The following is a 60,948-nucleotide window of genomic DNA, read 5'->3' as shown; positions in this document are numbered from 1 at the left end:
TCCAGCTGGTACTTCCACCTCTCTGTCCATCACAATAGCAAACAATAATGAGCTGAGAGCTGATCTTCAGAGCCTTCCATCACTCCTACAGCACACCTCACCACTGTCTCACTGTCCTCCACAACCCTCACACACCTCACTGATGCTTCTGACTTCCACACACAGTACCACACTACGGCGTTCTCACGATCCACAAAGCCACAGTGCAGCTCCTTCTGACCTTCCTTGTACTTCTGTAACACCATCCTCAGAACTAACATCAGATCAGTGGTGCTCTTTCTTGGAATAAACCCATCTGTCGTGTATCGCAGTAGAACCAAAATGCTGAACTGCAAGTGTAGCTCAATTTCCCCATTCAGGATCAGCTGACCAAAACACCTCACTACAGGCAATTGGATTGGAAGTCATTAAATTAGATTAGATGTCCTTTATTTGTCCCACAGTGGGGTAATTCAACACGGCGTGTCGGGTACTATAGTAATAGAGAGTAATGAGAGTGATGTAATAGAGTAATGTGAACACACACTCAGAATTACACTGTAATTACTCTGCTTCACTCTAGAATGCCTATTTGATCCACGATGTGTACAACCAACAAAACATACTCATCACTTCAACAGTCTCGAAAGATAACAGAAGCAAACCAAGGTATCACTTTGAAAGTTTTATTAGTTGCGCTGCAGTTTGACTCCAGCATAAGTACAAGCATAAAATCTTTGACTACAACAGCACTTTGAGCAACATTTTTTGTCTTTCTTCTTTTTTTTTGTAAAAGTATTGCAATGACAGACCTTAGGCCTAAAATCTATAACATTACAAATGCTTAAATTAAGAGGCAACAAAAGCAAGAGAAAACAAATGATTCTGTGCTGATGCACACACGGACCGTGCCGCCACGTGGTGCAGCCCGATGTGTACCCACTCTAACAAAGCGGGAGAGGGTTTTGGAAATAAAGCAAACTGATGTTATAGATCCAGACATAGTAGCAGGTCTATAGTGACAGAATATCAATAACCGATTATCTTCATTCTGATGAAAACTTGGAACGTTTAAAAAAAAAAAAAAAAAATTCAGCTACTTGTCAGTACTGGAGTCTGATCGGTGGGAGGAGGAATCGTGCTGCAAAGGACAACCCAAAATCAGTCTGTGCCCAAGTTAGTTCTTCAAGCTAGTGCAGAAACTTAAAACAATAATAATGATAATATAATAAGACGCAGAGCTGAGCTCTGTAGAGAAAGAGGGAGGGGGGGGAGAGGGAGAGACAAAAACTGCACATCTGATGCTTCTTGGAGAAACTAGCACATTGCTATGTACATTGTCTATAGAGAATAACATGCTCTGCAGTTATTGAACACTGGAGTTATGGTCTGCACAGTATGCAAATATTAGGCGGCAGGTTAGTCAGGAACTGACATTTTGTGCCTTTTTCCCCATCATCCAGAACTCTCCTGACAATGTTCAGAACAGTAATTATGAAGACAGAAATGATGAAGTAAGAACCACAGTCGCGGACAACACTTCAGGACAACACTCTGCTGTGGGTTGTAGCTTCTGGGGAGACTGGCAATTGCCTAAGAAAAAACGTTTTGGATTGAAGAGCTGCAATAATGCAGTGAAGGTTTCCTTTTAAGCTCTGGTGCAGAGGAAACAGCCAAAAGTAGCTCCACGGCTGCTCTACGTCAAAAGTGGATCAGCAATCCTGTAAGAATAAGGATGTGCCAAATTAGGTTTGGCCCTCAGGTGCTAGCAACGCTGAGATCCTGCTCTGTGCTGGAGGCTACAAGAGGCATGCATTTCTGAGCTACAAGATATGCTAAGAGGATTGTTTGTGTTTTGTTTAGTTTTCTCCTGTTCTTTATTAGTGAACACACTCAGCTGGGCTTGGTGCGGGTGGGTTTGTACGTGGGAAGATCCACTTATAGATTTGTAAGGTGTTTGAAGAGAGTTAACTTAGGAAAGACAATGTTTGTTTTTTTATAGATTAAATATGTATTGCCACAGGCCAGTGAATTCCTCGCGGGGCTGTCTGGGTAAAGCAAGTCAGTCAGCTCCGAATTAAAGAAGCCACCTTAGCGTACTGACTGAGAGCAGAATAACACCTGAGGGCAGCAAGCTTCGCTCAGTTTCCTCATGAGAGATGACATTGACAGACGAACAAAAAGTTGATTTTCAGCAGTGGTCCTGAACTTGTCGACTGTAGTTCTTTTAGCTGAATGCATCTTTAAAACAACTGAACACGAGTGCAGACACGTTCCGTTTGTAAGTGCTAATCGCTGTGGTGAGCAGCAGACACACAAGGTGCCTGCAGACGCCCGACCACATCATGAGGGGATGATGATAATAAAATAGAAAGTTCTGCTCACACAATATCAAGTTTGTTTGGTTATTGTTGCAACCATGACCCTACTTTGCAAGTTCTCGGAATACAAAAGGAAAAAAAAAAAAAGCATTTTGTAGGCATTCACAAATTTGATTCTGCCTTCTTAAAATTCTTATATTGTCTGTACATTATATTACAGTATACACAAGGTTTTTTTGTGGTTTCCACCCATTGGGCAGGATATGTGCATAATATATTCAAGTTATGTACAGCACCTTACAAACAAACATAAAGAAAGACAGACTACTGAAAAAAGCACCGTTGGAAGTGAGGCACAACAAAGGTGGGAGCTTTTTGAGTGCAAGTGGGTTCCTATGTCTGCTCCACACTCAGGTCCAAGTCCTGCTTGAAATAGGGGTAGGTGCTTCACCAGAAGGGGGCGATCCACTCCCGCACAAACGCTTGTTGTTTCTCATTTCGCAGGGCGGTTGCACTATGCAGCGCTTCGTGATGACGCAGACTGGAATGAACCCCGACACATCAGTGGTGTTGAGATCGTGGAATATCAAGTACGTAGGCTTCAAAAACAATTTGACGAGTGACTCGCTAGGTTGAGGTTTGAAATGGAGAGAAGGGTGGAAAGACTACCTCCGTGTTACAAAGTCACTTCTGCACATTTCAAGACTTAAGCGCCAGTTCAAACCTTATCTTATCTTCTAAACCTCACAAGCCTGGAACTTAAATGTGCTCTGCGAAATGAGAAAAAAAAAACTGTTTCAGAGAGTCTTTAAGGCTGCTTCTGTCAGGTCCAACAGTGGTTTTGGTTCCTGGCTGAACGTGAACATTTCACAACATGTTGGACTGAATAATGTGTCCCAGCACCTGCATGGACTCCAAGCAGCAGTCGGACTGCGATGTGGTCTGGTCAAACATGAACATTAGGCACCTTTTTTTTTTTTCAATCTTACATAGTAGTAACATGCAAACCTCCTTGTAGAAAACATAAAGTTCATCTTGAGATACTCCGTGACTGCGCAGACAGAATGAGTCGAGAAAACAGCAGGAGTGAAGGACAAAGGAGGGGAAAAAAGAGCAGTTTGCCTGAATGTTTCTATTGCAGGTCAGAATCAATCTGAAGTGAAAGAATGTTTCAACAGCGGGACTTCGACTGACAAGGGTCGTATCCAGTGACTGGATGAGTCGATATGAGACAGTATGGGCAAGAGAAGCAGCAGCAACATGGAGTAGCAGCAACAGCAATAGCAGCAGCAATGAAGATGCACACACAAGTTGGAGGGTAAACAAGTTCAGCTAGCACACCGACTTCCTCAGCAGACATGTGAAGGACAGGATCACAGTCAGGAGGGGAACTTCAGGTTTGTAGTTTTGGGTAGCTCACCAAAATACTGTGGGGAAACAGTGTGCACTATGGAATGCTCTTCATATGAGAAATGTCCAATCATACTGTGGAAAAAAAAAATGGACAGAATTTCCTCAACATCACATTATAACTAATGAATCATATCGGTAATCTGAATATTACAAACAATAACTTCATTAGTTTTAGTTAGTTTTTGTCATAACTTAGCACAATATTTGGGTGACAATTGAAATATTGCACATTTGTCTTTGATGCTGTGAGAAACCCACATCCATGACCTTTTTTTTTTCCCAGGTGCTAACTGAATAACTAACAATAAATAGCGCCTGGAGCTCCTTCTAGAACAACGGATACAAGTACAGTGTCAGATGAAAGTTCTAGATTAAAAACTTCAGTGGTTTGTTTTAGTTGGTTGAGATTTTTGCTTCTTCCTTAACAAGCATGAGCACCGGGTCTATGCAATCAAACCGGAGCACACGTGAATGCACGTGCCCCGGGGCATCCACAGTACTTGGATATCAGATACACATGGCGGTCAAGTCTTGAGCAGACGGCATCTACTGGGCGGTTCTTTAAAGGGCTTAGCCGACTCTGCACTGGTTCCTATCTGCAGTGGGATGGAAGGAAGGATGATGAAGGACTTTGTGTGAGGGGAGGGAGAAGTCACCGCCATTGAGGTTCATGAAAGACAGAAAGAAAAAGCACAGGAGCGGAGGAGAAGGCAACAATGAACAGCGAGAAAGGCTAGATTTTAAAAAAGTTTTTTTTCCTTTTACAAAAAAAGAGACCTCCCTTAGCCCTTTGACTTCCACCACACAGTTCTCAGGAAATCCAGATCTGCTCTGGCGGACACGGTTGTTGTTTCAACTATTTGTGTGGCTAAAGAAACTCCCTTTTCTCTCCCCGTGTCTGTTTTCCCCACAAACATGGCAACGTTTGGCAGAATGCACAGGTGCATGTGGCAGACAGAAGCAGGTACCAGGAAGTATTAGGTGCAGGAGAGGTCCGGACAGAGCTGAGGGGGAAACCTGCACCGAGTGGATGGACAGCCTCGCTCTCCTGTCGGCTATGATGCAGTAATTGTAGCATTGATAATAATGGTGGCTTCACTGGGCCACTGCCAGGAAGCAGAATAAACTACTGGTCCATCCAGCCCAGGGCAGACCTCCTCCCCAGAAGTGTCGCGGTACAAGGTGATTTCTTACTAAGTCTCACTGTGCCTGTGGTGAGCGCAGACAGATGTGGTAGGCTGAGTTAAGCTTATAATACTTGTGTTTATGCTCCGACAAATGTGGAGCTTGAGTTCAGTCATTCGGCACAGACATGACACAAAACCCACACGTCATCAACACAGAGGATCACTTCCTGCTTCTAAAACAAAAGATAGTGCAACTTTTAGATAACTTCACTTTTTTGTGATTGGAAATTTTGTCACATTTTCTCTCCAACGGTTTTGCCTCCGTGTGAACCTTGGCACTAGGATATGACTCTCTCGTCTTCTTGACTTTTGCGTGCACAGATCCCGGTCCAAAAGTAAAAATTAAAATAAATATTCTCTGCAGTTCTCAAGGCTGAAGCCATCTGAGACAGAGGGGAAAACAGAAAGACTTTTAATCTGTGCAAGCAGAATGCTATTTTTCTCATTTGAAATGAAAAAAGAAAAAGGAAAAAAAACACGCAGTTCAAGGCTCCTTCCAGCAGAGGCCACTGGAGAAACAGAAATGACCACATTCTGGCAGCAACTATTTCCTCTTGTGGCTGAAGTTGGCAGACCGTTGTGCAGAGCTCGCCATGGAATAGAGAAACCCTCGTTCAGGAGGTGGAGAGGACAGACAGCTCCCTCTCCTCACACCAGGTCATCTGGCCGACGGTCCTTGACAGGTACGGTTGTGCTTTCTGATTGGCCCTGCGGCTGGATCAGCCTGCTTCCTGATCCTCCAGACTTCCCAACCCTCTGATTATTGCTGTGCTGGTGTAGAAAGAAAGTCGAGCCGGGGTAGTGGCTCATCACCTCGCTGTACGCTGGCGGCGGACCCTCCATGCGCCCGTGGCTACTAGAGTTGGCAGCACTGATTCCAGAATTGCTGCTTGGTGGCCTTGGACCACAACCTCCAACGTTCACTGCGCCCCCGAGACTACCGCCTCCTCCCATGTCGATCAAGTCACTGTCATAAATGGTCCGGTTGGGCGGGGCCCTCACCGATTCCCGGTTTAGCTCCATTTGTTGCTCAGGATCCCGAAGCTGCAGCGTGCAGGGACCCTGATAGGGTGGAGGCTCCTCACCGTCTGACAGCGAGATGGTGGGTGGCAGGTCGATCTGGTGCTGCAGGTACGGGTATGTGGGCTGAAAGCGGCTGAAACGATCACGCTGCATGAAGGTGGGGGCAGTGAAGCGGTCCCGGGCCTGGGGGGCGTACAACACCTAAGAGACAGTGAGGGGAAGGGGGTGGAGAAAGGAAGATGGAGGTCAGTCCTGTTAATGTTTCTTAAGGTATATCTTTTAATTTGATACATTACATTGCGCTATTGTGTCAAAAAAATATCTAAAGGCACTTTATCAGTTTTTAAACGCAGGTACTGTTTAAAACTACACCAGATGACTATACCACTGATGCTACCACACTGACACAGCAGATTAATACCAGATGACAACATATCTCACTAGCACTTTACAAGAGAGGGGGAGGTTTCTACTGAGGCTGTCGATATTAAAAGGAATATTGTTTACTCATTACACAAAGCTTATGTGTGTTCAATAATAAGATGCAAGAACATCGTCTGCCCATTGCATTTTGTGGTTTCACTGTCCTAGTGTTTGAGAACCTGCATCATCACAGACCACTGCTCAGACGCAAAAGAAAAAAGCGCCATTGGACGTGGATTAAATCACCAATAGCTGAATTATTTCACTGGAGTTCTAATCCTCAATATGACCCTCAATCACATTGTGATGTTATCATCCAGTGAGTTTACCCATGCAGAGGAGAGCAGTGGCTAGCCCAATATGATAACTGTGTGAGCATATACATCAGGATACATTTGGCTCAAGTTCTTGTTTGACACGAGTTATAAAATATAACACTTAGAGCTGGGCGATATGGCAAAATATATACATATAGCATGATATTTGTTTTCATTTCATTCAACATTGATTATTCAGGATATATTTAATGAGGTTTTTCAAAACGCTTTATAACATCTTGGAAGCATCTATGATGGCGATGAAGTATAGAAACTATAATTATTTATACATTGTATTGGCATTAAACAAAGCAAGAAGACAAACACAATCTCCAGACCAAACCTGCGCCCCCTGGAGCCTTCTAACACACTGAAAACCAAGGAACTGATGTCATGTCGCAGCTGAATGAGAAGCTCAGTGGGTAATGCTACAAACAGGCAGCACAGTCCTCCAAAATGTTGCCACAATGAAGAAACAACTTGTCCAAACAGGATTTCTGCTTTACAGAATGTAGTCCAAGAAGTTCAGAAGCGGTCCGACAATGAAACAAGGAAGAAAGGAAAGACATTTTGACATTTATTGAATTGATTGATGTACCACGCTACCCAGTAGTGTCAAGTTGGTGGAGAAACGTCCCCCTCTGTTTGTCAGCAAATAAACAAAACTGCATTAAGAGCCAACACAGCACGTTTCTCCTTATTCTGACATTTGGTGATTCTATCACAGAAATTTGTGTACACAGTTTAGCTGTACACCGTGTGCTGAGTTGCTTTGATAGTATGGTACACACTGTGGACCATTGGACCACATCTCTGAACCTGTTACATTGGGATGTGTCAAGCAGGTGAGTGTTATTAATTCATGAACAAAACACGTCTCAGTGATTATGACAAGGACACCATTTCCATTAAAATCTGTAATAACGCTGTCCGGAGGGGGAAGAGGAGAATCACTGGAGAAACTTGGCGGTGCAGGACGTGAGAAGAGCAGACAGGAAGTGAAACTAGCTGTCGCGATAAGGAAATAATGAAGATCTGAGAAGGTGGCATGCAAATAAAGAGAGGGGAGAGAGAAAAGAGCTGGAGTGCAAAAAGTGAAAGAACTGTAGCGGGAGAATGACGGGCGGATCAATAGACGAGAGAAGGATCGGGAGGGAGCGGTGTAGCTGATGGAGGGAGCAGAGTGCAGTAAAGCTGGGCGGCTCTCAGACGGCTGTCTAGACAGTGTCAGGGGAGGTGTTGCTGATTAATGACGCAACAAACCATCCCCCCCACGCAGTCCCTTCATCTATCAGCCACCCACTCTGAGTCGCTGCTTCTCCCACTGCGTCCATGTCTCTGTGGCTTTTTCCCCCTTTTCCCTGGTCTCTCAGGATGCTTTAACGACACTAATTCTATCTGCTGTCATCCTTCAGTGCCCACTTTTCTTCAGCTCTTTTCACCTGATCTCTTTTGTGTTTACACACAGGTGCCCATACCATCCAAGCACCTGTGACTTTGTGGTGAATTCGATCCAAATGCACCACAGAGCCAGGAGAAAACCATCAGTACGTCCTCTGCTAAAAGGGCCCCATCATGTATGTCCAACTTTTTGGACTCATGTTAATGCTTACTCTATGAGATGTTTTTTTCCCTCAATTTTTTTCAACAAATTGGTCGTGTGGAGATTTTTTTTTTTTTTTTTGCAAAAGATAGTACTTGTTTAAGAAAAAAGAAGAACAAGAACATTAGTCGTTTTCACACTGTAGAGTCGCCCAGACATACACAACAAATTTATAATAGTGAGCAAGGAGGCAGCAGTGGTTCTCCGATTAGTAAAGAATGATTTTGCATGATTTTGGTTAAATAAATGAAGAGCTCACTCAGTTATGTCTGTGTGACATTAGCGACAGATCACTTAATTTCTAATCTGCATCTATTTTGAGTTACAACAGAGTCACAATTAATGTGTAAGTGTGTATTCTATTTACTGTGGTAAACTCCACAATGGTTAGTATTAAATTTTCCTTTTTTACTGGTTTAGCGGTAAACCATGTTTGGTGACCTCAATAACTCACAGTGATACTTCTTATTGCCTTAAAAAGCAGGAATTATGTGTCTGCAGAGCAGCAGCAGTCCCGCACAAGCAGACAGGCAGGGGGTGCCACTTACTGTTTAGCCCTATTTTTTACTGTGTTAAGCTGTGACCTGGTGATATGAGCTCTTTATTCGAGCTGATCTGTCTTCTAAATGCTTGTATCAATAAGGCAAGAGTCAAAGAGCTTTGCGTACAGGTGGTCTTACCTCTGAGGCACCTTGTCGAGAGCTGCTGTCTGAAGGCCATAGACAACCATCCTACACAGGAACAGAAAACAGACTTGGTGTGATCATTGTTCGACACTAAAGAGGTGAGCTCATTTAATAAAAAAATAAAAGTCAACTCAAAGGACAACATTGATTTATATTCCAGACAACCCATATTTATAGCGGAATCATTTTCATGCCAAGGAAGTAAATAAATGAATCATTGTACCACCATCAACTTGAGGGCAAAGTCCAAAATGTAACAAGCTAATGAGTATATAAAAGATGAAAGACAATCTGGTACAATGCTTGCTCTGCTGTTTGGGAAAACAAACCAGCACTGAAAAATAAGCACAAAGGAAGAATCACTGGATGCTCTGTCGTCTGCCCACATTTCATTTCTCTGAGACTTCACGAGAACAAAACACGGACGTCGATAATTATCGTGTACCTGCTACAGAAAGAACACCAGTACTATGCTTCCTCACAAAACATTTAACCACTCTCGGTTTTACCAGTCGCTTTGATGAAGTGCTGCGCAGCAGCCGCAGTGCAGAGATGAAAACCATGGATGGTAAAAAGCGGGGAAGTCACCAAGCTCAGACGCTGAGTAGATAAACCTACTTATCAGCACTGCATTAGTTTAGAGCAACAATCAAAAGAAGAACCTCCAACTGTGCTGAATATTAACATGTCTGCAGGGATGAAAACAAATTCACATCATTCGAAACTAATTCTTCATCTTCTGTAACTTTTAGCAAAATGAAAATTGGTTTGCAGTTTGTTTATGTAACTGTCCCCTAACCTTTCACATGGTTGAAGTAAAACAGGTTATATGACAGAGTAAGTAGTGCTTTATGAGCATTTGTTGCATACTTCCTTTTCATGCACTGTTGTTATGTTTCATATATTAGATTGTATTAGTCTTTTGTTGGCTGTACCAGAGTTAACGGTGTCAAATTTATATAACGGTTACCAGCATTTTTGAGCCTCTAAAAACATTCTTAATAGGTGCACACTACAATTTTTTCTGCGGACATTTTTCTTTTTTCTGCCGTCACAAATTAGTTAGTGGTCACAAAACCGAAAAACATCCAGACATCTGGAATACTAATGCAGTTCACTGGATATTGCAGAACATTTGTGGTCAATATTCAACAGCTGAGCCGCGTACATCAACGATGGAGAAAAGGATTCATGTCACACTAAACAAAATGCACATTTTTGAAAAGCAGAGGCAGACATTGGGGATGATTAAGCATCTGAATGTGCACAGGGTTCTGCTTCACTTGCCACAGATGCACTGGTGAGCATGTCTGCTTCTTTCCCAGTGTGTCTGTGTTTCTAGGACCGTCTAGACAGTGCCGCTGCACTGAATTAAACATCAAGGCCCAACAGAGTTTGACGCTGAAGAAAACCAATTTAGCAAGTTCCCCTAACAGACTGTACGAAGCTCTTACCTCTGCGGAAATAAACTGGGACAAGAACTCCAACTGGGATTTAAAAAAAGAGAGAGCTCAAACCAGATTTACTGGGAAGAAGCTGGGGAGACAAGTGTGCTCTGTTCAGGAGCTACAGAGCAGTTTGGTGACAACAGGGCACAAAGAGACTAATATAATACCCACAGGAAGCTTGAACGGGTTCATCATCCAGGATCATCAGGATCACAATTGAAAAAAGAGTAGAATATTAAAATCAAAATAGAGAATTGGTCAAAGCAACATAACATAATTTCAAATAAAAACAAATGAGGCAATGTAGGTGAAAGGCGTTTACAATAGTAAATGTTCTCAGATTCAGCCTTCACTTCACTTTGGACATGATCACAGTTGAATTTTCCAAATAGATGTTTGTATTTAGAGATTCTCAAATGCTTTAGAATGACTGACATTGGTGCTTGATGCTTTGACAAACTCATTTGATACTTTTCCTCAAGAAACTCTTTCTAAAAATTTGATCAAATCTTCATCACGCCTTGTTCTCTTTGTCTGCAATAATGAATATTTTTGGTAAAAGATGTGTCCACATGAGTGACCATCACCAACACTGACCTGCTGCAGGGCGTGGTCATCACGGCGGCCCTGGCTCTGCCTTGTGATGAAGGACCAGGTGGAAAGTTTGTAGTGGTTGAGCAGGCAAATGATCACCACCACCATCACTGTCATCACCACAATGATGATGACGATCTGAACAAACTCCAGTTCAGCTGCATGAAACAGAAACAGAGGACAACAATAAGTGACACAGCAGTGGTCGGTTCTGTTTTATTAAAGCAAAGTACAATCCAGTCACTGGATAAATTAAAAAAGCAATACACCAAAACTTAAAATAAAAAAATGATAATATGCTTCACCACTTTCAATCATAAGCTTCTTATATTTATTAATACCACGCTGCTTCAACTTTAGCTGCAAAACTGTCTGTGAACAGACAGCGAAACAAAAAACATAAATCAAATTCATGCGGACTTGACGCTAAACAAGCAAACTGGGTCTGTAAGTCGCAGCAACATTTTGCCAGTAGAGGGCGGCATTGATCAGTCTCACTTGTTTGGTTCTTCAAATACAGTAAGGACATATTTCTGTTGCATCCCTGGCTGAACACAGAGGATTCTCTGTCAGCACTCCGCATAAATGTGGTCCTTGTGTCACTCACAATAGCCACTGAGACACACACACTAGCACATGCACACATGGGCACCACTGTAAGTCACAATGCCTGCAGCTTCAGTCATGTCTGCCTCTTGTTCATTGTACGATTTCGCCCACCACCCACCTATCCCTCTGAACCCAGTGCTCTTCTCACCACAACTGTCTACCCAGATTCCAGACTGGCGAGCGATCTCTCTCTCTCTCTTGCTTGCTTGCGTGTTGTCTTGTGTTAGGTGCTGTCAGACTGTTCTGAGCAGAAGACCTGAACTTCTTTGGTCTTGGCATCGAGCTTGACCACTGACACAATCCAACGCACTGCTGGATGCCTTTTTCTCTGCTTGTGTGCGAGTGCTTGTCAAAAGTTCATTAAATGTGGAGTATGAGGGTGTGTGGACAATGACTGTAGGTTTTGTGCAGGTATTTGCTGCATTGGTTTTCCATGCTCCAATAGTGTCAGTGAAAATGAGTAATTTTGTCACTAATTTTGTTCTAAAAATAAGACCTCCTTGGAGAAACGCCCCGGAACTACAGTCAGTGGCCTCAACAGCTCTGCGTTCATGTAACTCATGCAAAGGATCATGGGAGACATGGACTGACGAGCCGCCCAGGATAAACAATCTCTATGCTAATGAACACATGGAAAGACGAAGAAGCGTGTTTTTGGTTGTGAGGGAAAATCATGTTTTTATCGTTCCTAAACACCACTACAGAGGCTCAGTGGACTTGATTGGTTTTCAAGATGTGCAGCCAAAGTCCAAACTATTCTAGAGCTATGACGCGTACAGGTTGACGAACACACAGACCTGTGTGATTATAGTGGTGCAAACAGTGTGTAACAGACGTTAATAAATGGCTGCATCACATGATTTATTATTAGGATGAATACCGGCAATACGGTCGCCATGATCAAGTCAACCATGTTTGTAGTCTCTGAAGTTGCTCTGACCATTATATGGAACCTTCCCAGTGAGTGAGCCACATTAAGCCCTTTTTAGACTGCAGCTATTTACCGTAAGACACAGGTCAACCAGCTCCTTTCCTGTTGCTATGTGGACACAGGCCTATCAGCACTAGCTTGGCTCCTCCACGATGTGAAAGCTGCATGGTGTCCAGGTAAATAAGTCTTCTTTGTGTCTTAAATAACTGTTTTTGAGAGCTCAAGTCGCGAGTCACATGGACACTGCTATTAATTAGGGTTGCCCGGATCCCAATCCTGGTACCCCATCCAGCTTCTTAGAGTGGGATGATGGGTGAAAAACTGCCAATGCAGAGCCGATCCTGGCATTTAAACGTGGTTTGTTGACATCACATACGACGCCCGTCATAATGACATCATGGCAGCAGCTAACAGCAGATACAGCACTGCTGCAGTAGTTTTAGCAACGGCAGTTGGACGGTTGGATTTCTAGATACTTGATGCATTTAAAGAGACCAGTAATGGATAATATAGTTATATGTATTTGGGCTCACCATGCAATCGTGGTTCACCGTCTATAGAGGACTCGAATGAAGGAAGTCCACAGCAGCTGCGCGTGTGTGTATTGAGGGAAGTACTTCATTGAGCAAATGAATAAGAACAAATACCCAACACATGCTTAGTTATGATCAAGAACTATAGTCATCCACACTCAAATGGTTAGGCGCCATGCTTTGGTCTCGGTTTCATATAGCGTGGAGATGCAGCCTATGCTGGGATTTTGCTTTTGCCCTCGCAGTAAAATGTGAATAATGTCAACACATCAAGTTTTATTACGAAATTTTCCCAGATTCACGTCACTTTTCACAGGTTGACTTCCTGTCTGTACGTTCCTCTGCACTCCAACTTGAAGCCTGCGCATAGCTCCGCTATAAATAGATCCTCACCGATTTGAAGTGGTGCAGTAGCGCAGACAACATTTGGTAAACACTTCGTTTAAATAAACATCAAGTTTGTAATTCCATATGAAGTCATTTTTGTCCTTTACTCACAGCATGAGCAGTGTCATCCCACAGCATGGAAAGAAGATGAATACTCGAACACTGGAATTGCTATCGGGATCGGATCGGTGCATCCCTGCTATGATTGTGCCTTCCTCTTGACAAGGATGTAAAGTATTTAAAATATTTATATTTTATATTTTGGTGATGACTCACCAGTGCATTGTGACAATTTTAAATATGCTCTGCAGCAAAGCAGTGCAACTCACAGCTTTCAATTCAGTGTCCACTTGCGTGCGCATGTCACAAACAGAGAGTATAAGAACTGTTCTTATATTGTTCAATAGTTCAATATTCAATTAAAATTAAAATGATTCAAATAAATGCAGACACAATGGATGACTGGGGTCCCATTATAAACAATCTGAAGTTGACAAGCAATATGTTGGATAGACAATGTTGTGGGCCCTATTAAAGCCGGAGAGACCCGTTTTGCTTGTACACAACCTTGGAATGGACACACATGAGCGCATTTGCAGCATATTTCATTGTCATTTGACTCATATTTTTAATAATGTCAAACCATTACACAACAGTATCAGATATTTACAGAGTTTATGTTTACATGTTCACCAATGACCAGCTCAGTTGCGCAGTTATTAACAGTTCAGGCATGAAATGAGTTAGATTTTTTTGTACTGCACAACCGTTTACTCTGAAGGTAGCTTTTAAATGCTTGGTGAAAATGGGTTGAGCGTAGGGATGGGAATTGATAAGATTTTAATGATTCGATCCCGTTATGGATACTGCTTAAAGATTCGGTTCCTTAGTGATTCACTCATCAATTCTCAATGGGAAAAAAGGAAGAGAAAAAGGTCAATTAGTATCAATTGACGACAAGGGAACTTGAGTAACTGTCATTTAGAGTTCAAAAAGCTCGGTTGATCTAGCATCAGAGAAACAGGAATGAGTCTTTATTGGTCCATGTGAACAATTTCAAACATCGACGTACATCTATGTACCTTATTTAACACATCTGCTCATGGTGCTTAAACTGTCTTATTCGAATAACAATATAAACATGACATCTAAAATGATACGTTCAGTGTAGCTCCTGAATTCAGTTCTGGTTGTTATCATCGGTGCAAGACAACCGCACATGCTTTCCAAGAAGACAGACAGGGGACACTTTGCTACACTTGTACTAGCAAGTAGTAGCGCAAATCTGACGTTTGTGGCATTAATGAAAAAAAATTAAAAAATAAAAAAATTTCCTCTGATGACAACAGAACGTCAGTGTAGCCGTTACCTCTGGGTTGTCCACTATCACTGTCACTGATCAAACACTCTTTCATCATTGTACCATGAATAGGGTTCAGACATCCTAAATAGACTTTGCAAACGAAACGAAGCCTCATGAACGCCTTATCATCCGTTGCCACACAGCTGGCAGTGGTGACACGGCTCCGTGAACGTGCAGTGATGTCACAAAAATGAGAGAGAGCCACGACAACCACCGTCGCCTTCCTTAGAAGACGTCCATGTAGCGATAAGTGCAATGGACGTGGAAGCACCTTAAAGCTAAAAGCATTAAGGTCCAACTCCTGTATGTGGAACTGGGAGGAAGCTTTTCCTGCATCTGCTTCACAATAAAAGCTTGCCAGTTTTCCCCTGCTGAGTGCTTTAATGTGAAGCAGCTGCAGCAAAAATGTGAGCCTGAGCTGTTATTCATTCCAGTCTGTGGAGGATAGAAAATGGGAGGAAAATGTGTTCAGGAAATTGCGTTGTAAAGCAGTCAACTTTAAGTTGCTTCAGCCAAAGGCGTAGCATAATCTGAGCGGTAAAGGTATAATATACAGTATTAAAGAAAAATGGCCGTCATGTTTTAGTTTTCAAAGTATACAGTAAAGAAATGAAGTGAGCATGAACAGGTAATATCTTTGACCTGAACTCTCTCTCTATCTTTTGTGTGTCAGAGTTCGCAACTTAAATATGCACTATAGCTGGACCATGATATGAGAATGTGACATATTTACGTTACAATGACGGCATTGTTGATAATTGTCCAAAAACAAGGGCATTTATTTTCAAAAAAGACGTCCCTTACAAGACAAAGGTCACTTAGGTAATTCCTATCATATAATGCAAAAAGCAAAACTCAAGAAAAGCTTTCAAGAAGTTCAGGACAACCTGGAAGCTACAGTAATTTGCCACGCCTATCAGTGGCCAGTTAGATATCACCATTTACTTCGGTGCTGGAAGATCCTGGCCATGGGAAAATGCAAACGCCGGAAGGAAGGAAGTGCGAAGGCGAAGTCGAGGAGTGAGCAAGAAAGAGAGATTCAAGACGAAAAATGTGCTGGCCCAACCCCAGTATACACCCAGCAGAGGGGCTCCAGAACACAGTGTACAGCGTCGACAGAACATTGTGTGCTGGCAGTCTGCGTTACTCCTCTGGTCTGGTGTTATTACAAGAATAATCCATTTATCTAAACATTTTGAGCCCTGCAGCTGCAGCACAGACTTCCTTCACCAGGATCAGTGGTGTGTATCCACAAGCCTGCCATTATTGGAGAAGGAGACTTCCGCTCATATGTAGTCAGTATGCTACATGAATGCAAGACATGACAGTAACTGAAGGCACTCTGAACTACTTTGCTGGGCAGCCAACGAGGTAATGTTTCTTACAGTCCGCCTTATATCAGCGTTCACTCGTTCAGCAATAATTACTGCGGATCGTCTATTGGGGTTGCACCGCGTGGAAAAGCTTTTACTGGCCTACATGCATCACTGAACCTTTGCCTCGGACTAATCTTTTCAACCTTTTTCAATATGCCCTCACCTCTTCAAATTTGTAGACATGAAAAATCTTGCAAGTCTCTTCTGGTCATAGCATTATGACTATTACAATGGAAAAGATCTGTGCGACTTTGAACATCAGCACAATCTGTTGTCTATGCGGGGAGCACAAACTCCAAAGAGTGCAGTCAAAAATGTTTTCCTAGAAATAACCTAGACATTTAAGAAAAGAAAATGCCACCCAATATTACAAAGGACAACTCCCATGCCCATATGCCATAAAATATGATCATAATATGCATTAAACATGACTGCATTTATGGACATACACATGGTACTTATTAACTTCCTCATGAGGGTCGCCAAGCATTAGCCATGAAATACTGCTGAAGCTCAAAAACGATACAGGATATATCACCCTACCCTAATGATTATCTTTCCAAACTTCCACAGGTCACTATGTAAGCAGCTAACATCCAATGACTTAATGCAAACTCTGAGGTAAAAGAACTGATAACATGACAGCGGCATCCTTATGAATCTGGACTTCTTCCTCGTGTAGAAATTGGGTTTCACAAATTAACTTGCCTTGGTGCTCACACGGATATCCCAGACAAAATTTAGAGGAACTTCATGGCAGGATTAAACAATCAGAAAGCATAGTGCTTGTGGTTTTTAAAGCAGAACTGTTAACTTGTTTCTCATCTGACATCAGTGGGTTCATCACAAGATTTTAGAGAATACATTGTTTTAAAAAAGGCCACTTGGAGGTAACAGCATAAACGTGTCAAGTTGCACTCAGTTTATTGTATGCCATTCATTCATTTGACAAAATCGGAATGCCTACCTGAACAGAGGCAACTCACTCACTGACTGCAGTGCTATAAGAAATGCTAGGCAGAAGGCAGATCTTTATTCCACACACGATCAACAAAACCCTCAGCTGGCCAGTTTCCTTTGCAGTCATTTCCCATTTCCTGTGACTCAGCACAGAGTTGACGTTTCATTGCAGAATACAGAGATGCCTCCAAAACCAGTTTCACTGCTCAACTATTATCAGCCCCCATTTTTATTATACAGAGAAAGCCGCAGCCAAACAGCAAATTACAAAAATAAAAGTTGCTGCCTTCGCTCAAACTTGCTCTGTGGAGTCCCTAGAGAGCTCCAGCCAAGCTAGAGGCCTGCTGGGTTCACAGCCTACTGCCCACGACACTGGGCACACACACTAGCACACACTGACGGGCCCGTTTTCTGCCACTGCTGTTGTCATGGCAACCCTTCGGCATGGTGCCGTGATCAACAAGGCCTGGAGCTGCTGGAGCGCCATGGCAGCAACCCGACTGGCACACACGCTCGCAGTGTCACAGGGAGTGATGGAAGGAAACAGAAAAGGAGAGGAAGCAATCGAATGTGCGTGTGTGCACACACACACATCATTCTAAGTCCCTTGGGAGAAGTGCTGTGCAATGTCTAGACGGCTGGTATCAGCCTGGCAGCAACAGTTTCTCTCCACCAAAATCTCACAGCGTGTGTGCATGTATGTGTATGTGTGCGTTTGCATCACAGCATGCAGCAGATATCAGCCTAGTTACGCTCCTATCCTCTACAACAACCAGCCTCTCCATGGAAATAAATAAACTAGTTTAGTGCAGCTTAACCCTGAGGAGAGAAGCATTTTCATGTGTGCATCTTCTGTGTGCGCGAGCGTCTGTGCACGTCATGGGACAGGTAGCCTTAGGTCAGTTAGCCAAAGAGACGACAGAGCAAGCAAAAAGAGGGCGACAGAGAAGTAGACTGATAAACAGAGAAGGCAGGGACGTGGCAGACACGCTGTGGCCATTCAAGGCACAAAAAACAGCCCGTAATTATGGCTTTGCATTGTCCAATGACTAACCCTTCAACTTCCAACACTATATTTTAACAGACTACTGTGCATGATGTCTCCCTTGATCCTCCTGCATGAGCAGCATGTGAAGATTTTTTGTTTTGAAGTTAAACCGTGTTTTGTCGTGCAAACCCAAGCGCAAATCTCACTAACTTAGCACATTACAGCAAAGGGTAAGAGGAACCGAGTCATAAGGCAGAAGCTTTTCTGTCATTTTCCCTTTTTTTTTATTCAGTCATGAGAACTGCTCATGACCGATACAAGACAGCAGACGCACAAAATGACAAAAATATTTTGGAATGAATTCCTGCAAAATATTTCTCTGAACCAGAAGTCACAAGAGAGATGAATAGATGCAGACAACTGATAGCTACCTTGGCACGCTGTGTACTTCTCAACTCTAACCACAACTGCATTAATTAGCATGTGCAAATTGTATTTGCACGCAAAATGCATGGACAAAATATTGATTCATGAATTTGGAAAGAAGCAAAAAAGCTCCCCATCAACATGGTCAACAGAGAGCAACCATCAACCATTTGAGGGGGATGTGACACTGCAATTTTTCAAACGGGGGCAAGCACGATTCAAGAAAACCTTGAGATTAACCATTGACATGGAATCCAATATCAGTTTAAACTCCTTGACATAAGCAAGATGGCGTCACTCTAGACAGTATACAGCACAGTGTACTTTTATATAGCATGCATTTATATTGCTGTATTAGTCAAAGACATTTATGGCTGAAAAAATGACTGTCACCATGCCACACCTAACCAGTCTACAATCCACTTATCCTTTGACCTTTCATCTACAGAAGAATTCACATCATGCATGAGACAAATACTGGTGTCAGTATAAACAGCCCAGCAATGACTTAAGCAAACACATGCTCATGTAGTCAGAACTAGTATGCAATCTCTCAGGTGCGTCGGTGTGTGTATACATTATCAGCGCTAGACAGACAGGATAGCGTCTAGACACCGTCCCCCCACCCCCCACACTGCTACAAAACCAGACTGACTACACTCTGAGTGATTGGGCCAGACTGCAGGGTCAGACTAATGTCAGGGTTGGAGAGAGTGAGCGAGAGAAAGAGAGTATATTTGTTGGGAGATCATGGTCTGCTAGGGTCAGTGTGGAAGCGGGTGGTTTGGGGGGTTAGCTGTGCTTGTATATAATCAATGACCAAAAGAACAATTCACTCAGCGATTTGACCAAATTGACCTGTTCACAGACAAGTGACTAGAACTTGATACAAACTAGTGGAGTCAGCTGTTTTTTTTAAAGAAATGATCTGGTTCATGAAAATAGTCCATTGGTTTTTGTTGTCTGCACACAAGTAACATCTGGCAAAAACTGTGATTCCTGCTTAATGTTGAGTTTTTACTGCAGTCCGCAGGGGAAAAAAACAGATTAAACTAATTTGGTCATTTACCGAATGAGAATAAAGCGAGAGACTGAACTAACTTGAAATCACCTAATGTGTCAACTGTAGGACCATGGCATGGTTGTTCTTACATTTCACTAAAAGACCATAAAAGGGCAGTATTCGTAATCATTGGCACGTCTCACAGACATGGCGTAATGTTTACCTTTTGGCCACATCAGTCAGTGTGAAACAAACATTTAAGAACATGTGAAATTATACAGTTTAAGACATACAAGTCGCACCAGTTGCTGTTGTATAAGTCGGAAGGTCCAGTGAAACTTTGAAGAAAACTGTGAGCATTAGTTCGGAAAATTTAAAATGTGTGTGTATTAATTGATTATTGATAAAGGCTTGCTTTTGCCAAATATTCATGGGTCAAAAACAAACAACTTCACCCGAAAGATTTTTAAATCTAGCTCAAAGTTCCTCCCTGCCCAGACTTGGGGGCAATAGATCGCCACTATCATATGCAATATCATTGTGAATAATGTTGTTACACACTAGACAAAAAAAATCTATCCAAAACTTCCATGTCATGTTATGATAGCCCAGACAGAAACGCAGTCCAGACTTGTAACAACTCATACCACTGATGACACTCCTGATAGCATCTTAGTCATGGTGGTTCCCTGTTGGTTAGTTGGGCCTGCATCAGACAGTCATGTGAGAGATTTACACAAAGATAGAGGGAAGTGCTCAGATAACTTCTCCGGCAAATGATAGAATAATGCGAATCCCAAGCACTAATAGAGTCTCTGCTAACAATATATCTCTGCAACTTTGGATGCAGCTACAGGCAACATATGAAATAGAAATTGTTCTAAACTTCAGTAGAAATCAGGAAGCAATAAGAAACAGAGTCATGGTCAATTCTAATTCCTCCACAAAAAAGGGTGAGAGAAAATATAATTCATTACCATAAATAAATTCTGATTAATCACACTTCAAACTTATGACTTTGCTTCAAAGAAATAGTACTTTCATAACTGAAGTCATGAAGCCATGCTGTAAAAGAGAAGAACCTTTGGTGAGTCCCAAAGCTTGGGATGGAAGCAAATTCACTTTGGTGGTTGAGTGAATTTACTGATGAGTGCACATGACGTGACACGCACACGTTTCAGCAGGAACCAACGCACAGGGTAGACTCTTGCGTTGGGCTTCCAGCATCATAGCAATGAACAAGGAGAAGAAATGCCTGGGAAACTGCGACTTGAAATAAACGAATCGCATCTGTGATTCTGCAAATTAAAATACCTTTCCCATGTAATCTTTTTATTTGATAGCAATCGACTATTCACCCACTCGTGACGAATCTTTTTTATGCAGCTCTGAGGAATTTTTGCACTCATCTTTACAGAGCTGTTGCAATTCAGCTACATTGAAGAAGATGGCTTTTTCCTTTTCAGGTCATGCCACCACATCTCAATAGGATTCAGGTCAGGACTTTGACTCCCCCGCCCCAAAGTCTTCATTTGGGTTTTCTTCAGAAGGACTTGGTTTCTCATTGGCTCCTGCATTTGTTTGGCCCACAGTATAACGTCTATCCTTGTAGGGTCTTTTGGTCGTTTTTTTCCACTTTTCACTTTCAGGCAGGTCCCATTAGAGTAACGTTATTACTCTTTTAAAATGCACTTTGCAATGGAGAAAATTAGCATGAAGTCAAAAACATTTAATAGATTTATTTAACTGACTCAAAAAAAGAGTGACTTTTGCATGCAATGACAAGGAGAATTTGGGAAAAATTGGTTTCAGCTTGTTAGTGTCTTTAAAAAAAATCAGCAATTGGCATTGTCCAAGAAAATGGCAATGTGTAAACCCATGACAAATATCTCTTATCCCCATTATAAAACACTTGTTTCATGGTTAACATTGTGTTGCTCATTTCCATTGGAACACTACACTGTCAGCCAAAGAAAGCAGTTCCTACATGACTGTTGCTGTACCAGCACCATGTGCTTTCGCCAAAGGCAACTTAAACAGACATTCGAACAAATAGCTCAGCTGGCTTGGCAGACAGATTATGAAAATGCCTTTGAAAAGCTAATAGAGGCTAAGATGAAAAATGTGTAACATAAATGAGCAGGAAAATGAATAAAAGCAGACTGTAAACTGGCTGTTTCAATGGATGGTGATGGAAAGCACAGCTGATGAGAGAGGAGGGATAAGGTCTGAGTGAAGCTGGCAGTCATACGATATATTAGTTCTAAGAAGCCAAGAGAGGCAGAAATGTATGTAAAGGGAAAACAAGATTGAAGGCAAACAGATGTTGAAAGCAGACAAGCAGCAAAGTGTGGCGCCTTGAGCCTCCAAGCCACAGACCAACAAACAAAAAATGAAAAGAACAAAACGATGACAAACGGTGGAGGAAGAGAAGAGTGGGTTTTGTTTGTCTGACTGTTTGGTTCCTGGCATGGCAACACCGCAAACACACACGCATGCATACACCTCGCCCTCACGGGTGAGCCATATTTGCCATAAAAGTCTAGAGTAGGCTTTTATGGCAGGGGGAGCAGACACCCAACAGACGTAGGCTGCATGCTGCATATGTGCTGCGAATGGCTAGGGCTTTTGTGAGAAGTCAAACAGACACCATGAGATCCTGTGGGTGGCACATGGAAGCTCTGAGAGATATAAAGTTGTCCAAAAATAAAGGTTAGTTGGGGATTCTTAAAATATGTGGGCTGAAAAATGTGAATTTTCCTCAACAGAAACCACTTTTCCTGGTCTTCTTGGCTCATAAAGTTCAGATACATCAGCATGTGTCATGGAGAAACTGAACTTTAAATTTGCACAGAACTGCAGAACTGAATTGTCAAGAAAACTATGAATTAGGACAAACACTCTCGATGTTTGAGGACATGGAGACAAGTAGGCTGCACATATCTGTCTGTCAGACTCAGCTGAAACCTCCTGAATTAAAACAAATATTCACTCCAAAATGCTCCCTGGGCTCATTTTAGATGGTGGTTGGAAGTTGACTAGACACACACTATGTGTAAGATATGTTGCGTGGAAATAGGCAACTAATCTTAGAAATCATGTTAGCCATTTCCAGCCAGAGATGCTAATGCCAGCAACTGGCAATGAGGCAGTGGAACCAGCCGTAACAATGTAGTAGTAGTAGTAGTTCTTTTAATATTAATAAAAATGATTCAGTCTGACATCCCCTGAAGGATCTGTTTTAGACCTGTTTCAGTCATGGCAAAACCTTGTTTCTGCCACCAGTAAAGATGGGCCATGGGACCATCTCAACTGTATCATGCAAATAATAATAATAATAATAACGATAATAATAATAACAATAATAATAATAGTAATAATACTCATCATCAGGAAGGTGCTGACACATACACTATAAGTAAGTTGGATTTAAAAAAAAACAATATTTACTTTTTATCAAATGACTTAGATAAACATATTCAGTTATTTTGTGTAATAAACCAACATGATTTTCAACAGTTTTTTTTATCTCAATTTGCATTATCAACAGTCTGCCTTTGGGCGCACATTAAACTGCGTCCAGGCTTAAACACTGTTTTTTGCTCATTTTCTATATAATTCCAGCGTGTAGTGTAGCACAATATTCTCACAAACTTTCTGATTCTCCTCTCAGTGTAATGCTCTCATCTTGACAAATCTTGGGCAACTTGAGCAGAAAAACGCTTCGTTTTGAGAGCTCTCATGGCACGCCGTGGCGGAGAGGATCCTCACATGATCTCTGAATCATTGGAACTAAGCAACTCTAAAAGCCTGGTGTAAAGTCAGCTTCGTCATTTGGCTGCTTATCCCACTGTCGATATAGCAATCATTCATCTTCTTCCACATCTGGAAGGAATAATCTCTGAAGATGCCTAAAAAAACAGATATCTCAGTTGTCCCTCTCCTCTTCTCTCCCTCAAACTCTTGCATGAAGGGTTGCAAACACGTCTTCCACATGCAGTCGGATTGTGCTGAGCCAACAGAGCAAAACAACCATGATTTAAGTTGCTCAATAGACTTCAGCAGATGACTAGCACCTCCTCCCCTCGTTCTATTTTTTTCCACCCTTCAGGTTGAGATGCTTAACAACCATGAAGCAATGCCTTGCAGGCAGGATTAGTCAGGAGCGTGAGACACAGACAAGAAAGAGTGGAAGGAAGAGAAAAGGAGAGCAAAAGGATGGATAAAGGGAGAGCAAAAAAGAAGTAAGAGCCTGTATGCAAAGGTTAGAGATAGTTCAACCTGTGTGTCTACAAGAGGAAAGAAAATCTTAGATAAAGGGAACTATATACTGGGTTCTTTAAACTCTCTCCCCCCTGTTGGAACACCAGGCCGTGACCGCAGGCTGAACCTCTATGTGGTGCTCAGCAACAGCTTCCGGCAACAGCAGAAAATATGGAAAAAAAAAAGGGGCGGAGGGGCAGCAGAAGAGTAAAAACAGAAATGGACAAAAGGGGTTCAGCCAGGGAGAAAAGATTAAGTGAGGCAATAGTGTTTTTTGGGGATGGACCTTATATTTTGGTTGGCCAAAGGTGGGACAGCAGTACAAATAAATCGGAAGAGGCAGAAAGTCTGAGGGGGCTCAAACACGGGGGAGGTTAGTCAAGTGTGGAGAGCAGATTGTTTATAGCCAAAAAGAGGAACAAGCCCTTTGGCAAATGATGAAGCCACATGCTGCAGTAATACAATACTTTCATGCATCGTACTCCCCTGGCTCCTATGAAGTTGGGCAACATTTTGTGGTTATTCCTGAGCCATGGGGACTAAGTGAAAGTGAAGGCAGTACAGGTGGCAGACTGGAACTGCTCAATACATCAGTAAGGCAGTCAGGGGTCTGGCAGACAACTGAAACCCCTAGGTACAGGAATCCTGTTGAAGGAAGAGTATGTGAAGAATGTTGTGGAAGTGAAGCAGGAGTCAGACAGGATTGTGAGCTTTAAGCTAGTCTGAGTCTGAGGTAGGATGCAGGCAGAAGAAAAAGAGGAGTCCTGGTGAAAAACTATGAGGGGATAGACAGCACTCCCCAGAGGGAGTGAATAGTGACACAAGCAGACTTCAATGGCCATGCAGGTGAAAGAAACAGGGGAGATGCAGATATGTTGGGCAGGTCACAAACTGACATGCTGAGGGACAGGTGGTGGTAGATTTTGCGGATGGAGGATGGAGATAGTGGTAGTAAACATGAAATTCCAGAATAGATAGGAACAACGAGTAACTTACAAGTATGGAGGTGAGGGGTTCACAGGTAGACAACAATCGTGTGAAGACAGCTAAATCTTCAGAGATGGTAAGGTGGTGCCAGGGGAGAAGATGTGGCTGAGATTAGGGGGCGTTTTGCATTGTGGATTACCTCTCAAGACAAAATGCTTTAGCTCAAAAGTCCGAAAACGGGGGTGAGCTTCTCGCCTCAGGCGACTCGAAGCTAGATGCCTGAAACTACATGTAGAGCACAACTCCACACAAACATGATAAATGTGGAGCAGTAAAGGGTCTGGTCGCTGTCTGGGTGGACTGCATTATTCAAAAACAACTTCCCAAACTCCTAGGACACTGAGGTGTGCACCCACTGCTGCAGGAGACTGGTGCTGGGGAACAGGAGAAATTGAACAGCGCAGCGGTCCTGGACTCGCTACGTGTGGGTGTTTGATCACATGTTTTTGTCGTTATTAGGTTGATAAACATCAGATTTGTTTAACTGTGTTTTCACTGCTGTGTTCTTGCAGCTGCGCAGCTGTCTGCATGAGGAGGAAAGACGTTGATTTTTCTGAAGTTAATGAAGATCCAGAGTATTCATTTATCAAGATAATTTTTAATGTCTGGGTCTGCACTTCACTGATACAAATCTTTGTCATCTGTAATCTCTCTCACTTTGATCAACATCTTGTGAGAGTAGCGTGGGTAAATCAAGAAAGTCTGTATTACGCAGCTTGTTTCCGTTATTATTAAAATAAACATGTATACTTTTGGCAGTGAAAAAGCCATGTTCTATTACAGCTGTGGCGGAGGTTCTACATCAGTTATAACTGACGATAACTCGTAGAAGTGACAGATAAATATGGTGGTAAGGTGGCAAGCTGATGGTGGTAAATAGGTCCTTGTGACATGCTTTGTCGAGGGTTGGGTTAGGACACTGGTTAGTTTTCCACTAACTGGAAACGATCATGACGCAATGCCATGGCTTAAAAGAGAGTTGAAGACGGCGACAGCATAGACTGCGATTCAGCACTTTTGTTGTTGCCAATTCAATAAATGTCAAAACTCCCCAATATACTGTATGTCTATTGGAAGGACAGCTCATGTGGTGAAGTGTGAAGTGTGATACCCTTTTTATGACAGATAAATGTATGAATAAAAATTTGTTTAAATATTCACCAGTACAGAGTTAATATCTCTGCCTTTACTCTAGTCTTGACTTTTTCTCTACTGCCACCGACTTTCCCCTCAAACTCCCTCTTTGCACTCAGAGCAACCTGCTTCACATGCCAAACTCTCTTTCCACAGCTCTGCAGAGGGAGTTCAGCTCAAGGTGAAAATTGCAAAACGAAAATAAGTTTCCGAGTGAACTAACAGGAAAAAAATGGTGATCAGTGAATAAGCAGAGACTCGAGTAAGGGATTTTTTTCTTATATATACATTAGAAGAGGAAGAGAATAGGAATGAAAAAAAACAGAAGATGCACATGCAGCTGTCAGACATCTTTCATTCATTTCGGCTTTGGGGATAGTGAAAAATTAATTGAAAACATTGGAAGATATATATTCAGTATATGCTCTACATACACACCAGGCCACATGGACAAGCTTCACAAGATTCCTTACAGCGGAGCAAGGCTAAAGTCTCCCCATATTCAGCATGTGACACCATTCATAAAAACACTGTCCATCAAGTGACATTGCAATATACTGTATATGCACTGGAATGTTAAGCAAGTGGAGACTCCAAGAGCCGACTCATCAAGGTGAATTACAGAAGCCTGCTCCTATTTAGGTGCTGGTTTCTGTAATTTCATTTTTTTTTTTTTCTGTGAAAGTCGCACTTTATTGGTCAAAATATGTGTCCACACTGGGCGACAGTGAGAGGATGGGGTGAGGGATATATACAATGAAGAGGTGCATGCAAGAGAGAGAAACAGACTGCTGCTGAATCAAAAACAACACGCTGGTCAAGGAATGAAATTGAGATATTACTAAAATAATGAAAATCCATTTTTGATTGAATTTAATGAAAAACAATTTTCAATACAATGAATAAAAAGTGCTCTCAGTTAACATGTAGCAAAGCAAATCTATACGGGACAAAAATTTTTATTGAAAAAAAGCATCGCTCATGAACCAGATTGAAAGTGAAGGTATCGGTGTTGGTGCTGGGATCGAAATTTCTTGAAAAATATTCAGCCATATCAGATTTGTGATTGGAAGCTAATTTATTGTTTGTATTTGGTGAATACTGCAGAACACAAATCCCCCACAAAAAAATATCATGCTAAATTGTAATGGCAATATTGTCAAAATAAATTACATTTCAATTTTTTTCCCCAAGTAGTTCAGCCCTAATACACACTTGCAGTAGACGTATTGGACGCAAATGCATGGAGCTGTATTTGGACTCCATACTCAAGACGCTGATCATGCTAGTCAGTCTTCACCATGCAGTCTACTTTCAAATAAACACACTCTTGTAATGATGGGACTCCCAAATGTGCCACTCGTCTACTCAGACAGATTTACAAAGGCAATTCATCATTGGAATGAAGCTTTCTCTGAGAAACCAAAAACTTGTACCAATTAGACCCCCATTTCCTCACGATATGATTACTCTGAGCCCAGGGTTCCACTAGTCGGGAGGCCACAAGTTCTCAGGGAGAATCATTATGTCCCAAGGACAGAACCTATGACAATGTCACAATGAAACTGCTGAAAATGCGGGGAAATGATGAGTCCCCAGTAAGGATGATGGCAGACAGTTCTCTGAAGCTTCTAAGCTCTCAGTGTGGGTGATCTGCTGGGTGATGCGGTCCAACAGATGGAGCAAGTAAAGACCGTGTTGGGCTGGGCCAAGCCGGATGCTGTGTCTATGACCTATATTAATAATTTACATAAGATCTCCTGCTCCTGAAGTCTTCACCATCATTAGCAATGCTACTGTGAAGTAAAAGAGCACTACTCTTAAAAGTACTACTTACACACATTTGAGACCTTATGTGTAATTTTACCTGGAAGGTGATTAAAGGTATGTGTGCACCAATCCACAGTTTCTCACTTCCTATCCCAATGCCCAAATTTGGTTACCTGCCAATGCGATACCTGAGTTTTGTTTGCTTCAATATTATCATCACAATTCTAACTTACTTACCTACTTTCGCCATTATCGCTGACACACAAACTCCAACCTGGATTATAGGTGCGAAATGTGTTAAAATGGAGTCCAGATGTATGTACAGATGTCCACTGACTGACTAAATTTGAGGATTGGGCTTTCATGGCACGTGTGTCCAATAATCCAAGAAATAAGTAAAGAAAATAAAAAATGAGATTGGTAAATTCAAAAATATTTTTTACACAATTTGTAGAGTAACAACGTTATTCAACATACAACTTGAGCAACATGAATAGCTTTTGTTTGAAGTCATTAAACCTGTCCTTGTTGCTTTGAGCGACCGTCCCATTGTGGGGGAAGAAACGTCCCGGAAGAATAGTATGCTGCACAGATAAACAACCGAGGAACAATTCAATTATGGATTATAATAACAGGGCTTGTGTAACAAAATATTTTAATCGACTATTCTGCTCACTGATTAATATTCTTGCTGTTTAACTCCAAACTTAAGCGGAATACTCCAGGAAACACAAACTTTGTCGATTTATGAATGAAATTATTCAAGTAACTCACAAGCTAACTTGTTTTCAGACTGAAAAATTGTGTGTGTGTGTGTGTGTGTGTGTGTGTGTGTATATATATATATATATATATATATATATATATATATATATATATATATAGATATGTGTGTGTTTGTGTGTGTGTGTGTGTGTCTCATCTCCCTCTGCCAGACAATAGCGCAGGCCCTATGTCTGATTGGGGTCAGCTGGTGGCTGCCAGAGGGAGGTGGGGGAGGTCCAAGAGGAAAATGGGGGGGTCGCTATCAGACACTGCTGTCTGACTTGTGTGTCTGGGTGGGAAGGGAGAAGGACTAAAAATCAGACAGCCCTTCTGAATCACTAATAAGGAAGGGACGGTGGGTGGACTAGCATCAGGAAGTGGATCTGCTCCATCTTCTCACACCCACACATGTCCTGTGCTAAACGACTCCAACTGAGGGGTTAAACTGCCTGACATCTTTTTAAAAGAAATGTCCATTTGTACGCAGAATAATTCATTGAATATAACCAACAAACTGGGTTACTTGGACTGCCTGTGCCACACAATTAAATCTCAGCATGAAGCCACCGACTCCGGGAGAGCTCCGTTCTTTCATTTATTACCAGAAGAAAGGATGTTTCCAGTCTGTCTCTATCTCTGCACTATGGGTTGTTCTTGTAAATTCCTTTGAGAAGGTCAGGACTAAAGCAAAATCATAATTTGGAGCAGCCAACGGCCCAGCAGGAAACTCTCAAGGTTTTGTGAGATTATGTACAGGGACAACACAAAAAAAGAGAAGAAGACAACTAAGCAGTGTAATCCTAAGGTCACTAATGTGTACAGTAATGTAATGTTGGCCTTATTTAAGGTTGTAATTATCACAATCCTTAGATGTTGCCCTTAATGTATGTGCACACCGATACACGCTTCGTAAAAGACAAGGTCTGACAAGTGTTGGTAGAAAAGTATCACTCTATACGTTTCATCATTCATTTATATAGTATCATCATTCATTTAGATTCATGCTTTTGAAACCTAAGAATTGTGGAGGAGAAAAGTAGCAGGATTGATTAATGTTTTGTTAATGTTTTGAACAGTGGGAGAAACTTGCCTGTGTGTATGGCTGGTATCATTATATTGCAGCTTATGTCATACGTCTCGCAACATTCTAGCTCTAACAATCACATCCACATGCCACATCCTACCGAACGCAATTTGGCGATACTTGCCATGCTACAACAAATGTGACTTCACTCTGACTCACAATCCACACTAGAGACAGAAGGCCAATCTGCGAGCAATCTCAAATGTGAAAGTAAAAAAAAAAAAAAAAGATTTGGAGTCCACCTCTCGAGGTCCATCACGCCCTTCAGAGGTGCTATCACCTTGGTGAGTTCTAGCGATTACCAGCAACCACCACTATCACCATCTCCACTTCTTGTTGATGAATTTTACCTCTGCATATGTACGTTTGGCAGGAATTGACTGCCCCCCCATAGTGTAGAGCTAGTCCAGTTTGTTTATAGTGAGTGAGAATAGCGCCTCAACATTGGCCGGACATCAATGTACAGTTAGATGAACTCTGATGGCAGACTTTTGTGTCTACATGGGATGCTTAAGTCACTTAAAGATAGTCTTTATTTGATGCTTCGGGTGTTGATATAATACAGCAATGTTTAGATATTATATTGTGAAATTAGTACTCTTGACTAGAACGACGTTACTTGTACTATTGCATTTTAGTTCTTGTCTTATACTGACAAGGAAACTGTAGCGAAAACAAAACTAAGGCCAAAGATAGTAAACACAATTTAACAAACTACATTGAGTGCATTTATCACTAGAGATGTTGTCAGCAAAACTAACAGCTTTAAAAAGCAAACTGACTAAATGTTAATAATGGGCCTCCTCGGCAGCTGAAGTGTCAGATGGCAGTCAGTCCTCCTTTGTCTTTGGATTTAAGTGCTTTAACATGGGTATTCAACTTGCCATAGGGATTTTAATGCCACCTAGACACTGAAGAACCCCCCCAAACACAAGTGATCCTATTGAGCGCTGCCAGCCCGACCCACACCAGTGCCACCAACTGGAGGCACTGCCATGAAAGCTCTTCAAAAATCCAAAGTAAACAGAGAAGCACTTGAAGAGATTTGTCATTATTTCTCTGTCTGGGGGTTACTGCACACAAAAACAAAGGGATCACCCAAAATCTTGCACAGAGCAGACAACGCCCCTTTCTTGACTAATTTGAGACAGGCAGGGTTTTTCAAAGCATTAATCACTTCTTTGTTTCATCAAGACATTTCGGATTCAACACATGCAGGGAGACATGAGTTCACAAAGGGTAATACTTATGGCTACTTCATTTGACTGAGACTGAGAGGCACAAAAAAAAACAGAAATATATGCTTGTGTGCCAATATGCGTCTGGTCTCTGATGGAAGCGCAATATGCGTGTGAACACAAATCTGGAGAGCCCAAAACATTTTAGTCCAATTTTGACCAAAAGTGCATGGTAATACACAGGTCACAAAAATACTCACCAAAAACACACCCAACCCCCATGGTCGCTTGCCGCACACATACTTGATGGATGGTCTCTTGGACTACAAATGTGCCCTGGTCCCAAGGGCATTTTGTTATACTAAGGCAAGAGGTTGTGAGTCTGACGGTGTGTGGGGGTGTGTGAAACTAAACACAAAGGAGATCCAAGCGACCATGATGCAAAGTCTAGAAGGGTCTAGAATCAGCATAACAGTGTTGGTGTGTTGCATATACGCAAAAGATTTTCACCTTCTGTTTCTTAGAAATCTACAAGTGACATACAAAAACACAGAATGTCTGGGGTCATCAGGATGCAAGTTGTAGCAGCAAATGTTGACTATATATATATATATATATATATATATATATATATATATATATATATATATATAGTCAACAGTTGCTATATATATATATATATATAGTCAACATTCGCTGCTACAACTTGCATCCTGATGATGATGATGCAAGTTGTAATATATATATATATATATATATATATATATATATATATATATATATATATATATCATATATATAGCATCATATGTGAGGTCCTACTGGCTTTGTCTAGATGGAGAAAGAATCTCGATCTTGTCACCTGACAGACAAGCAATAGTCTAACAAGTCTGCCTGTTAACTTGGCATTCCGACTTCAAGTGGTTCAAGCAAACTTGTAGCTTTACCTGCAAAACCCTTACAGGTTTCCCAGCAAGGATTTGTGAACTGCAACCCTCCTGTCATCATTAACTGAAAAGTAATACCACACTACAGCATCATTGTTGGACAGTGGTAGGATGTTACATTTGCAAGATCTTTGTAGCTTTGATTTACAAACTCTAAATTACTAATAAATATAAATTTAGATCAGATTTACAGACTATAACCACTTTTAAGAATCATGCCTCATGCCAATGAATCCATGCCAGATGGTCGATCATTGCCAATAATATGGGCATTTATGACGTCATCATGACTGGCTGATCAAATTATTTATTTTTTGTTTTAATAACACTGTATTTATATTTATAGATAATTTGAAACGTTATTAGTAGTGTCAATTATACATCACAATGTAGAAAAGACAAAGAGTCACCTGTATTTCCCCTGAAAATCACACTACATGTGATGCTGCAGACCCACCTACCTACTGCAGCAACAGACAGTGAGCCAGCCAGCCACAATGGCGGTCATTTGGCAATACTAATGTAATTTTCAACGTGCACCCACAGAGGCGCCATGGTAAAACACCAAAAACCTTCAACGCCAAAAATTTAAAAGAAACACAGCCTCAAATCACCACACCAAATTCGAGCGGCACCAAGAGGCAAGCCGAGCAAAAACTAACCGGCGAAACCACTGCTAATAGAGTTTATTGTTTTGGACAAGCGGCCGAGTTCTGTTGTCAAGGACCGAAGCTTTCAGCTGCTAATAGGACAAAGCCTTCCATCTACATGTATTCGGAGGTAGAACTTTTTATTTCCTCACAGTTTATGTTCACAAAGTGGGTGGCAGGTGAATTGTGATCGTCTTCACCTGTATCTTGGCACAAAGTCACATATTTGAAATTCACAGTCAAGTCTTGCAATATTTCCTCGAGTCATACTGCAATGATTAATCGTTGAATTTTATGCATAGTTTACAAATTATGTCATAGACGTTGAAAGAGAAAATGGACAATGAGGGAAATGCAATATAAATTCAGATTGAATCAAACATTGGATAACCAGAATCAAACTGAATTAAAGTTAAGATTTAATGCAGGAATTGATGTTCAAAATGGAATGCCATTCCAGACAAGGCAGTATCCAGTTGCTAAACCCAACATGACTGAAACAGGCATTGAATACAATGATCCTTATGATTATTAGTGTCCAAGACACATAGGACCAGAGAGCATATATAAAAAGAATTCCTTAAAATGTCAATGAAGTCAAAGTTCAATCATATGATTTGATCACAAATGAACAGCTAAAAAGCACTGTTTGCAGTTTCTATCTGGCATATCAAGAGGTCATTGGCAAATGTAGGCGGTTTGGTCTTGTGACATGATTTCTGTTGTGTGATCTGTGTTCGTAGTCCTTTAATATTGTTCCATGAATAAAAGGAAATGCACAAATGAGACCGCCTGCTCAGAGGAAGTCCCAAAAAAAAAAAAAACGGCTGCCGATTTTATTTCTTCTTCAGCCAAAAAAAAACATTAAAGCAGTCCTACATTATTGAGCATTGTAATGTCTGCAAGACAAGACCGCTGACAAACAGCAGCTCCTTTCAAAGCTGGCTCCCACTACAGTAGGACACAAACCACTTGTGAATGGATGTCACTTCAGCTTGTGAGGGTTGCACAGGAGGAGAGTCTCTGTGAAAATACTTAGTTCAATCTAAGCTGCAGGGATGTTCCGAAATGTCGCGCATGATTCTTAAAGATAAACATACTCCTGTTATACATGAACACAATCTCTGTCTGGAAGTCAGACAGTTCTACTGGATTATCTAATTAGACTCTCAGCTGTGTCCATGCATCTGTCTGTGTCCAGTTTACGCTTGTGCATCTTCCCCAGGGCTGGAGAGACAACGACGGAGCTGTACTAAATGAACTGTGGAGCACTGGTCCATCTGCCTGCCAGACACTCATCTTGGTTACAGAGAGGAGTCAGAGCATCCATGCACCGCTGCCAAATCTAAATCTAATATCCTGCATTCACCTCACGTTGCTGAGGCTTCTTGGCCTTGGCCGGATGGAAATTACACATAACTGTAACTCAGTCTGTCTGTCGCTTGTCTGTGTGTCTGCCAATATATCTGCCTGTCTGGCTTCCATGAGCCTCCGCTTGTCACTTTTTACCTTCTTGTCCGGCTGCCTTGTTAGAAGTGAAAACCAGCTGCACTGCTCTTTTTCTGTCTTGTTTATTTGTCTTCTTTCTGCCTGTGTCACTGTCCTCTGCTCCCCTACAGCTGTACTTTCACAAAGGAACATCTGCAGTTAATATAGTAGGCAGGGTTCATAATGATAGTTTCTCCGTGGGATACACAGACATAACATACCATTCCAGCGTTTCCTGTCAGTGCTAACTATTTAACCCTCAGTGGTAATTCGCAACTACGTGGTCACATCTTAAATATTTATGGGAATCTCGCAAAGCTAACGCAAACGGTGGAAGATGTGCTCGAATTACAAGAAAGTTGTTAACTTTTGAGTAACTAATGCCAATGTAATCTAATGCCAATAGATCTAAGAGTATGATTGAACTGTATTTTAGACTACAAAACACTATATAGAGTTCTTCATCAGGCTCGATGGCGTATGAAGTAGAATCGGTGTTACGGTCCGGGCTGAATACTAAGTCGGTTGCAGAGTGCGCAGAAAACGGATTAGGAGCGCTCCCGTCTCTGTGTAGGTTTTTGAGGTCAGGCAATAAAGCAACTAATGGTACTCACATATCTCCATTCCCTGTGGCTGGGAAGCGGTGCAGTTACAGGAGCAGGTGACATTGGAGTTGCCGGGGTCGCCAGAGGCTGTTAGGTTTTGCATGGGGCTGGACAAACCGGGACACCGCTCCGGGGAGAGAGCCACCGCCACCGTCGGGGTCCCCCGACGGGGAAACAACGAAAAACTTCCAGGCAGCGGCAGCCGAATCCGCCGCTACGAGTAACTCCAGATAGTTTTGCACTTGTCTTCCCACGGAGTATTTCACGCCATGGTTATGTCGGAGCGCGTCAAGACAGCATTAGTTGTCGTCTCGACCGTGAACAGTTGCCTGTAGCGAAAACATTGTACTATTTTTCTACCCCTTTCCGTCCTCCGCCGCGGAGAGCAGCTGTCCTTCTTCTACTACACCACAGCAGACACAGCGGACTCAGGCCCCGCCTCGTCTGCGAATGACAGTCACGGCAGCCAATCAAAGTAAGGAAGAAAGCAGCGTAAGCGTGAGAGAGATGTGCTGCGTTTATGAGCGTAAGTAATCCCAAATCAACCACCTTATAGGGTAAAACCAAACCTTCCGAGTCACTCCTGAACAAAACAACCCTTTCGTTGGTAATCTGTCTCTAAACACAATTCAAATAAACATACAAATAGTCTCTTTGGACCAATAAGCAAGTGTGCGTGCGAGTGCGTGCGTGCGTGTTTGACCATAAAACATATGCCTGTGATCGTTTATGGGGTGCTGGTGGTGAGGGGAAGGGGTGGCATGGCTCTTAAAGCTAGCAGACGTCCAGGTCTTGGTTGACAATGGATCCTGGTGAGCAAAAAGAGGGGAGGGGTCAAGGGAAATGCAATGACTGGACTGGTCTTCTGGTGTGGGATTTGAGGAAGGGGGAGAGCGCTTCAAGTTTCGACAGGCCTCCACCAATGGGAATGCTAACCTTGTGGTGACCCCCTGCAATAGTCTTGTGGTTCAGGGGCACATGTGCAGCAAAGAAGCCAGACACGCACCCCACTCCTCCTCGTCCCTTCTGAAACCAGACAACAGTGAAACCCCTTCACCCCCACACATACGCACTCACACAGTATAGCAGGTCAGTCGCCGGTCTATAAATAAAGTAGACTGTTTAAATATAAGCGCCTCTTGATGTTACTGTGTACCATCAGCTCATCCCACTTTTGGAATCACGGGTCAGGGTTTAATACATTGAAGAGCAGGACAATATTAACGGCATGGCATTTTGAATGCATAATAATATTAATTGAACTCAAGCACACTTACGTCAAAAAAGCTTAAAGGACTGCCATTGTGTATGTACAGAGAGTTTTATACGTATTTTAAATTGAAGTGGTCACAACCACAGCTCTCACATTGCAGCAATTAATCTCCAGAGCCTCAAAACAATTTTGTTCGTACAAATATTTCTCAATAATATACCTCTTCATATTGGTTGTTTGCTGTTTTGTGTGTGTCTCATCATAACTGCAGTCAGGTTGATTTTGTAAAAGAAACTGAAGCCTACTGACAGCTATAGTTATCTATTTTCATAATGGTTCCTGCTGAAGGGTGTTATGTCATGTCATGAGTGTGTCATGTTCACAATCAGTATGTATGAGTTTTGTCTTATCCACAGTCAAACAAATGATCACAGTGAAACAATGCACATTTTGTCTCAAATTTTCTAAAAGTCTGCCGCTGATTTCAAAAAGTTTGGGAAGCTGTGGGTGTAGATTTGGGGAGTCAAACCAAACCAAAGACCGTAAATTGTGAATGGCCCAAACAGAATGGCAACACAGAAAACATGAACTTCCCGTTTATGCTATGTGGCTGAAGACATATTTCCTGATAACTTATTTTTTTCTCCATTTGAACAGAAAGGTGTGATGGAAAATCTATGCCTAGCAGGCTTCTTGGCTATACTGGAGCAACAGATCGAGGCCATATCAAAGTAAAGGTTAAGGTTATTATTTGATTTCAGGTCACAGCCACATGCAGTGCGGAAAGATCAAACATTTTTACTTGCATCCCCATGACCCACCCCCAGATGCTCTCTTACCAACCTCCTCTATAAACACACAGACAGACACATACACTCAGTCTGTCTGGAGCGTCAATTCAGTCCCCTGGGGAGCACGCGGGGTGACACCACTAACAGGCCAGGCCAGACAAGACAGCCAGCAGACAGATAAATACCAGGCACGGCTGAATACCAAATGCACTCAAGTCTACCAGCCTCACAACTGCCCTCCCTGAATGCAATACACATGCCGTGCATGCACATGTGCACACAAGTCTCTCCCTCAGAAATGATCTGTCTCATCGTGTATTTGAGGAACGCTAACTTTAGAGTGGATGGGTTTAGTACTCTTGACATATGTGGGCTGTCCTGCTAATTCAGGTCTGAAGTTAATGGTTGTGCAGTTCTGAAAAAAAAATCAAATCATTCAGTACATGTTTGTCAAACAAGCCAAACACAAACTCAAGCCTCACAAACAAGCCTGAGTTTTGATTGTTTTGGTGCGACCTCTTTGAAAAAGAGCAAATGCGGTGCCCATTATCTCCTTTGGTGCAGTTCATCTGAGAGCCTGCGTGCTGCTGGAGGAAGGCTACTCTATAGCGTCATCATGTGGTCAACATCAGAACACGCTTGAGCGTGGCACTCCCCAGGCCGTGGATGTTGCTCTAACATGTTTTAGACAACAAAAATGGTGACTATATAAAAGAATGTGTTTCATTCAGATGCTGCTAAGCAGGAGTCTCTGTCCCAAATCATCTGTAGTCAACAGCTGACATAGGTAAAATTGCTTAAGAACTTCACTTCTGTTCTTTCTAAACTGCTTTTGCCAAATAAATATGTGTACTTGATAGTCGCTTACATTTCCATGAAATGCCTTCTGACTTCTTTATTTTGACCTGAAGGTAGTGGACAACTTTTCTATAGTGCACTTTTAATTCACAAGTAATTTAGGTGATTTTAGCTCTGTCTCCTCTCTATTACTGGTTTACATTGGCAAGGGATGTTTCCTAAATAACACTGACTGTTTGGCGGGAGATAAGTTGTCTTGAGGAGATGATTGTTTTGATTCTCCACCTCAACACTTATAGTTACATCAAGTGTTGAAACGTATAACCTAAAATACTTGCTTTGTGGACCATCATAAAACACTGCCTTGAAAGCTTCCTGACAAATGCAAAGTTATTGACAGATTTTTATGAAAAGTTCAGGAAACGTAGAGAAAGGGACTTAAAAACAGATGATTCCATTTGTTCTGGAGATTGAGCTATATACACTGCCATCTTACCCGCACAGGTTCCACCAACTTTCTTTCTTTCTGTGTTTCTACTATTTTTGCAGGTAGGTTACACATGTCCCACTCAGATGATTTGAAATTGACCACGAAGTTATCAATGATAAATAAGTCAATGTAGGGCAATAATATTTATTTACCAAGGAAGATGTGCATTGATGGCATTAGTTTGTCTGTGTTCAATGGACGGATATGGATGACATTTTCAGGAAATATGTAAAATGGTACAAAAGAGACAAATCAGTGGAATTTTCTTTAAACGTCACTGACATGCCTTTGGAACAATGCATAAATATGCAGTTTTGAAATGGTCATAAATTGTCTATAAATCTGGTTCTGCTCAATTAATGATAAACTAAATAGGTGTGACTCTAATTCTAAGTGGATCAAAGTGAGAACGGTAAACAACGACACTCTCAGGCTGAGTGAAATAAGAGGATGTGGTGCGGCGGACGTGGGGTCTTATGGGGAGAGGTGGAGTCTTCCAGGGTGGAGAGCCAATCAATCGCTCTCAGGCGCGAGGCGGGGCCTTGGAGTGGAGGTAACCAATAGTTAAAGCAGGGGTTCTTAACCTTTTAATGTCGGGTTCCACCTTTTCGAGAACAAATGGGCCTGAGGCCCATTCAAGTACTAGAACTGATTCATTTCTCTTCATTTCATTTGAGTTCACTAACCAATCTATTTACATGTAAACAAACCAAAACCTTGTAAAATGAACTGAAACCACCTGATTGAAAAGTCCAACCAGTAACAGAACCAGATGCAAGTCATGTTCATCAAATTTACTAAAGAAAAAAAGAAAATGCACTTGATGCAAACCGTTGACAAAATTGATAAAACTGTTCGTCATGGATAAAAAATTGAATATATAATAAACACAATAAAATAATGTCAAAATATAATAACGTAAAAAAAAGTATCGCCATAAAAATTTCAAGTTAATTTTAAAAACGGATTCAACAGATGTTTTCAAGATCAGTTTTTGCTCTTGTGTCAGCGTTATGAGAACCTCTTATGAGAACCTCTTCAGAATCACAATGTATTTTATGGTTTATATGGAAATTAAATTCTATTGAATTCTCATGTATACATGGAATGAAACCAATTTGTAATCATGTATTGGTTGATGTCAATGACACTTTATGACACATTATGACATAGCACCATTTTAGGCATTTGTGCAAGATTGGCATTTGTATGCAGGTTTTTTATGAAGGAGGTTGTGTTGCAAGGTTGACTGAAGCTACTTAGCTGAAGTTTGTGCTCTCTGACTGTTTTTCTAGTTAAGATCTATTGTCATTCCTGTTCACAACATACTGTTCACATAACATTGTATATTACACCACATTTACTATGAAATATGATCAACAGCAACAAATACAAAAACAAAATGTCTCCACCGTCCTGCTTCAGTCTCCATTGGTAAACCGTCACAGTAAGAATGAACAACCAGTCGTGTCATCTTCTCTCGTATCATTTTGACTTGACAAATGGGCCTAGTTGTCATAGTTGACGGGAAACATACCATACATGAGCATTTCAAACCTATTTTCAGGCTTTTCACCATGAGAAAAAAAGTTGTTACACACAAATGTTCACACAGTGTACCATTCCAAAGAAAGCAATGAGTAGTATTACTTTTATAAAAGTGCAACAGTACTTAATGTTTTAATACAAAAAAGCAAAAGAATCATAAAAGACATACTTTTCATAATGCTTCAACGTCACATTCCCAAACTTGGTTTATTGCAAGTTTTTAGATATTTGCTGAATGTTCTCTTAAAATTGCATGACAGTGCTTTTTTATTTGTTAGCAACACAAACTAGTTTGTTTCATTCACTTAGCAGGAAACAGACAAGCCGACCACTCAAATAGTTCCAGCAAGAAGCTTATATCCAGCCATATTGTGATATCCAACCAGTGTCCTCTGCAAGAGGAAGGGGTTATGGAAAACCACGGAGAGGGTTATGGAAAGCCATGGAGACGAAGACAAGACGAAGAAGCCCATTAGGTTGCACGAATGACATGAAGTTACAGAAGCTCCACTGGAAAATAATTCCTACAGCTACAGAAGAATTACCAGGCTAAAACAGAGAAAGGATCTGAAGGAACCAGCTGAGCAAAGGACATAATGGATTCAGCTTTGAAGGAACGATCCAAAGTGGGAAAGAGAATGGTAAGGCTTGGGCCCGATTGGGAGATTACTGATGGGTCGCTTCCAGCTGACAATCATGCAGCTGGCCCATTCAGCATCTCTGGTATCTGATGCAGGAGCAGCGCCTATTCTCCAGAATATGTTGGAGGGGTAGTTCTTCTTTGTCGCAAGCGCTGACTGTCATGGACAACACAAGGTTACTGGGGAGGAAGTTTTGTCCCCTGAAATTCACCTAGTGGGAGTAAATGAGAGGTCTCTCCTTGCTAGTAGTCAAAAGGTGTATGAAGACAAATGTTCGGCTATTATCACAAAAAAATGGTGCGGCAAATGCAATGTCGCGAAAAACATAATTCAGAACCCCATTCTAAATGTCAGAACAAAAGATTGATGTTGCCCAAAATATGATCCTTGGCAGACTGAGCAATCGGAGACATAAGGGGGCATTTGTTTATGTCAATGGCTTGCCAAGTAGCAAACGGTGCTCCTCCAGACAGCCAGATTGCACTCAGCTCAATAAAAATGCCTGGCATACCTCAACTTACCATATCGACATTCCATCGTCTGATTCATTGTGTTCCCCACAGGTGTTCACATGCACATACACACACTTGTTCACTGACAGTTAGCTATTAACCTGCTGCAGCCTCCATTGACCTGAAAATGTTGATGTTGTTCTGCAGATGTATTCCTCGCACACAGGAACTGACTCCCCTCATAAATGGCCACCTCAGTTTGTAGGAAAGCTGATTGTGAAAACTGAATCGTTAGAGAGACAGCATAAATTGGGGGACAGCAGGGATGAAGTGGCCAGTAAAGAAAAGAAAGACGACAGGAAAATCATCATCAGCAGGTGTTGTTCACCCCTGTGGTAGAACCCTGCTGAGCCTTGTCATGGGCTCTCTGCCCAGCTGGACCGATGAGCTCACGTCTGGCTTTAATGTCAATCACCTCTGCTGGCAAGCGGCACAGGAAGGTGAACATCACTAGTCTAGAGGGCCGCAACAACACAGCCTCAGACATGAAGAACAATAAAAGTAAGTTAGGGCCACCATGTGTGTCAGTAAGCTGTTTCCGTCATAACAATGATAGGTGTGTTGGTAATCATAGTGCTCCTACAGCACAGACAGCTGTGTGTGTGTGTGTGTGTGTGTGTGTGTGTGTGTGTGTGTGTGTGTGTGTGTGTGTGTGTGTGTGTGTGTGTGTGGGGTTGAGAATGACTGTGAAGATATAAAGAGACAGAGTGAGGGAGGGTTGTTTATGAAGCTATAAACTGCAGTGATCACGGAGCAGGGATGGCACATGTTACAACCTCTTGCTGTTGAAAGTCTGCTTGTATAGGACATATATTCCTGGAGCGCCACACGTTTTGCAAGCATGCATTCTTGACTGCATTGATTTGCCGTGAAGTTTTTGAAGTGTGCTAAGTTGACTATTTTCTTTAAACATTTCTGCTATGCATAATGTGATGACTTCTTCTCACTGAAGACTCTTCACTGCTGCTCTTATCATTGGTTTCTCTTTAGATTCTGATCTCTGCAAACTGCTGAAAGAAACCTTACTTTCTGTGGATGAAGCCAGCAAAAGATGAAATAACCAAGTGTAGTGTGGCAGAGTTTGAGAGTGCCTCACTCAATATCACTTCTGCCACTTAAATGAACAGGGATTCTTCCAAGCAATGAAACATTATAATTGTTGTCATGAGGATTTTAATTATGACACGCTCAGATCCGAGATTCTTGTTAACCTCATGATATTCAGACTCAGACAGAAGCAAGATAGAGGTTTGATCTGACACACCTCAGTATTATTGCGGCTCTGAACAAAAGAAAGAACAAAAATACATCCTCAATCTGTGTTATGTGCATGTGTCTATAGGACTGTGCTGCCAACCTGTACAGCTCCCAAAGTTCGAGGGGATTCAACCAGTTTGAGAATACATTGACCTGATGTGATTATGCATTTCTTAAAAAGTCCAGGCCTAGGACCAAGGACCCACTGACACTTGGGAATGTCCCATCAGTTGTAGCGCCTTAACGTATTAATAGGAGCTTTAAGCACCAGTCCCATGAAGACACGCCCCTGTTAGGACAGTAGGACATTTTCCAAAATTTGAATCATGTTCAGGAGAGAAGATGCTGAGTTCAAATTCAAAAGGTTGTCTTGTTACAGAAGGTCATTCTGGAATTGGAAGACATTTCAACTGTGAAATTTAAATGGACTAGCTTTCTCTTTCCTTGTTTTTGTTTGTTTGTCAATCTTGTCAATGACAACTCATACACCAATATCCCATCTTCACCACATTCTCTTGCTCATTTGATCTCTGATCTATTCTCGAGATCCAACAACCTTTGTTTTTCTTTGAAAACAAGGCTTTAATCCCATAGCACAAGTGCCAGTGATAGTTGTGTGGATTGGTTCATTTGCCTTTCGGTTTTAGTTGTCTTCGGTCTTTAGGTGTTTTTAGGTGTGAAAAGTTGGATTCTGCCAATTGTGCCAAATCATACCACACTGGATCAGCATTATAGTTTCCAGCTTTAACAATATTTTTTGGAAAAAAAATGATATTGAATCACACCAGTTTGATTTTCTCATAGAAATGTGTGTGGACATGATCAATACTTAGGAGCATTCTAGCTGAATATACAGTATATGGAAATATACAGACATGGCATGCCATCTGGAAGTCACTTACAGTCTGGAAGTCACAGAGTGGCCACATAGTTAATCTCATACTCAAGTATTAACAAGCTTTTAAAGTAAATTCAAAAAGAAAATGACAACAACTGAGTAAATATGAAAATATGAAAGGCTTGAAAAGCAGGACCAGGCCCCTTTAAGACTGCAGGTTGTTTGTGGTATCTCTGAAGTTACTCGCCTGAGATTTCTTACACATTCCTATTTACATGTGAGAAAGTCTCAACATACAGTAGGCTGCAGACAGGCAGGTCGCAGGTTTGTAGCAGATGGATGCAGCGAGCAGATTCACACACTCCTCCTCTCTGTCTGCTTGGCTGGGTGACAAAAAAGCTATGGCTCCCATATTGAGGAGTATAATGAAAACATTACATTGCATGAAAGATGCTGCGCAGAGAGCAGTGGCTGGCAGATGGATGTAAGTGGGAGCATGTTATGGCTTGGTGGATCTTCCAGTACCCTGACAGACCTTAACAATATAGGTTAATACTGACATAGAGCTGCTCTCCGTGGACTTGATATATATAGATACCGTAAATAACCCTCATTGCTCACTTGACTGTCTCTGCAAGTCATCAGTCCTGCTAGCGATCCCTCTGGTCTGGTATTTAAACTCTGCAGCAGATGCCTACAGGGACACCTTGTACCAGGCCGACCAGCATCCGTGCTCACAGCTTGCTCCACAACAGAGCCTGTATGTTGCTGTGATTTCCAGCAGCAGAAAATAGAAGTATGGGGAGTCAACACATCACAGAAGGAGTTTTCACTTCACAGGACAACAGCTTGTCCCGACCGTGTCCACTGCAGGGGTGCTAAAGCCAAACACAGAGGAGGGGCTTGGCTGGGGGGAGCCAAGGTGAGCAGTGATTCTGGACTATGGGGCCAAGACAGCCGCTGAATAAAATCTGTGGGTTGTGAGGGAACTCAGTTTTAACCTCCCCACTATTTTATTTCAAGAGTACCTAGTTCCTATGAGATGGAGTTCCTACAAGGTGGATGACCTCATTCCTGTTCTCCAAATTCTCCACGCATCTCTCAACCGGAAACCCTGAGGCCATATATATACATATATATATAACAACCATACCAGACCATTGGACATTCATTTTTAAATACCACTTCCTTCTAGTTACAAAAGGAAAGTCGTAGTGTATAGAAGGTTATTAGATATCATCAGACAGTTTGTTCACTTCCGCAGCGTAGCTGAAACTTGTGCAGCGGTCATTTCTAACTTGCTATCAAGGCTACATGTTTTGGGCCGACAGATACATATTTTACGTCAAAGTATGGGGATAATTGCCAGGCTTTGGAAACTACGCAAAATAAAGGCAGAAGTTGCACACTCTTGTTTCACACTGTAAGTCTTTGTTTCCAAAGCAAATGATTTGATTTTCTCAATCCACTGCTTCAGTGCTTGAATTTTCCCAGCAAAAACACCCGCTGTGGCAACGTGGCTTCAGATGCCCCATTGCTTTCTAACCGCGGGATCCGAGTTAACTTCAGGGAGATGTGTGCCTTGTCAGCGGTGTGTGTATAGACAGTGGTTAGTCAGTCTGCGCTATATAATTACAATCGACCCCAATGTTGCTTGTATGTGATGTCATAGTTTGAGCAGAAATATAATTTCTTTGTTTCTGTTGTCTGTCCATTGTTCTATTTCGTGCCTGTCCAGGTGCTGAAAGCGAGTTGTGTGTGCTTCAGGTGACCGTGTCTGCCTCTGGTGTGATGTGATGGCATCAACAAAGAATCATTTCCACTCTGATTTACCCTGGGTTTTGGGCGATTATGGAACAGGCATCAAAGTTCCCTGTTGAAGTTTTCTTTTATTTGACGATGTTTTGCATTATGATTTCAAGCCTACTCTTTGCCACAATGAAACAATGGCTTGCCAACTAGAAGCCATTTGCTCAGTGTTGTTGTCCTGCTACCTGATAGGCCAGGTAGAGAGTAGCAACTTTGTTGACGGAAGTCTATGCCACTGAGAAGCAAAAGTTATTTGGGGAGCTGTTTCAAGGATGACAATGACAATTGAGTGATCTATGGTGTGAAAATGCCAAGTGAAGCAGCACTCTGCCTAAGTAAGTAAGAGACGTAACTGTGACAAACAACCTCAAACAGGAGAAGGTGAATGAGACGAAAGTGCACTGCAAAACAATAATCAACCTTCAAAACGATTCAAAATTATTAAGGCCAGGAATTTACCTTACTTACTGTCATTAGAAAGCACATTCATTCCTTCCCTACGCAAGCCAGTTCAGTGACTAAATGCTACTACACATCCTGCTGCTATGCTGTATGGAGGTATTTCACAAAAGATAAAAAGTTGGAGGTCCCAGCTCCAAATGATCTGGCTGTCTGTGTCTGTTGATGAACTGACAAATTTGTGATGGTGTCTCACCCTAACTTATTCCGATACGCTCTGGAGTGGCTGGAGGCCATGTGATCCTAGCATAAGTGGAGGAAAACAAATTGCACAAATATATCACATTTGATCTCTTTCCGTCCTTGGATTAAAATACCTTTACAAAATTTACCGTGAAATGAACATGTCTTTCAAAACAAACATTGTTTCGATGAATTAGATACTAACAACTATTTCAGCCACTCGACTGTCCCACTATTGAATGCAGATCATGACCACTGCAGAATAAATCCACACAGAGTCAAAGTCACTTTGAAATATAAAAAAATGCATTGCATGCACATTTTTATTCTTTCTAGACCAGCTTCAAAAGACGATACACACTATTTTCAAAGCATACTATATTAATGCTACAGATCCTTTGAATTGTTCATTTAAGATGAAAAGATTGTCTGTCTCTTCTTCTTCTTTGTCATGCAACATTTTGCTTGAGAGCCTCCTCCTCCTAAGCCTTAGCATCTTCAACTCGGACTCTTCAAACTCTGCTTCTTGTCTTCGTGTCAGAGCTTCTGTCTCCATCCACGATGAGAGGCCTCACTACTGAGATAGCTTCCCTTTCATTTGCTACAGTTGACAAACACTACTTCTTATTTACATTATGATCATGTGATTTTTAAGGTGTCTCTTTTCTGATTAAACAAGGTTTTGTCACTCCCCCACCAGTTGACATCCTTCCTGGGGCGTGGGCACTGACTGTATTCACCATAACACATTTCTGTCTGACTCTCTTCAATTTCACCTCACACTTCACAGATACTTTCAAAGTGATGCCTACATTACTTCCCACCTCCAGTGTTCCTAGCCTTGCTTCCCTTCCATCTCCCGCACACAATAATCCAACCTGCAACATGTCAGCAAACTCCCAACTAGGTTCTGTCACAGCCCGACACTCAACATTCCTTCACTCACATCAACTGCAGTGTGGAGAAATTACATGTTAGAGGGACATTTTGACCCTAGTTTGTTGTAAATCGCTAATGAATTCTTGATGTATTGATTCATTTTTATTCTGTCATATACATGACATTTGCAAATCCATTCCAGTGGGGGAGCAACATCTTTGTCTCTGCTTAAATTGCTCTGAAATGAAAGACGTACACACTGGCATGTCTGATGATGATCATTATAGTTATGTCAGTCAAACAATTCACGTTCTACTCGCTGCTCTTGCTGCAGGACTGGATCAGAAGCAAACGGCTCAGTTCTGATCTACGAAGGATTGGGTCCTACTGTGGGCTTCAGTTACTCATTCAAATAATTTGGCCATTGATGTCTGACTTTTCAACTCTTTTAATCATCTTCATGACTAAATGTGGGTGATGGCGAATCGTTCCTGTGAACTCTACCGTTGCCTGATATAAACCTGAAACTTGCCAGACTCCTGTGGAAAACCAGGGAAGACTGCTCACTGAAGGCGTTGTCCACTCACTGTCGACAGGTGGGATGGTCATGTGAGGCTCCGATTCCCTACTGTGTGAAGAAGACAAGAAAAGGTGATGGCTACATCACCACAAATGCTCAACTTTCCAGTGACCATCGTCCTTTTCCCTTACTGTGGCTCATATGCTTTTGTTAACAAAATAATCTGATCATTCATGTGAGGACGGAAAGAGATGTATGAATGAACAGCAGAAAGCCATCAGCCACAAGTGTTGAGTTCCACAGTGCCAATGATTTTGCCAAAGTTTTCCATTTCAGTGAGTGTTGAGGAGGCTTGCTGTCTGCCCAGTGACACCCAGTGAAAGGCTGCCTCCTGTGAGAGTGATTGGTTTGTTGGCACGGTGGTTCATCTGTGTAGGTGGGAGAGCTGCCCATACCATCATTTTCTTTTCTGCCTCCATTCTCACCATCGTCCAAACACTGTCACTCGCAATTCTCCAAGCAAAAAATTCAAAATTCACCAAAGGCAATATGCGATGCTCTGCTTCATCCCACACACGCTGACAGCGAAGAAGCCGGTCAAATGTGCAACTTCTAGTTGTTTTTAAACCTGATGCGCCTCTAACTTGACACTTCACACACCTTGATGACAGAATGACGGAGCTTTCCTTGTCTGACCCGCGACACCAAAGACTGTCTGCACTGTAGAACTAACAGACTTATGGCTAACATGACGTCTCACTTCAAAACTCTATTGACGCTGAACTTCATCCATTTGCAAAACCTTTCCTTTCTCCAGGGCTGGAGCATGTTCTTCTGCTTCTGACTTGAGCTTGGACAGGGATGAGACAAGTCTAGAGCATTTGCTTAGTTTATGTCGACGTCGCAACAAAACTGCACAGGACCACACATTCAAAGCCGGACGCGCCAGGAACAAACACCCACATGCAGCGGCTAAACACACACATACATGAAGAGCATACCTACAGTTCCATTAACATATTGGCTATGATCTGTTCTTCAGCCTCAATAGTCAGATGCTTTCTTTTTCCTTTCGAAGTTAGTTTCAAAAATACATACCAGATTGTAATTAAAACAAATCCAGACACTTATTTACAATAAATAATTTAAGGATAAATGATAAATCTTAATATATTTTTTATTTATTATATTATATATTATATTTTATATAATATATATTTTTTGCCCACCCAATTCTGGTGATTCTGGATTTCAAACAGATACATTTACTTCCATTTGTTTCTGCAAATAACATGCAAAAATAGTGTCAGTAGCTACAATCTTTCACAAATTAAATGGCATTTTCTACAGGACTTTTGACAAAGTTTTTGACCGAGGTTCCGAGCTTGGTGTGCCTTGGCGAAGTGTGCTGTGGCTTAAATAAAGTTGCTAAATCTGGTGTACTGTACACTACGAACTTCTTGTTCTGCGGATGTGCTGTGGAACTGCACTTGGGCCATGGATGAATACCAGTAGTCAGGTTATAGCGCAGGGTGTACGGAAACCATTCAGGTCGGACCCTGAGCGAATTCATCCTGCTCACTATTAAATCTAAAGTTTGGCAGCATTTTGATTTCAAAACACACACACACACACACACACACATATATATATATATATATATATAGGGGGGAGGGGTGGTGACTTGACTGAAGGCCGAGGTGGAAAATGCATGGCACACCACTGGTTGTACTAGGTACTGCTGAATTGCTCTGTCTCATTTGGGTGTGAATTGTTTTGCATCGCATGACAAAATTCTACACATGTATCTTTAATATACAGTATTGGATTTGAGGTGCAAATCGTATCAGGCTTGTAACTACAATGCTCAGCCCCACTGGATTGTCTTGTCTTTTTGGGACCATGGGCATCCCCTCCCTGGTGGGCCTGCCAGAAAAAAATAAAAAAAGATGCTGACAGAGAGATATTCATGTCTTTACCATCTTCTGTTCTTTCTATTCAAAGAAGCTGTTGCTGTGTTGCGCTGGTCTCCAGTGGGCGATGGCTAAGACTGCTGTTTTACTTATTTATGTTTTTTAGCTCAGATAAATCGGCTCTGAAGTGTTGCTATTCAGAGTGGCATGCAGGTGATCGGGCTTTGACCACTCCTACGTGCTCTGAACGTACCCTTTGGTCATATATGAAACGGTCAAGCGACCTGATCTACTATCAGAATGTTAATCTGGGTAAGATCATGGGAAAAACAAACCAGGGAGTGACCTTTTGAAAACGTCCTCTCTGACGTTGTGATCTTTATCTCATTCTTTCTCAGCAGGGAAAAACCCAGTCACTGATCCAGAGGTCACGTGGCAGAAACCTTAAGCTGCAACTATTAATTACCGAAGCTGTGGGGGTTCACCACCCCGCAATCTCCACTGTGGGGTCCGCGATATTTAATAAGCCTGTCATCACCATGACTTCCCACCTTAACCATGAACTAATGAGACAGTCACACTCACGCGCGATGTGACAGTTGGGCAACGGGGGTTTGCCACTTCAGTCACTGAGAGCTGCTTCAGTGTCAGCAAGTGTTGAGTGTTCATCCTTCTGCTTCTGATTCTGCTGCAGAAGACCACGGAATGAAGACACAAAATAAAGACATAATTATTCTCCAGTCATAACAAATAGCTGGAATTAATATAGTATATTAAACTTTGGATGGCAGCAGTACAATTCCAATACAGACTTTAAAACTATGTATCTAAGTAAAGAAAAATACATTTTTTTATTTTTCTTCACAAAATGCAAGTGACAATATCCAGCTTCTGCATCTGAAGATGACTCAGACACTTCACACAACATGTTGTTAAAATAGTTTATTAAATCGATATTTCAGACTTGCAAGATGCCATCTATTGAACGAAAGGAGGATATGAAAGCATACCATTTTATGGTAGCGATCAGTCGACAGCTCACGGCGTTTCCACAGCAAAACATACATCAACTAAAATGTAATGGTTGAATGCTATTGCACAATAGATTTTTGTCTCCTGCGGTGTATCTGGTTGCTTGATATGTGACAGCGGACACAGTATATTTTTAAAATCTTCAGCCTTCTTTAAAATTTAGTTTGAGTGCTTTGTTATTGGCTTTTGTGCCGTTTTGTTCAACAATTCCTGTCATGATTATTTTTTATTTTGGTATTATTCTGTACTCGCGGTTCCTAGACCTCCTCTGCTTTGTCTCCATGAGCTTGACCAGGTAATGGCGCACACCTGGAACCACTCAGCAGTGATTTCATGCATTCTTTGTGATTTGCATGTTTAGTCCGTGTGTTTAAATAGTTAAATTCTATTGTTCTAACTTCCACATTCTTTCAGTTTCATCTTTTGTCCTCTCTGTTCAGCCTCTGCTCTGTGTGTTTTGCCACTTGGTATCCCTGTTCACCTCTTAGCGTTGACCATCGGGGTGTTTCTGTTTTATTTCAGTGTATCTTCTGATTTCCTTGTTTTCTGTGTCGGAATTCCCTTGCTTCATCAAACTTTATCGTCATGTTCCAAGTCTGTTGCCAGAGTAGGTGTAGGAGGCGCTGGACGCTGGAGACACTTTTCTTGCTCACCTAAGAAAGTTTATTAATAAGTTGTTCCAGGATCTAAAAAGGCAGGAAAAAAAAGTTAAAAAACACAAACAGATTGCAAAGAAACTCAACAATTAACTCAGCTTAACTGAAAAGGACTGAACTCATTTCAACTGAGATTGCGCTAGCAAGCAATTGCGCACACCTCTGCACACTGTGGCCCCCCCTTTCTGGCCTGCCGGCTTCTCTCTTTAAGCGGTTGAATCTGGATTGTACCTCTCAACAGGTAAATCCCAAATACCACTGAGAACCACAACTCATTCCTGCAATATGAAACAAAGTCCACTGCTCACCATACTGCAAACGCTGCTGCATAATGTTCAACCCAGCTCCATCACTCCGTCATATATAATAAAACAAAACAAAACAATTCCCTACCTTGGCCACCCCCTCAGTTGGAACCTTCCACGATGTCACTAAAGAATATCACCACGGTGATAAAACCAGGAAGTGACGCGCTACGTCCTTTTTCCCCGATGGCCTCGTGCTGCTGAATTTTTAATACATCAGAAAATGCAACTCAAACAAAACCCAGGATAGTTTGAACGCATGAATCAGGATAAAGATGGAATTAAATCAATGAAACAAGCATCCAACAATAACTTTAAATGAGGCAAATGGGTGACTCTCAGCCACTTTGTCACAATGAGGAACCAGCTTGATGTCTTTCGACACCCAACAATTTCAGATTTCCATTGACCGTTCATGAAAACACTATGAACTATGAAAACTATGAGACCAACCTCCAGACTGACGTGGGAAATTCAATTTTGTTTTGATCTAATTTTATAGAGGGATTGGTGGTGTTGGGGTGATGTGCTTGTTTGTTGAGGGTGGATGGCATCATCAAGGCACGAGGAGGTGTGCGCGAGCCGAGTGTGGATACATGTGGTTGAACTTGACTTTGCCATCCTGTCCAACGGATAGAGGAAACAGCGTGTCCGTGATGTCTGAGACCAGTCAAATACCTGGCGTGGGAATGTATTTTTGAGGGGATGGAAGAAATGTTACTGACACTGTCGCTGTTGCAGCTGAATGACATGTGTGATGCACTCGGTCTGATCGTGGATGAGAGTGAGACAAGGACAAACCTCACAAGTTAAGGAGACAAATCACTCAGAAACTAGAAGGGGATGATGTTCTGTCACTTGAAGACGGAGAAATGTCTCTTTTGCTCGAATTTAATGATCGAATGTGAAAAAAGGTGAAAGAAGTCAAGGTTCTCTGTTGAAACAATCGGCATCTGAGCACCCACAAAGGGTTGATAATGGTACTACAGTGAATGACGTTCGAGGCGAAAATGGAGCAAATGACACAAATCAAAGGGAACTCTCAAACATTACCTGGAAAGTCGTGTTGACCTGACACGACAAGCTCTCAGACAAATATTAAGAACACGTTATATTGAGAAGGATGCCACAGTGTTGTATCACTCCCTCACTCAAACAGTCCAAGAACAAAGAGAAACACCAATACAATTTTTTGTCAGAGCAATGGACTTAAGACAACAGGCGTTGTTTGCGTCAGAGAGAGTTGATTCTGGATTGCAATACAGCCCAGAACTAATAGAAAATCAGTTTCTACAAACAATCTTGACCGGTCTCTATGATGATTCAATTCGAGCTGACGTGAAAGCCTACTTGCAGGATGCCAATGTAAAAGATGAACCAAAAAGATGGAGAAAACCCAGAATGACTAGACTAAGACTAAGACTAAGATTAGCAACCAGAGAATGTGTCAACACTATTGAACATCTAATCCAGATGGAAGCTGTAACCACTGCTATAAATGAATGAGATTGAAAATAAGCAAACCTTTGAAGACATGGTGCTAAAAATGAACCATTTCAACTGTGGAGTACCAGTCAGCGGCAAACAACAACAAACTGCCAAGATGGTATGAAAGAAATGTTGAATTCGGGCTACTTTGGGTGCTGTCATAACCACAGTGCTGTGGGACACATGCTCACAAGTACCTATTGTGGAAAAGATCAGTGAAGGAGCTACTTGAAGAAAGTGAGCTTGAAATATCTGCATCAAATGGGACAGAAATTCCATCCAAGGGTTGGATATGTCTGGAATTCTCACTGTCTAAAAATGCCATGTCAGGAATGTGCGACATCCCTGTCATAGTCCCAATTCTTGTGGCCAGCAGTGAGTTCTCATGCTCTGCCATCGGCTTTAATGTGATAGAAGATCTAGCGCTAGCGCTGAAGGCTGAAGGCTGCCATCCTCAAGGTCACATGGTACAGAGACGTTCTTCAGCCCTTGAAGTGGGGCACAAAACTGCCGGAGCTGTTTTTTCGGTGCTGACAAAACAGACCTCTGGAAGTAGTACAAACATTGCAAGGTTAAGTAGACAGCCTGTCATAAGAGAAAAGAACACACTTATGTGATTGATTGTTGCGATATTAATGGCAGAGTACTCTGAGAACAACTCATTGAATTACCAACGGACAAAGCAAACATATCTGTGACTATAGAAAACCAATAAAACACTGATATCATGATTGGTTGTACAACTCTCGGATGATTGTTGATGCAGTTTTTCCATTTGAACCACAGCTGGTAGAGACCAGTGGATCCCAACCGTCAGAAAAAATGTCTCGCCCAACTGTAAGGACCAGCTGAATAAGCCAATGGGTCTGAGCCACGCGAGTTTCTTGTCGATTTGAACCATCTGACAGGGGAACAACAGCTGCAGGTTCGGCAGATGCTCAGAGACGAGTGTGATGTTTTTGTTAAAGATGAGCGGGACACTGGATGCATAGAAGATCATCACCCAATACCGAGGATACAGGAAATCATTGGAAATCTTGGTGGCAACTCTTGGTTTACTGTCCTCGACCATGGTAAGGCGTACCACCAAGGATTTATGAATGAGAAAAGCCGACCTTGTACGACCTTCATAACGCCGTGGGGATTGTATGGATGGGTACGATTACCCTTTGGACTGACAAATGCACCCGTAGCTTTTCAACATTATATGGACGGATTTTTGGGAGATGTCAGAGATGACGCACTGGTTTAAAGTCAGAGTTTTGAACCACACCTCGAAAATGTGAGAAAAGTTCCACAACGACAAAAGCAGGGTGGTATTAAATTAAGGCCAGCGTGACATCTTCAAGCCTGAAGGTTGTTATGTGGGTTGAATAATCTCAAAGGAAGGCCGTAGAAGGAACCTAAAAGAAGTGGAAGTGCAAGACAATGTTCCATCCACGGTTCGGGAGGTCAGGAAGTTAATGGGCTCCACAGATCATACATACCAAACACATACTGTACACTTTATGATCTACAGGCAAAGCCAAAGGAAGAGCAGAGAAGTGGGTTCCGAAAAAAGGGATCTGTACGTCAACCTGCAAAGTCAATTAGACAGTATGTCATCAACAGTTACTGGAAATTAATGCTACAAGACATCGCTGGATTGCACAAATTTACCATCAAATATAGACCAGGAACAGCGAATCGAGATGCAGATTTTCTTTCCCGCAGGCCAAAACCAATGGAGGAAATAATGCATGAATGTACTGAGCAGAACAGGCAAAGACGATGTTGAAGCACTGGCGCGAGAAAAAGAAAACAAAGGACAACTCATTTGGGTTTCGGCCGTCACCTGTAGCGTGGATGCATTCCCAGAAATTAGAAGAACCTCTTATCCGATCAAAGCTCTTACAGCTGATGAAATGAACACAGCACAGAACAGTGATCCAACCATCAGTCTTGACTCAAAAATGAAATCACACAAGAATTAGATGGCAGAGAATGGACCAGTCCAACAGCTCCTCAGAGAGTGGCTGAAGATGGAATCCTGAGGAGAGAAACAACATCTAGATCAAAATTAGTGAGTAGTGGTGGATCATTTTACTAAATATGCTCAGGCGTATGCAACAAAAGACAAATCAGGAAAAACCGCAGCAAAGAAGCTGTTTGATGATTACATTCAATGCTTCGGTTTCCCATCAAAAATCCACCATGGTCAGGGAAATGCGTTCGAGAACCATCTCTTTAAAAAACTCCAGTGGTATCCAGCACTCTCAAACAACACCATATCACCCTCAAAGAAACCCAGCAGAGTGGTTCAGTCAAACGCTATTGTACACTATTGAAAACTCAGAAATCAAGGTGGAAGAAACATCTTAATAAGGTCATCCATGCATACATCTCAACTCTGAGCGATGCAACTGGTTTCTCCCCATTCGTTTTACATTTTGGACATGAGCTAACTTTGCCTGTTGATTTGCTCTTCTCAAGAAGAGAAGGCCGGAAACAATCACCTGGCGATTATACAGAAAAATGGAGAGACGCAAAACGTGCAAAAATGTTCAAAGAGACGAAGAAACTATAATCTGCAATAGTGTTGGGCAAAACAGTTCATTTTAGTGACTCAGTTCATTAACTCTCGCTCAGTAAAAAGAAAATAAATTTTTCAAGTCTTACTGCTCGTAGTTTCGCCACCTAGTGGCGACACGCAATACTGCGATTGAATTGTAATTGTAATTGACTTTACCAACATTTTACAAAAAAAAAACAAAGTGTCAAACATGGCATGCTGTTAAGCAATTTTGAACAAAATTTGCAATTTTTCTGTTTGTAGACAGACTGTATGCAACATACTGCTTGAATGAAGAAGTGGTTGGACATCATTGCATGGTATCAATGTCCAACCTCATGGCCTCTGATGGCTTATTTAGCTAGATTTATGCATAACATTATTGATCATGAGGCATAGTCTAAACCATCTTGAAGAGTTGGCCTAGTGTTTGACACCGTATGAACAAGTAAAATGTCAGCCAAATATCACCACTGAGGGAAGAATGCAGTCACTCTAATCAAAGAAATGTTAGAAGATAAATAAAATAACAGAGGAAGATTTTAAAAACAGTTTTTTTTTTTCAAAAAATAACAAGAATAAATAACTTAAAAGAAGTGACTCACTCCAGCATATGGGACAGGTTCTGCAGCATCCTCCTTGACACCCCACAGGAACAGGGTCTGAGAGATAAGAATGTTGGTGGTCACACACTGCACCAGTAACATGGCTTTAGCATTGAAAAAGTACCTGCAATGGGATCATACACCCTGTATTGCCCTTGTGTATTTTTGTGTGAGGTCTGGCGGGACGGAGGGTTGAAAGGGGAAAGAGAGAGAGAGAGAGAGAGGGCACCAGGGAAGGGAGGGGACCCAAGATGAATAGAAAATGGCTTTGGACATTGTCACCATTCTTCCTGTGTCCAAGATGTCACAGAATGAGTACCATGAATTTTATAAGCAGGTTTGCCTGGAAATCACAGCAGAATATTACATTGAAAATAATGTCAGTTATGATCATATACCTTGTCTTGCCCACATGTTGAATCTCATAGTAAGGGCTGCACTGACGGAGGTCCAAGGACTGCTATCAAAGGTCAGAGGTGGCATCAGGTGCTGCAGTCGGCACAAGTGCAATGTTTTGGAAGGAATTTGATGACAGAATGAAAAGTATGAGGCCTGGAACAACATCAACTACATCAGACCTCAAAGTGGAGATGAGGGGTTACTTAGCAGAGGAACACCTACCTCGCACGTTGGACCCACTGTCACGGTGGAAGAGATGTTCCCCAGTTTATAAACGGCTTTCTGTGGTGATGAAGGCCAGGTTGTGCATCGTGGCCACATCTGTACCGTCAGAGAGAATCTTTTCCAAGACTGGGCAGATCATCTCTGACCGGAGGAACAGTCCATTAAGGGTCAGCCAACTTGTTTTTGTAAATGCCAACCTGCCCTGAAGACGGGTTTGTAGTTCACCGTTCAAGTTTATGACCCAATAAAACAGTTTTGCATTCACAACTTTATGCTCTACATATGTCAAACAAAAACAAAAAAGCTATAGAAATGCAAACGTGTATAATCATGCTGTGATAAGTGTCAGTGACAACCGTATCTATCGACATATACAGTGTACATATATATATATATATATATATAGTCTTCAGCCGCCACAATTGTTGGAGAACCGCAGCTCAACACCCGGAGTTGGTCGAGACGCCTCCTCGCAGAAAGTGCATCGTCCCCAGGTGGCTCACACTGACTGAGCACGCTATAAACTGGAGAAGCACCAGGTAGACCACTTAGGTGACATAATTCACTAAATAAGATGAAACTCCGAGCAAGTAAGGTGAATGCAGCTGCTTTAATGATGTTTACAATAAAGACGGATGATGGAGGGCAGACGAGCTCATCGTACCGGGACTGAATTAAGTGCGACACAAGTAGATCTGAACGAAGAACTAATCGTTCCCTGTTTTGTTCAATTGTGTTTCCCGTCCAATGAACTAATCGTTTGCAGTTTCATTCAATTCTGTTTCCCGTTCAAAGATGGAATCGTTCGCAGTCTTGTTCAAATCTGTTTCCCAAATCATTCTTTGAACGCTGCCGACAATCCAGACCAGAACCTGGCTGTCAGACTGTTCGTGAATTAGTGATCAGCCTTTGTTATTTTATTTTATTTTATTTTATTTTATTTTATTTTATCGAGAGCACTTTATTCCGAAGCACTTTCCTAGTTGGTGGAATCCTCACTGACCATGGCAATAAATTTCATTCTGATCCCGATTCTGTGACTTCATGGATCAGCTACTGTGAAGAATGCATAGTCCCAACGTGCACCAAGGTGAGTTATGCAAATGACAAACCTTGGTTCACAGCAAAACTCAGCCAGATTAGACAGGAGAAGGAGGCAGCTCGCAAGAGTGGGGATAGGAACTGCTACAAAGAGTTGAAGGATTGGTTTCAGAGGGAGCTGAAGAAAGCTAAGGCCGCATACTCTGACAAACTTAGGCAGCAGTTCTCAGCCAATGACTTGGCCTTTGAGCGCCTGGTTCAGTCACACCTGAAATCCATCACTGCTCCCCTCCTGGACTCAATGCAGTTTGCCTACAGAGCCAACAGATCTGCAGACGATGCAGTAAACCAGGTCCTTCATTCCGTTCTGGAGCATCTGGACTCCCCAGGAACCTATGCCAGGATCCTATTTGTGGACTTCAGCTCTGCTTTCACCACAATTCTCCCAGCTTTGCTTGAAGATACGATAAGCTTCAACGTGACTGACTCCCTTTGCAGGTGGATTACGGACTTCCTGACCAGCCAGAGTCAGCGAGCGCAGACCCTCAACATCAGATCTCCAGTCACCAGTCACCAGTCCGTGAAGCTGATCAAGTTTGCGGATGACACCACCATCATCGGGCTCATCTCAGATGGAGATGAGTCATCTTACAGGAGGTAGGTGGAGCGGCTGGTGTCCTGGTGCAGCCACAACAACCTGGAGCTCAACACCCAGAAGACAGTGGAGATGATCATGGACGTCAGGAGAATCACAGCTCCTCCCTCCTCCTATCATGTTGGCTGGTTTGCCCATTCCCATTGTGGACTCCTTCTGCTTCCTAGGAACCATCATCACTGAGGACCTCAAATGGGAGTCAACCATCAGGTCCCTCATCAGGAAGGCCCAGCAGAGAATGTTCTTCTTCCAGCATCTAAGGTAACTAACACTGTTCTACACAGCCATCATCGAGTCCATCCTCACCTCCTCCATCACCATCTGGTACTGCAGCGCCACCTCTCGGGACAAGGGCAGAGTGCAGAAAGCTGATTCTGATTCTTATGATTTCATAAGAATTATTAGGAGTATTATAAACCTGTACTACAGTTAAAATGAAGACGTATTCTGAATGAGTATGTGTATTGCTAAATCATAAGTTAAGTTTTTCAAGTTCAGTAACTCCATTATATATGCAGGTTATGGCATGAAAATATGTGAAAGTCACATTTTCAGGATGAACTTGGCCACCACTACTTCAAAGGACGATTCACCCTTCAATTCTGATGACCTATAATTAGCCGTGAGTTGTTTGCATTGAGGAGATTGATAAAAAAAAAACGTATGCTGAACAGCTCTAAACATGACTTTATGTAGTACAGATAAGGTAAACTTCCAAGTGCATGTCATTGATATTGACTATTAGTACGAAATGTTTCCCAACATTTGAAGGAGTCGGAGATGGTGTACGACCTGCACATTTGAATGGATTGAACTATTTTCTTTTGATCTAATTGTATTTGTATGGAGGGATTGGTGGTGGGGCGATGTATTTCTGTTTGACAATGGAGGATGGCGCCATCAAGGTACAACAAGGTGTGCACGAGAGGAGTGTGGATACATGTGGTCGAACCTGACTTTGCCATCCTTTCCAACGTAATGAGAAAAAAATTGAGAACCGGGACGAATAAAGTTGTCAAAACTCAAGGAAGAAGTCTTGTCTTTCAAGGGGGCAACACCAGCATATAGACGCAGGAGCTGAGAAATGGATTTGGTGTTGATAAAAAGATATGGAAAGACTGGTGTGTTCCACCAATAACTACCACCCCATCTGCCTCTGAAATAGTTTTCTCTTCTATCAACCTTGTGGGGCCAGTTTCACATGCAAATGTGGCCGTAGCTTGCCTCCTTTTGTGCTTTGACAGATGAGCGTGACTGGTGTGTGTGTATGTCTCTGTGTGTCCATGAATGGAGGTGCATCTGCTGCCACTTAATATTTCTGCATTGTGTTCCCAGATATGAGGTGGAGGTATGGTCTGAGGAGATCTAGTACAACTTCATATTGCCATTGTGATTTCTAACATTAAAAGGACAGGGACATCAAACAACACCGGCGTTTTGATGCCATTGAACATTCTTTTAGATGCATCTATATCCAATAGCTGAGGTTTACTGAAAGCCTTGGCACAAAACACGTACAGACACACAGCACTCAGCGGTCCAACTCGCTGTGTTGTCATTGACAAAAGCACCCATACTTAAATACTATAGTTAAAAAAAAGATACACACATCTCACAAAAGTCAAAGGCTAAAGTTAGGCACTTTTTAAGTGTCCAAAGCAGGAGTTTTAAAAACATTTCAAAGGTGCATTTTACATTGGCTAATTCAAAGTTATATCAAGTTTAAGTTCACAAAATGGTTGCCTTGATCGAAACCTTGTTCACAATGCAATGGCTGATGCAGAGTAAACAGTGGCACTATTGTATCAGTGCAAAAGACCACAAAAATGATGACACATGCCTGCGATTCCGTTTGTGTTCAACTGAACGAAAACTTCAGAACTCATAAATTCCGAAATGTTCCAAACTTGAATCATGAAATCATTACATCTTCTACTCTTTACTCTTTTACGATAAAGCACTCTAAATGCACTGTTCTTGTACGTGTGTTCGAAGTTCCAACTGCCGCTTCTCGTCTCTGGTCCTCCAGGAGATCGGTTCTGTTGGCAGAGCTGAGGACACACGGGTGGAAACTGTGCATTTTGAGTGCTCTAAGGTAAATAAAATGCCTGTGATTTCATCAGTTTGATGTGATGAGGCTCAATATTTTGGCGGCATGACGGTCTTTAGCCTGTAAAAGTCCACATATTAGCTGTGTCTTTGCATAAGCTGCAGGGTTCAGACCGAAGAAAGAAGTAACGGCTTATAGTCTGGAAATGTTGCTAAATCTCAGAAGCATTTAAAGAAGCAGAAACAAACCAGCTAATAAACACAAAACTGACACACGTGTCAACTTGGCAAGACGTTTGTTGCTACATTGCCACACATACGTTAGCATAACTCAGGGCTGCCAGCTCTCACACCATTGAGAATTTACTGTAAGCGAAGATTTAAATGATACTTTGCTCTGCCTTCATCTTAGATGGACTGAGCCAAGTGTACTCCCTGCTTGCTGCACCCAAAGAGTCTTGTCATCCATGTAAGAGTTATTATAGTTGTTAGCTAGATGAAGTGTCAACTTAACATATGGTGATGTCTGAACATACAATGGTCTTGCATCTCCGAGAAATTATGACTCAAAAGTAAGGCAACACAATACGTGACATAAGACGTCATTTCTTCCAAGAAGCAGCAAAGCATCATGGGATTGAACTGTTTAACCATCACTAACAATTGTCTTCAGAGATGAAGTGTATTTTATTGCTGTGAGGGAGAGAATGATGCATTTGCCGTTGCTAACAACCACATTACGAAGTCTGTGGATCAAATTTATTTTTGAAGCTGGAGAATACAGGATCCAATGGTGGGTGACTTCCCACGGTTCATGCACCAGACGGCGACTTGATGACTTAATGTCACTCGCTCCTTTAAAGATTTTGTGGACAACCACTCATGCTCATAAGGAGGTTTTACAAATGGATCTGAACATATATATATATATATATATGCAGTGGTACCTCGGTTTCCGAATGTCCCACACTTCGAACAAATTGCAGTTCGAACAAAAATTTTGAGATTTTTTTGCTTCTGATTTCGAATGGAAATCCAGAAAAAACACCCCCGAAAAAAACATAACGTGCGCAAACCCCTCCCACATGCAGCGGCCACACACATAGACAAACAGCGCACCGGCAGCAGACACTCTAAATTTACTCCTACAAAAGACTATTTTAAGGCTTGGAATGCATTATTTCTTTTTCCATTAATTGTAATGGGAAAGATCGACTCAGATCTCTCTCTCTCTCTCTCTATCTATCTATCTTTATATATATATATATATATATATATATATATATATATATATATATATATATATATATATATATATATATATATATATATATATATATATAGTAACAATTGTATCTCAATCGAGTCATTACTGTACTAAAAAAACCCCATTAAACTCCTCTTGGATGAAGAAAACTGAAATTCATTAAGACTAGAATGAGAACATACATATGAACTGAGGGAGGAAGAGACATCTCCACACATAAACAGTGACAGTGCTCCTTAAATCAGTGACTTAGTCAGGAGTTTGTCTAGTGTCATGTGGTTTCAACTAACTTACTATACGTGTTGAAATGCTAAACTAAGAGTTGAATGCTAAACTAAAGTCTTGCTGACATCATGTTTTGTTTTTATTGATTAAAATATGAT

At 41.8% G+C, this 60,948-nt stretch overlaps 1 protein-coding gene across 2 annotated transcripts; it reads right to left on the bottom strand.

Moving 5' to 3' along the window:
* Positions 1 to 667: 667 nt before the first annotated feature.
* LOC128768154 (low-density lipoprotein receptor class A domain-containing protein 4-like) lies at positions 668 to 34,860 on the bottom strand. 2 transcript variants are annotated; one of them, XM_053880804.1, is made up of 4 exons: positions 34,451 to 34,860; positions 10,998 to 11,152; positions 8,935 to 8,997; positions 668 to 6,124 (listed from the first exon to the last, which is right to left on the bottom strand). In XM_053880804.1, the coding sequence occupies exons 1-4, from the start codon at positions 34,542 to 34,544 to the stop codon at positions 5,549 to 5,551; spliced, it is 888 nt and encodes a 295-aa protein (XP_053736779.1). In that variant the 5' UTR covers positions 34,545 to 34,860; the 3' UTR covers positions 668 to 5,548. The 2 variants fall into 2 exon arrangements, with proteins under 2 accessions (XP_053736779.1, XP_053736780.1); XM_053880805.1 differs by having other exon boundaries at positions 669 to 6,124; positions 8,947 to 8,997.
* Between the last annotated feature and the right edge of the window lie 26,088 nt (positions 34,861 to 60,948).

Source organism: Synchiropus splendidus, chromosome 12 (assembly GCF_027744825.2).
Source record: "Synchiropus splendidus isolate RoL2022-P1 chromosome 12, RoL_Sspl_1.0, whole genome shotgun sequence".
NCBI lineage: Eukaryota > Metazoa > Chordata > Actinopteri > Syngnathiformes > Callionymidae > Synchiropus > Synchiropus splendidus.
This window is presented reverse-complemented; position numbering and strand designations above follow the sequence as displayed.

Coding starts and splice junctions, on each gene's coding strand:
- LOC128768154 (XM_053880804.1), bottom strand. CDS start 34,544: ATGCAAAACCTAACAGCCTCTGGCGACCCCGGCAACTCCAATGTCACC. Junction 11,153..34,450: donor GCCACAGGGAATGGAGATAT/GTGAGTACCATT, acceptor TGTTTCATGCAG/CTGAACTGGAGTTTGTTCAG. Junction 8,998..10,997: donor ATGACCACGCCCTGCAGCAG/GTCAGTGTTGGT, acceptor GTTCCTGTGTAG/GATGGTTGTCTATGGCCTTC.